The 71,124-nt window shown below is 46.6% G+C and overlaps 2 protein-coding genes across 4 annotated transcripts; one reads left to right on the top strand and one right to left on the bottom strand.

The window, feature by feature from the left end:
* Positions 1 to 3,984: 3,984 nt before the first annotated feature.
* Positions 3,985 to 32,581, top strand: LTF (lactotransferrin). Its single transcript, XM_046672160.1, has 17 exons — positions 3,985 to 4,061; positions 7,826 to 7,989; positions 10,468 to 10,576; positions 10,904 to 11,086; positions 11,447 to 11,594; positions 12,530 to 12,585; positions 15,713 to 15,891; positions 16,362 to 16,536; positions 17,465 to 17,619; positions 18,788 to 18,878; positions 19,706 to 19,753; positions 20,724 to 20,879; positions 22,657 to 22,798; positions 27,561 to 27,628; positions 29,402 to 29,586; positions 30,774 to 30,963; positions 32,375 to 32,581. Exons 1-17 carry the CDS (start codon positions 4,019 to 4,021, stop codon positions 32,407 to 32,409), a joined length of 2,127 nt encoding a protein of 708 aa, XP_046528116.1. The 5' UTR covers positions 3,985 to 4,018; the 3' UTR covers positions 32,410 to 32,581.
* A 22,366-nt stretch (positions 32,582 to 54,947) lies between these two features.
* Positions 54,948 to 56,901, bottom strand: CCRL2 (C-C motif chemokine receptor like 2). 3 transcript variants are annotated; one of them, XM_046679454.1, is made up of 2 exons: positions 56,616 to 56,901; positions 54,948 to 56,048 (listed from the first exon to the last, which is right to left on the bottom strand). In XM_046679454.1, exon 2 carries the CDS (start codon positions 56,034 to 56,036, stop codon positions 54,975 to 54,977), a length of 1,062 nt encoding a protein of 353 aa, XP_046535410.1. In that variant the 5' UTR covers positions 56,037 to 56,048; positions 56,616 to 56,901; the 3' UTR covers positions 54,948 to 54,974. The 3 variants fall into 3 exon arrangements, with proteins under 3 accessions (XP_046535410.1, XP_046535427.1, XP_046535419.1); XM_046679471.1 differs by lacking the exon at positions 56,616 to 56,901 and adding an exon at positions 56,375 to 56,500; XM_046679463.1 differs by lacking the exon at positions 56,616 to 56,901 and adding an exon at positions 56,142 to 56,328.
* Between the last annotated feature and the right edge of the window lie 14,223 nt (positions 56,902 to 71,124).

The following is a 71,124-nucleotide window of genomic DNA, read 5'->3' on the forward strand; positions in this document are numbered from 1 at the left end:
GGCTGGCCGAGACGCAGGGAGCTCTCGGTCCATCCCCTCATCCTTGCTCACTTCCTGCTCTCTCTTCAAGGCGGTCAGCAAAGGAACAATCAATAACAATAAGGGATCACTGGATAAGGGTTAGGGGCCAGTGGCAGATTTCTAGGTCTGCCACTGACCTGCTGTGTGACCATGGATGAGCTGCTTGGCCTGAGTCCCCTCATCTGGGAAGCAGGTTTAATGAGGCACTTCGTGGTGCTTCCATGAGGACCAGAAGCCACAGCTGATGTGCAGAAGGGGCTGGACAGTGCCTGGTCCACAGAAGGGGTTCAGTACTTGCTGATTCTCCTTCCTGCTGAGAGCAAGAGTGGAAGATATCCCTGGGCCTCAGTCTCTGCAACCTGAGCTCTCGGAAAGTTCCAGGTCCTGGGAAGAGACAGCCCCTGGCTGTGGGCCTGGTGGGAGACCAGGGCTAGCAGTTCCGTCTCTGCATCTCACTCACTGGGTGAGCACAGGAAACCCTCAGTTTATCTGTTTTTAGAGGGAACACTGACTTTCTTCACTCACAGAGCTGTTGTTAAGAGTCGCATGAGACCAGGTGACTGACAGCTCTGTTTGGAGTGAAAAGTGCCATCCAAATGCTAAGGATTATTATCTTGCCTCTCTCCTAGGATGGCTTCCCTTGCACCCACACACTAACGTGGGCGATGCACGCCTCCAAATGATGACAAACAAGGCAGTGGCGTGCTGTAACCTGGCTCTCCAGGAGGGAAAAATGCCCTGATTTGTAGCATTTGCTAATTTCCATGATGCAAATACTCCCACCATGACTGGTTTCAAGCTACCAATGGCTTCATGACCCACCACAAAACCCCTAACTATTTAGCAAGTGGCTCTCTTCCAAGCCAGTAATCTTAGGCCGCTGGCAGGAGGAGGAAGCAAGGCCCAGGTGGCCCAGCAGAAGCCCCTGTGTGAGCGGAGGTCCAGGGAACTCCTTTTTTCCTTTATTCCATCTGAAGCTGGTTCTCCCCAAATCCCACACTTCCTTCCCAACACTCCTTTTGGGGTTGAAGCTGGAGGACTCCATGGAGGACAGGGTGTGAGGTTTACTGCCCATCTGTGGGGAGGGCTTAGCTTGGGCCCGTCGGTGAGCTGGCAAAGGGTCACTGTGTGACTCTCGGCAGGGGAGAGGGAGCAGGTTGTGGGGGAAGAGGGTAGCCTCCCTCACCTGCCTGTGAAACACCTGCTCCTGCCGTTCGTTACACGCTGGTGTGTCCCACAGCCACCTTGTTTGTGCTCCTCATAGTCATGCCATGCCACCATCGCAGCATTTGGAAAGCTACATTCTGCTTCCTGCACGCTCTTCAAGATCTGGCCCAGCTCCTGGCACATCGGAGACATCCCATAGATGGATGTCGAATTAATGGGTAAGTTAGCAACTCAGGCACACAGGTTCTGGGCCGGCCCAGCAGAGCCAGCCCTGGCCCTGAGTGTCTCTGAGACTTGACATATTATAAGCAGAATCCTTTGCCTCCTCCTGTGCCTTCTCCTCACTCAATCATTCATTCAACCAATATCGATCATCAGGTGCCCATCACGCATACAGGGCTGGCCGGCTGGAGGATTTGCGGATGCCTCTGAGGCTCCTCATTGGGTGGGTTTGCTGGGAAGTCGTGGGAGATATGAGAGAAGGTGCAGGCCTGGAGGGAGCGGATGAGTTCCATTTCAGAGGCATTGAATTTAGGTGTCTACTGGACCTGCAGGAGGTGCTGTCCAAGGCAGATGGACACCTGGTGTGGGGCTCAGGATAGAGGAGGTGACTTTGTTAATCCTTCTTCCAAATCTTTCTGCCCCTTCCCGCATTGTACCATGAGCTCCTGAGGACAAGGACGGACCCCTGTTCTCTGTGTCCCTCATGGCACCCATCAGGTCTGCATGAATGGGCGAATGTTGACAAGGGATCAGTTAAACTCAACTCAACTTCCTGTCTTCTGGGCAGACCCACCCTTACATCAGCTTCATCTGCAGATGGTCTTGGACGGCTGCTCCGCGTGTCCAGCTGAGCACATCCCTGGCCTGGGGCTCAGCCATTGCCTGCAGACACAGCATAAAACGAGTCTGCCCTGTTGTCTACCCTAGTCCTGCTTCCAGGGCACCTCTTAAGCTCAGCCTCTTGGTTGTGGGCCCAGGGTCTCTGTGTTCTTGCCAATGCTGTAATAGACATGAGAGGCTCTAGAGGCCTCTGACCTCCAACTCATCCTTTTGCTATCTGCACTCAGAGACAGAGACATGGGTGTGGGACATTTCCTAATTCGTTTATAATCATGAAAAGGCAAAGCTAATTTAGGTACAAAGATGCTCAGTGCTCCTGAGAATTAGTCAATTTTGTATTTCTTCATTATTTTTGAAATAGCTTATTGCAATTATTGATGAAAGCAACTTTTACTGTTGCGATACTGTATTTCCAAACAGTGAGAGACCGTGGATCTGTCACCCCAAAACCCAGCTGGTAATTCTAGTGCTGAACCCAGGACACTACTCTGGTGCCCAGCAAGCAGGATTCCTGATCAGGCCCCACTCTCGTGCCTTGGCAAGATCCATGCCCAGGGCGGAGGGGCCCCACAGCCTCCTGGCAGGCCTCAAAGATTTGGGCTGGGTCTGCTCCTCCACGGCCGGGGGCCTGCTGCAGCCCACCCCCGGCAGAGCTGCCTCCTGCTCATCTCCTCTAGGTGATGCTTTTTGTACCAAGCAGTCTAAGCGAAGAGTCAACACCAGCTTTTCAGGTCAAGCAAATTTCAGAATAATATGTTGGCCAGACTGACCTGTCAAGAGGAGGCCTTCAGGTGACCTGTGATTTTCCTCTGTTAGGACCTTACTGCCTCACTCAGTATCCCTCAGAGCCAAGCTCAAATCAGATCATACAGGGCGACCTGTCCTTTCTTAGGTCCCCAGTGTGTCCCACTGCAAGAAGGGCACCACACTCGATGTGCCAGAGACGGACGTTTAGTTTGCTTCCGTTGGGTTCATGACACGCAGTGCTGCCCTGGAATTCTTGCACGTGAGCCCATGTGAGTCCTGGGAGTGACTCACGAGATGGCTCCTTAGAAGCAGAATTTTAGCTGTAGAATTTAAAAACAGCTTCCTGAAACAGGGTCAGCTTACATATTGAGGACAAAATATGACATTTATCAAAATGAGACTCCCATCCCCCACCTCATACTGCCACAAAACAAAAACAAAACAAGCGGTAGGACAGCCGTCTCATTGGCAACTGAGCAGACAGGGAGACAGCCGTTGGGCACCGGGTGGTGGTCGTTCCCTCTGAAACCTCGGGCTCTGTTTTCTGGGAGCTGTACTGTGTTCTTGGTAGGTCTGAGAGGGACCGCACGGGCAGCCTGGGTCAGACTCTGGGCAGCCTCTGTTCTCTCTGCCAGCCGTCCCAGGCTGCTGCTGACCTCAGACCAAGGCAGTTGGGTCCTCTTTAGAGCTCCAGGCTGCCTGCTGCCTCAGGATGGAGGCGGATGCACCTGCCCTGACTGGCTCCTGGGCACTTTAGACACCATCTGCTCAAGGAAAGGGCAGTCTCACAGTCAAGATGATCCACAAACATTCACCTTAGGACCCCCACTCTGTCCAATCCTCTAGGACACACGGAGACCAGAAGGAGGACAAAATTCAGGGACTGCGCTTGTGACTCAGCAGGGGCTTGCAGACTAGTGGGAGAGAAAGAACATCCCAACATCTAGGCAGCACCAGGGCAGACTTGGGAGGTGGGGTGTGGGGCTGGGTTTTCTCTCTCGAGTTGCCAAGCCTTGCCCAGGCACCATTCCTTCTCCCCTCCTCCCTCCATTCCCTCCCCCCAGGGTTCTTTGGCCTCAAGGAAATAGTAGGGGGAGGGGAACTGGGTTGAGAAGCAGGTGCCTATTGGGTCACAGGGCAGGGCAAACCCGGTGAGGTCACCAAGCCCTAGATAAAAGGGTGCAGAGCCGGCGCAGGTGGCAGAGGCTTCCTTCGCTGGAGTCGCCTCAGGACCCCAGACATGAAGCTCCTCTTCCCAGTTCTGCTGTCCCTCGGTGCCCTTGGTGAGTGCAGGTACCTGGGGACGCGCCCGGTCCTGTGGGCGTCCTGCTCTCTGCACCCCGCCGGTGGGTGAGGGTCCCAGTCCCTGCGCCCCACCAGGTGGGCGTCCGGGTCGCAGCGCCACGTCGGGCTGGCCCCCAGCGCCTGCAGCCGAGGAGGCGGCCGTGGGTGGGGCGGCCCCGGGGCCGAGTCCCGCCCGCCGCCTGCCGCCTGGGGGGAGGTGCCAGGTCAGGGCTCCTGGCGCGCCTGGAGCTCCGCAGAGCTTTTCAAAGGGCCTGTCCCCTTTTGTCCTATTGGGATCTTTGGTACCCTTAGTACTGTATGCGTTAATTTACATGGGAGGAAAATGAGTCTCAGAGAGGGTGAGTGACCTGCCCGAGACACACAGGAGACCGGAGTCCAGGTCCCAGCTCCTGCAAGGACTGTGTAACTTGGACAAGACAGAGCCTTTCTGAACCTTAGTTTCTTCATTCAAAAAACGGCCCCAACATCTTCCCACAGAGCTGTGAGGAGGAGGCGGGTCCCATATGCTCAGTGGTAGGCGAAGGTGTACACCAGGCTCCGCCCGCAGAGGGGCAGTGGGGCTGGCACAAACCCTCCTGAAGGGACCCCTCTGTCAGAGGGTGTGAGAGTGAGATGATTGACTTCTGGTTTTAAGTGTGCCCAGACTAGAAGGGACTAAATAGAAGGGACGGAACAATTGTTAATTTTGTATCCGAGTGTCTGAAATAATTTCTGCGGTTCTCAGAGGGCACTGGCCAGTATGGACGGTGGTGGTGTAAAGGTGTGAGGGCAGGGCCTCCTGCAGTGGAGGGTGAGGGGCTGGGCAGCAGCAGAAGGGGCTGATGGGCACCAGCACCTGGGCAGTGGGTGGTCAGAATGAAAGCCCCGGTGTCCCCTCCCCCTCTGCCAGTGCAGCCTCCACTGTCTCGGGGCATCTACTCGGGGCTCAGGGCTTCCTGTATGGAAGGGGGTGGTCAGAGAGCAGCAGTGAGCTTGTGCCCCCAAACCTGTGCCTGCCTTCTGGTCCCCTTCTCCAAATTCCTTCCCAGGGGTGTTGGCCACTCCTCTCTTCCCTAAGGCAGGATCAGGCCTGGCCAGGACCTTCTGCTCCCTGACATCTGGCCTCCCTGGCCCACAGCACAGGGTTGGGGTCACCTGGGAGTGGCCTGAGAGGTAGGAAGCCTTGCTTTCCTGGAGGGGGTCACGTGCCGGGGTCCAGGACCCTGACTCAGAGCTGTACCCCTGGGTTCCATTTTCTCTTGTACCTTGGGGTGTCTTGGCCCCCACAGAGGCCTGCAGTTTAAATCCTGCAGCCAGTAGGATGGTGGCCAGCATCCCAAAGTGTCCTGAAATCTCGTCCGACCCTGAGGAAGGTTGGCTGCCCGAGGGGATTCCTGCCCTGCTCCCGGTGGGTGTCCTGGCCTGCAGGGTTGGGTGGAGTGAGAAGAGCGACTCCATGCCAGCCCTTGCCTTTGAGGCTAGGGCACTGCGTGTCTGCACAGAAGGAATCTGAGGACGTGTCCTTTCAGGAAGATTCCATCCAGGCTCAGATGGGCAGCATCTGAGTGGCTGACACAGTTCAGTTGCTGGGTTGGTGATATAGGAAGGGCCACACTCAGAACTGCTTCAGGGAGCACTTGGTCTTGAGGGGGAGGCATAGCTTTGGAGCTGGATGGTGAGGGCTGTGGGAGGGGATGAAGAGAGTGATGTCTTCTGCACCCAGGCCCTGGGGTTTGGGTCTTGGAAAACCCCTCAGTGGTCCTTTACTCTCCTCGTCACGCCACCCAGGGGAGGAGGAAGGGAGCTCTGCCCCAGGTCCCCTATTCCTGCCACTGCTTGTACCCCCCAACCCTGCTTTGAGGCGTGGTCTTCGTTTTGCTCTCTCCCTTCACCCCCAGGTTCCATCCATTACCAGGCTAATTTCTGACACCAAGTTCCTATTCCAACCCCCTTCTCCATTTCCCAGGGCATCTCTGCCTGGTTCCCAGGTTTCAGTCCACTCTGCCCCCTGTCCCAGGCAGAGCAGCTCTGACCTCTGCTCTCTGCCATGAGTCACAGCTCCACCACCTCTGGAATAAGACCCCCTTGGACCTGCACTGGAGGCTTTCCAAGATCTAACCCCAAATCCTTTACCAACCTGATGTCCACAGAACCTGTCTCTAACCCAGCCAACCTCAATAGGCCGGCTGCCTAGCCATAAGAGCAGGGGGCTGGGGGCTTGGTGTCTGACTGCCTAGCTTCGAATCCTAGATCCAGTACTTACTAGTTGTGGGACTTAGGCAAGTCACATAACTTACAGCCACAATTTCCTCACCTAGGAAATGGGGATGTTGGCCAAACTCACAATAAAGAGAGGCTGGGGGAATGGATGGAGAGAGAAGTTGTGAGGTGAGAGAGTAAAGCCCCTGCATGGAACGTGCCTGTCATGGTGGCTGTGCATGTGGGCCCTTTGTTGCCTCCTCCTGGAAGGCCCCCATCCTAATGACTGGCTCAGGTTGTGGGGACCTCACTCCTGGTTTGGTATTTGTTCTCTTCTAGAGCATTCACCATACTTAGCTTCCTCTCTTTTGGGCTTTTGCCTTTCCAGACGAGACGTGAGACCTGGTCCAGTCTGCTTACGTGTTTCTCTGCATATCATGCAGTCCTGTGTATACAGAGGGGATCCAGCAAATGCTATTGGGTCACAAATGGCTGAATCTTACAGAGTTAATTCTCACTTCATTCCATGAGGGCTTCCGAGGATGGATTACATCCCCTGGGATTTCCTAGGATGACGGCTGGTGGAGGAGGTCTGTGACAGCCAGGTGCCCCTGAGGCCCTGCCGACCAGCCTGAGAGCCACAGGTCTCCCCACACCCTCCCACACTTGGCAGGTCTGCCTGTGCAGGGGATGGCTCATGAATAGGAGGTGGCAGAGGGCTGAGTGTTCTCCCCAAAGCACATCCAAAGGGGAAGTGGGCTTTTTGCAACCAAGTGTTTGGTTTTCATTTGTAACAGCTTTACATATAGGTATAGATTACATATAATAAAATTTACCTATTTCAAACATACAATTCAATGATTTTTAATAACTTTACCAAGTGGTGCAGCCATCGTATATCAGTTTTAGACATTTCCACCCCCCCCCCCCCCCAACTAAGATTCCTCTTCCGGTACGGAGGTGAGTGGTGGTAGCTCAGGCGCCCTGCCCCATGTGGGACACCGCTGACTGCCGTTTGCGGCTACTGACAAAGACTCAGGCGTATTTTCCTTAGTTCCCTTGGCATCCTCTAGGGAGATGCTGTAGAAACAACAGTCTAGAGGGATCTGGATTCCAGGCTGGACTTTGCCCCTGCTGAGCAGCCGTCACTCAGCCTCCTCAAGAGCCAGTTTTCACACCAAAAAGCCAAGAGCAATAATCCCTTTCCTCCCTACCTCCTGGGTTCAAGTGGGACAAAGCACGGAGAAGAACTCCATAAACTGATGCAAGGATTGTCATCATTTTTTAGGGGTAGGAACTGTGTCAGTCATAGGAAGGAAAAGAATTAGGAGGGTCTGACTGTCTCCTCTAATTTATTGAGCCTCACTGCCCTCTGGTCAGCACAGAGTTCTCATTAGGCCAGCAAGACACCTCCACTTAAGGAGAGCGCCTGACTTGGCCGCAGGATGGAGAGGGACGGGGAGGAGCTGAGAGAGGGAGGAGTCTGGAAAACTCCGTCCCAGGGTGAGGCAGTCTCTTCCATGGACAGTGGTGGAGCCCTTACTCCTTGGCCTCTTTCTCCCAGGGCTGTGTCTGGCTGCCCCTAGGAAAAGCGTTCGATGGTGCACCATATCACCAGCAGAGGCAGCAAAATGCGCCAAATTCCAAAGGAATATGAAAAAAGTGAGAGGCCCCTCTGTCTCCTGCATAAGGAAAACCTCCAGCTTTGAGTGCATCCAGGCCATCGCGGTAAGTCAGCATCGTATTTCGGGTGGGACCAAACTGCATGGAAGGGAAAGGAGTGGAGTAAAATAGAAAATGTGCTCTCCCCTTCTCCCTCTGCTTTTCTTCCTGGACGCCTGTAAGTTGGGAGCAGTCCACTCTCCTAGGACACAAGGCTGTTTTGAAAGCAGAAACTAACATTCTAAAGTGGAGAGACAGTGTAGGGAAATTGGGATCTCAGCATAAATTGTTAATAACAACTGTGCAAAAATGACAGAGAAGCAGTCCTATTGGAAGAATATGTACCACTGGCAAAAGTCAAGGTTGCTCTGAAAGGTGAAACCTCCAGAACATCTTCACCCCTAAACCCTGAGAGACACAAGCGCAGTTAGTCATGGTCACCACATGGCACGGCTGGGGCAGGGCCTGGCGGGCACCAGGCATCGGAAAGACATTTGTCCAAGACGTTTGCAGGGAAAGAGGAAAGGGAATCGTGACTTGTGGATGATTTCAGATTCCTTTTGCCTTTTGAGATGTAAGATCTACCAAAATAATTTTTACTCATTCACTCAACAAATTTGTTCTGTGTGCCCGCCGCGTGCCCTGGTTGTGTGTCCTCCGCTCCAGCACAGACTGGGTACTTTGTGCAAAAGTTTCCCATAATATCTAGGGTTATGGGAAAATACTTAGGGAAAAAAATTAGTTTGAGCAGTGTTTTAGGCTATTATTTTACAGCTGTGGCCTGTGGGCAAGCAGCACCAGCATTTCCTGCGGGTTTAAAAATACAGCTCTCTAGGTCTTGTTCTAACATAGTAAACCCAAAAATATCTGTGAATGAGGTCACAAAACATGCCTTTCTAATAAGAGCCCCATTTTAAATCAGTACTACATACCATGCATCAAAATAAAGTTGAGATAGATTAAGTGGTTAAAAATAAACTGTGTATTATTGAAAAACTGGAGGACAGATTAATTAGTAGAACTGTAGAGGGGAGAGAAATCTCTTAGCTTGTTTTTGTGTGTGTGTGAGGAAGATTGGCCCTGAGCTAACATCTGTTGCCAAACTTCCTCTTTTTGCTTGAGGAGGATTGTCTCTGAGCTAACATCTCTGCCAATCTTCCTCTATTTTTGTATGTGGGACCCTGCCACAGCATAGCTTGATGAGTGGTGTGTAGGTCCATACTGGGGATCCCAACTCATGAACTCTGGGCTGCCAAAGCAGAGCGCACGAACCCAACCACTACACCACAAGGCCAGCCCCCAAATCTCTTAGCTTTTAAGCCGTGAACCAAATCATGAAGTAAACCGACAGATTTCAAAATATAAGAAATTTAATTCATAGCCATTATAAACATTTAAACAAAAAATTTAGAAAGTGCCAGAGTGAATATGCACCGGCTCTGCAAGTGATTACTATTGACAGTCTATAAAGAACTAACTCAAACTGGTAGGAAATATAGGATCAAGTAAGAAAAATAATAGGAGTAGAGTATTCGTAAGAGACCATTCATAATTAATTAAAATACTTAGGAAGGTTCCCCTTAATAATCAGAGAAATACAAACCTAAGTAATTTGTCAGAACTTGCATTTTCTAAAGTAGTAACACTTAATGAAATGAAAGCCTGTCCTGCTGGGGATTCTATAGTGTAACTGATCCTCACGGTTGGTGGCATTCCAAATTGGCATTATGAATCTTCTGGAAAGCAGAATAGCAACAGCAGCCAGGCCTGTGAAGCCAAACATGCTCATTGTCTGGGTGACTCCACACTCAGACACCTATCCCACGGCAACAGTTCATCAGGAGGAAAAAAGCTACGAGGACAAAGGTATCCATGAGAGCGGAGTTTTAACAGCAAAAAGTTAGAAAGAACCCAAGTGCTGAACATTTGGGGAATTACTTAATACATTATGGAAGAACCACATTATAAGAAAATATTATGAAGTCAATAAAATCAATAAAAGCTCTACAGAAGTAAGGAAATGTAGGCAGTTTTCGATAAGTACAGCAGTCCGCAAAATATTATCTTTACCAGATTGCAAATGTGAGAATTACGTAAGCATAGGAGAAGTGACATGCCAAAGAGGACGAACATGGTTTACTACGATAATTTTAAGATATCATAATAGTTATATTCTCTATTCAATAAAAAAGAACTTAAAAGAAATAAATACAAAGCAAAAACAGGGGAGAAAGGGTCCAGAACAAACAACATGAAATATAAACGACTGTGAAGGGTACGATCAACGGAGCCGCATAGGCGGGTGGGCACTTCTGCGGCAACATGCCAACCTCAGGAGTTACAGCAGTTGGGCTGGTGCTCATTGCCCAAAAAGAGGGAGCCTCAGCTCGTGCTGCCTCTCACAGGATGTGAATGGACATGATGGAAAGCTGACCCTTTTGAAGATTGTTCCAGCCATGGAGCCTGCTGATGTCCTGAAATCCCTGTGCCTGGGTTAGGGCGGTTTTCTCCTGACATCGGTCGTTCTGGCCTCTTTGCTTTCAGGCAAACAAGGCAGATGCTGTGACCCTCGATGGCGGTTTGGTGTATGAGGCAGGCTTGCACCCCTACAAACTGCGACCTGTGGTAGCGGAGGTCTACCAGACCAGAGGGAGTGAGTTCTCCCTGGGGACCCGGAAGCTGGGGCCTTGGCCCTGGCCCTGGCCTCTGTGGAGTCAGAGTGGATGGGTTGCGGAGGTGGGGTCTCAGACGATATCCCACTTACAGGGAGTGGAGTCCCTGGGCTCTTTGCGCAGATGCTGACCCAATAAGGGAGGACACGATGTGCTCCCTGGGGAAACAGAGCAGGCTCTGGGCTGCCCTGCCCCACATGAAACTGTGGCATGCAGTCCAGCCACCCACCAGCGGCTTGCTTGGGGTGGGCTGTTCATCTCCCTCTGGTTCAGGCTAAGAGCTTTCAATTCTCTCTGACCCTCTGCAGAGCCACAAACCCACTATTATGCTGTGGCCGTAGTGAAGAAGGGCAGCGGCTTTCAGCTGAACCAACTGCAAGGCGTGAAGTCCTGCCACACAGGCCTTGGCAGGTCCGCTGGGTGGAACATCCCTATTGGGACACTTCGTCCATACTTGAACTGGACAGGGCCACCTGAGCCCCTTCAGAAAGGTAAGATGGCTGGGGGATTGTGGGTAATCTCAGGCAGGGGTCTCCACTCCAGTTGCACACACAAGCCACCACTTTGGGATCACACAGGTGAACACGTGTGATGAATCCAAGGTGGGGGTGAGGTGAAGCAGCTGGAAACATGCACTGGGAGGCTTGGCTGCACCAGCAGCCCTCTGGAGGTGGCAGCTGAGTCTGCTCTCAGCCGTGGTGCACCTCTCTGAGTCTCGGGCTCACAAGGAAGCTGTCTGGCAGGGGTGGAGGAAGCCCCTCTCTGCCCACAGGGAGTGCACACTGTGAGGTGTAACCGACTGTGGCCGGGGCTGGCTCACACTCCCTGGTCCATTTCTCTGTGTTCAACAGCTGTGGCCAACTTCTTCTCTGCCAGCTGTGTTCCCTGCGCAGATGGAAAACAGTACCCCAACCTGTGTCGCCTGTGTGCGGGGACAGAGGCAGATAAATGTGCCTGCTCCTCCCAGGAACCATACTTTGGCTACTCTGGTGCCTTCAAGTGAGTGAGATTGTCCTCTTCTCCCCAGTGGCCTGAGGGCCACATGTCCTCAGGCCAGAAGGCCTTCTCTCTGGCTCCAAATAGAGCTCAGCCTGCTACTAGGGACCATAGAGGAGGTTCAGTCCTTCTACTGCTGTGCACATAGAGAAACCGAGTCCAAAGAGGGTGCTGACTTTACCCAGTGCATGGTCCCCTCCAACCCCGAGCCCCACATGTGCCCTCTCACCTCTGCATCAGCCTGATGATGAGCAGTCACCTTGGCAGTGGCCCCTTCCGTCTCCCCAGAGAACCTTGAATCTGGCATTGCCCCTGTGTTGTCCTGGGTTGACTTCTGCCCCCTCCCTAACCATAGAGGGACTGAAGGAGTCTTGTCAGGTAGGACAGCTGGAGTGTCCAGGCTGACGTCGGTCTGCCCCACCTGGGCCTCTGCCCGACCTGGGAGACAGTGCGCTCTGCCGGATTTACCCCTGTACCCCATCTGCCCCCATGCTGAGGCTGATGCTACTGCTCTGCCCCCATCTGCCCCCTGGGTTCAGGCACTTTTGCAGAGGGAGGCCTCCCTGCTTCTCGCCCGCAGGGCACATTCCTTCACTCAGTCCTGGAGAAAGAACCACATGGCCAAGAATGCCAAGCCTTCACCCTCTGGTGTAGAGCCTTCAAAACTCTCTGCTACATAGAAAGACAAGTTTTGCCCTCTCAGCCCTCAAAACGGAAGGTGGGGGTCTCTGGTCAGCACTTGAGTCCTTCCTCAGGGTCTACCTGGAGGTGGCCCCTGCCACCTGTCCAAGCGAGGTGCCCCCAAACCTCAGAGCCCTGCCCTTCTGGGATCAGCCGCCCACAGGAGACAAGCCCCAGGGCCTGTTCCACAGGAAGCCTGAGGACCGAGTTGGGGGGCCGCTCCCTGCTGACGCTTCTGGTGCTTTCTTATTCCACAGGTGTCTGGAAAATGGGGCTGGAGACGTGGCTTTTGTCAAGGATAGTACAGTATTTGGTAAGAGGAGTGGGAAGAGCCACGGGGACTGCCTCCTATTATTTTATTTTATCGTAATTCTGAGTATTGTGATAATTAGATTTCTCACTTCTTGGTACACTATTATCAAGGTTCCGCACAGGGCACACAGCTCTTATTTGATGTTATTTCATAGTTTAAGTGGTCAGTTTTCTTTAATCTTCCAGGCCCACTGCCCTTCTCTTCCCCTCATAGACACCCCTGCCAAGGTACTTGACATGCATCCTCTGAGATATGTGTGGTCTGGCAACAGGTATAGTGCTGGTTTGTTTCCCTCAGCCCACAGAAGTTTCACTGATCATTAGAAACCATGCTGCTGCCAAGGTTTTCCACTTAGCATTTTGTTTTAGAGATTTATCCATGTTGTTGTATATGTCTAGTTCAGTGGTTCTAACAGTTGAGGAATGTTCCATGGAACACGTCCACCAGATTTTACTTATCTATCACCCTAGCGATGGACTAGCTCCTTCTGTCCTTCCCTCTACCACAAACAGGGCTCCATGACTCATGCCCTTATACATATCCTCTTACTGTCCTTCAGGAGAATGTCCCTGGGGGACTACTCACTGAAGCACAATTGCTCAGTGTGCACAAGTGAACACACTCTACCCAGGACCACCGGAGACAGGCCCGCCACATTCACCCAGGACCACTGGAGACAGGTCCTCCCCATTCACCCAGGACCACCGGAGACAGGCCCACCACATTCACCCAGGACCACTGAGACAGGTCCTCCACATTCATCCAGGACCACTGGAGACAGGTCCTCCCCATTCACCCAGGACCACCAGAGACAGGCTCACCACATTCACCCAGGACCACTGGAGACAGGCCCACCATATTCACCCAGGACCACCAGAGACAGGCCTGCCACATTCACCCAGGACCATTGGAGACAGGCCCACCACATTCACCCAGGACCACCAGAGACAGGCCCACCACATTCACCTAGGACCACTGGAGACAGGCCCACCACATTCATACAGATATCAAGCTATTGTTGGTTCTAGATTTTAGGAAGATCTTTTCTCAGTCAAAAAATCTGTCAATAGCACCCTTTGTTGACCAGAAGTCCTTGACACTGATAGGGTCCAATTCATCAATTTTGCCCTGTTGGTCTGTGCTTTTGGGGTTTTTTTTAAAGATCCCCTCTTCACTCCCAAATCATAAAGATTTCCCACAATAAGATTTAAAGACCACCCTCCCCAGCACACGTTTGTTGTGTATTCTCCACACCTTGGAAATTAGGTATGGCTTTGGCCTCAGCATTTTCCTTTTATAGGAAGACCATCGCCCTCACAATAGCAACTATATAAAATTCAACATTTTTCCTACCAATATGTGGAGCCACTTCTACAGCAAGTTTGTATATATCCATGGATCAGTTTCTGGGCTACTTTGTTTCACTCGTGCATTTGTTTTTTCCTGCTTTTATTACCCTAGCTTGTAGTGGGTCTTAATATCCTGGGGGGGGGGGGGCGGGGAGAGGGGGAGAGAGAGAGACAGAGAGAGCCTTCTCACCCTACATTTTGCTCTTCATTTTCAAATTTTTTTAACTAAAATTTTAGAATTGTTTTGTTGAATTTCCAAAGGCATCATACTTTAATTTTAACTAGAATTGTTTTGAATTTAAATTGATCCATGAAAAACACATAGTTATAATGTTAAATTGTCATAATATATCTCCCCCATTTGATCACAGCTCTTTTTATATCCTTTAACAGAACTTAAAAATTTTCTCTTTGTTGGTCTCATGCATATTTTTGTGAGGCTAATTACTAGCATTTAATGGTTTTAGTTGCTTCTACAATATCTTATATTTCGTATTAGTTTCTGTTTGGTAATTGCTGATGAGAATAACAGGATTTCTGTAGTGTTGCCCTTCTGAGCTCTCTTGTTAGTTCTATTAGTTCTTTCTTGGTTTTGTTGGCTTTTCTATGTAGATGATCACATCATGTTTAAATAATTAGAGTTTGTCTTTTTCCTTCCCGCGTTTCTCTTATTTCTTTTGTAGACTGTGTATTCCAGGCTGCCTGGTATCTGTTGGCAATGTGATAGCTGGCATCTTTGCCTCATTCCCGATTTTGAAGGGAATAAACATTCCCTTTTTCTTCTCATAGTTTTCTTCTCATAGTATGATTTTTGCTGTAGATATTTTGATAAATGGCATTTATCAAGTTCAGTAACTTTACCAAGTTCTCTATATTACCAGTTTTCTGAAACTAAAAAAAAAAATCACAAACAGATGTTGAACATATAAATGCTTTTTCGACTTTGCTTTTTCGACTTTTCTTTTTCTTATTAAAATTAAGACAATCTCATGATTTCCCTCCTTTAATCCATTAATGCTATGGATTACTTTAGCTTTTTTGACATTCAACCATTCTTTTGTTGAGGGAATGAACTGATAAACCTTAATCCTGATCTGTTAGTTTTTTAAATACTCCGTTAGATTGAGTTAGCTAATACATTATTTGAGATTTTTGTATTTATGTTCATAAGTAAAATAAGCTCGTAATTCTTTCTCTGTTTTTGACATCAAGGTTGTACTAATCTCATAAAATGACTTGGGCAGGTTTCTGTCACTAAATATATTCTAAAGTAACTTACATATGATATAGATAGTTCCAAATTGGGCTGAACTCACTCATAAAAACAGTCTTTTCCCTTCTTGTGATATACCCAGAGTTGGGAAATGACTCAACTGTCATTTTTATTCTTTCTAGAGATGTGGGTAAGGCAGCACCCCCAGGCTGGCCCCTGGGCTTCTCTCCACTATGTGGCTCTTTTCTAGGCAGGGTTGCCATGGAAACAGATGAGGTTGGTTCAGCCGCCTCGGGCTTGCCAGGCAACAGTTGCAACAATACCAGGGTAGCCTATATGATCCCAGTTAGAGGAACACTGGGCCAGCCCCCAAGGCTTTCTGGACACTGTCTTTATCTTTCTGAGTGCTCTGGAGCAATCCACTGCCTTTCTGACCCCAAGTTCTGTCAACTGTGTAAGATGTCTCCTCCAGCTCAATTTCTATGGGGGAAGGGGGACTGCAGCTCATGGTTACTCCTGGAGTCGGCTCATCTGGGATTCCTTCCACCTCTTCCCTTTCCCCTAGAGAACCTGCCAGATGAGGCTGACAGGGATAAGTATGAGCTGCTCTGCCCAGACAATACTCGGAAGCCAGTGGATGCATTCAAGGAGTGCCACCTGGCCCGGGTTCCTTCTCATGCTGTTGTGGCCCGAAGTGTGGATGGCAGGGAAGACCTGATCTGGAGGCTCCTCCACCGGGCACAGGTACCTCCCCCCCCCCCCCACAGTCCTCTTGACTCACTTGGATTAGGTAGGGGGGAGATTTCTTCCTTCCCTAACTTCCTGCCACTCTAGAAGTCCTTCTGTAGCCTCACTGCACAGACGTTTATGACGTCAGTGGACTGCTTGCTTAGGCTGTACCCTGGACAGCAGAAACAACGGAGCCCCTCTAGCAAATTGTCAACTCAACTGACAGTATGGGCTGGAGTAGAAGCAGGGGGAGGATGACGCAATATTCTCAGGACTCTTAGGTGCTTGGACCCCAGCAACCTTCTAAAGAAGAAGCCATAGCTGACCTTGTGTCACAGGGACGGCACGGGTCCCTCTGCAGGAGGAAGTCCGCCAAGGTTCCTGCTCTCAGAATCATCCCAATTCCAGATACTCTTCGTCAACATCATTTTTTTGTTTCCTCCCTATTTATCACTGACATCATAATTCTATTTTTCCTTAATTAGGAGGAGTTTGGAAGAAACAAGTCATCGGCGTTCCAGCTCTTTAAGTCCACTCCTGAGAACAAGGACCTGCTGTTCAAAGACTCTGCCCTTGGGTTTGTGAGGATCCCCTCACAGATAGATTCTGGGCTGTACCTCGGTGCCAACTACCTCACTGCCACCCAGAACCTGCGGGAAAGTGAGTGAGGACCAGGCAGGCCCCGAGGGTGGGGTGTGGCCAGTGAGGCATGGGTGAGGCCTTCCAGGAAGCACTTCCCAGCCCCTTGTGGGCAGCACGGCCCTGCTCGGTAGTGGTCACTTCTGCATCTCCCAGCCACTGGAAGTCTTCACTGTGGTAGGTTTAATGCAGGTGTGAGTGCCTTCTGTCGACCAAGTCACGGCATTTAACATGAGGGAGTGTCTCCAAACGAATGTGTCGGCCACGGGATTAATGCTGCCATGTGTCCCTTTGTGCATCAAGCTCTCCAGCTCTGCCAGAAAAATCAGTTTGCCTCCTATGAAGTGAGAAATATGAACATGAAGCAAGAGAGCCAGGGCCTCTCCTGAGATGAACCCAGAGGCCTGGTAGAACGTCCTCCTGTGCCTGGGCCCTGTACTTGGCTGGGGACACTGCAGTGGGCCAGCTCAGCCTTGGGTCTTCCAATCCTGGGGGGCTTGGGGTAGAGTCTAGGTGAACCAGGAGGCTGCACTGTAGTTAATGGTGGTGACTGCTGGCCTTAGGGGAGGTCAGAGATGGGCTCAATTTCCCCTAGGCCATCTCTTGGGGCTGCCACTGCGTCCTGGAGCTTTTATCCCATGGGACGGAGCTATCAGGCAAATCATTACAGTAAGGACTGAAGGGTGGATTAGAAGCCAGGGGAAGTCTCCAAAGGAACGGAAATGAGAAACAAGGGCGCTGCGCCTGCCTGAAGAAAGGGTTGTGGAGCTGAGAGTGGAGGGGGAGAGGAGCAGGTGGCCAACTCTTCCATGGAGGGAGTAGCTCCCGTGGAGGGTCCAGGCAGGAAGGGCGCTCCGAGTGGATCCCGGGCTCCAGGGAGGTCCGCGGCGTCTGGGCGTCCCCCGCAAGGCTCAGGGCCCCTGCCGACCGGCTGTGTCCCTCTGCGCAGCGGCGGCGGAGGTGGCGGCGCGGCGCGAGCGGGTTGTATGGTGCGCCGTGGGCCCCGAGGAGGAGCGCAAGTGCAAGCAGTGGAGCGACGTGAGCAACCGGAAAGTGGCCTGCGCCTCGGCGTCCACCACCGAGGAGTGCATCGCCCTGGTCCTGGTAGGTGATGACTCCACGCAGTGGGAGCATGCGGCACTTGCAGGTGGGGCCGCGCGCTCCTTAGCGGCCCGCAGGTCCCGGCTCGGGCTCGGAGGCGCTGCCCGCGGCTGAGGCAGGGTCTGCCGCGGGGGGTCTGCGCGGGCAGCGCGCGGTGTGCAAACAGGCGCAGCTGTCTGTTAAAAACTGTGTATTGTGGGCTTTTCACTCCTCTGATTGTAAGAGCAACTCACGATGCTGGTAGGTAACTTGGAAAATAGAGAAAAGTATGATGTAAGAGCAATAAATAGGTAACAACCACTTGTGACCTCACACAGAGAGACACCAGGGTTCAAGTTTTGATAATTACCCTCTCCAGGATTTCTCGGTACATCTGTGCATAGGCTCGCAACAATACTAGATCACACGAGTTTTGTGGGGTTTAGTTCTTTTCTCTTTACAGTGTATCAAGGCCATTTTGCCAAGTGAATACATATTCTTTGAAAACACTTTTTAAAAAATGATTTCAGAGTATCTTTTGTGTGTATGTGGCTCAGGTTAGCCATGACCCTATTCCTCCTTGTCCCCTTAGATTTTTTTATCAGTAGCCCTGTGATGCCCATCCTTGAATAGAAATCTTCATCCACATCTCTAATTAGTATAGTGGTAAAAAAATTATTAATGGGCCAAAGAGGGAGTTTTGCCATCTTGATGGATCCATCTTCCAGTGATGGAGTGTGGGCTCATGCATTCTGATGGTGAGCCCGTTTAATGATTTGTGCTCATTTGTTGGACAAATTCTGCGCTGCACTTTGAATGTAACGCCAGTGAGCTGAGACTTGATGAAGCTAGCTGTTCCCATCTGTTTCTCCGGTGAATGAGGCTGGTCCAGGAGGGTGTGTCCCAAGAGGGCTCCGAGTATAGAAAGGGTTTCGTTCAGAGGACAGAGAGTTGGTGAAAGCTGCTCCTGGTCTTTCCAATGAAGTGACCGCATGAAAGGCATGTGGGGCTAAGTAGAGAATTAGTAGTGCACGTGGGGTTTCCTTTGGGTGCTCAGTTCAAACAACCCCTGCTTGTTTTTGCTGCTTCATTGGGACTTCTGACATAAAGCCATTCTCTCGGAGAGATGTAAAGACAGGTGGGACAGGAAACAGTGTCACTGTGAGGCTGGCAACCTGCTTTGCTTCTGCAGAAAGGAGAAGCGGATGCGCTGAACTTGGATGGAGGATTTATCTACGTTGCGGGCAAGTGTGGTTTGGTGCCTGTCCTGGCAGAGAACCAAAGTAAGTGGGGGCAGGGTCCTCTCAGGTTTATTTCTTCTGGGCTATGGGGGTGGGGGTAGGGACAAGCGACCCTACTCGTGGGTCCAGGGGACATATTAAGATGGAAGGATACATTCAAACAGAAGAATTGGGAAAGAATAAATGAAAGGGGCCGTATTACCTACAGAGCCTATGGTATTGAGAACTGACAAAGCACAGATTGGTTTCCTCTTCTTAATTTTTAAAAAGATTTTAGTAAAGTAAAATATACATGAGGAAAAGTGCACAGAAACGTACAACTCAATGACGTTTCTCAAACTGGTACGGCCCTGGGCACTAGTGCCCAGATCAAGATACAGCAAGTTTCTCAAGTCTCCTTGTGCCTCCTGTCCCCAGCTCTCATACTCCAGTAAGGCTAATGACTCCTGACTTCAAACGGTTTAGATCAATTCTGCCTGTTCTTGAACTTTACGTCAAAGGAGTGGCACAGCATGTGCTTTTTTAATGTCTCTTGCTCAGCATTACATTGGTGTTATTCATCCATATAAGTGTGTAGCTGTAGAATCTTCAGTCTCATTAGTGTTCTATTATGTGACTCCGCTGCAATTATTATCCGTTCTGCCGTGCATGGGCATTTAGGCAATTTCTAGTTGGTGGCTGTTGTGAATAGCGCTGCTATGAACATCTGTGTCCGTGTCTTTTGGTGAGCACGTATATGCATCTCTGCTACACGGAACTGCTCAGACAGTCTCTTCGGATCTGATTCTGTATTGTTGAGATTGAGAAGTTTGTGACTTCTCAATAAAATTGAGTGTTTAATGATCTTGTGCTTGCCTTTATTCTTTTAGAATCCCAGAACAGCAATGCCCCAGATTGTGTGCACAGACCACCAGAAGGTGAGTGGGAATTGGTGGTTTTCAGGCTGAAGGGTAAGTTCTTGCTGCTGGAGGAGGAGGTGGCAGCAACTTTAAAACCTCATGGAAAGAGAAGCAGCCATAGAAGCCATAAGTTCTTTTGAAGATGCAAATAATTTGTAGATAAGTAATCATAATTAACATTTATGTAGATGTTCACACATGACAGAGAACTTTCAGAGTTTCTCATTGTGTCCTGGCCACATGGAAGGAGGGGTGTTACATCCCCATCTCAGATGGATGAGGGGACACTGGCCCAAGTAGTCTCCTGAAGTGCGCCGGATCTCACTCACAGCCATCGATGATACTGTGGCAGATCCTGGCCTTGCACCAGGGGCTCTGTTGCTAAATACCATGCTCTGTGCACCACACCCACCTGCCTGCTAGAGTTGGTGCTTACTCAGCTTCACGAGAGCTCCCCACCTGCCCCCAGCAGGGGTGTGTCAGGTGCACTCAATCAGGAGGAGGATTGCCACCACATTGACCCTCTCACAGTGCGGGGCTGGTTCACACTCAGCACAGGGAGACACACCCCCTGCATCCACGGGGCACTTGGTCTGGTGGTTGTCATTGCTCTGGCCCGATGCATATTGCAGTCGGTGATTTATGTACTCTTGGGGTCGCACTTGTTCAGCATTTAATGCTTTAGTGGCCTTTATCTAAAGGTGAACTCCTGGTTTGTAACTCACGGACAGTGTGTGGCTGGTCGACGACAGTCCCCAGCAATCACCTAAAGGATCAACTTTTCCTCCTATTTCAGATCAGTCTCACCTTAACATAGAGCAGCAGCTTAAGCCTTTTTGGTCTACCTGACAATGGCCAGTTGTCTGGGGGAATCATTGCTGGTGATGCTTCTTGGCCTGTTTTGGCCTGGGTTGCCAAAGACAGTTGCACTATAGAGCCCATGTGCCAGGCCCTCTGGAGGTTAAGACTTGCTCTTCTGTCATCCAAGGGTATCTGGCAGTGGCGGTTGTCAGGAAATCAGATGCTGACCTCACTTGGAATTCTCTGAGTGGCAAGAAGTCCTGTCATACCGGCGTGGGCAGGACCGCAGGCTGGAACATCCCCATGGGCCTGCTCTTCAACCAGACAGGCTCCTGCAAGTTTGGTAAGGATTCCTGAGGTAGTCGTGGGTGGGTCATCCTGAGGGGTAGACACATGGAGCTGTAGAAAGTTTGGGGGGGATGCGGGGATTTGTAGGCTGACTGTGGCCCGCAGCCCCTTTTGGTGTAAGCAGGCTGTCCCTGTGGCTGCCTCCTTCAGTCATGGATGGATGCACTGAGCAGTTCTCCCCACAGCACTCCCCATGCCCCATCCACCCTACCCCAAGGTCAAACACTGGAATATCAGTCTGTCTCTCTGCACCCTAAGAATGGATGCAGATTCTGAGATGTCCAAATGTTATTCTTTGGCTCTTAGAGCTCCAGATCTAAATTCCTCACGGGTGCTGGCTTGCTAATTTGGGCAAAGGCCCCTGCCTACCTCATGATAGGTGACTTCTGTTCCTAGACAGACTGACTTCTTACTCCACACTGCAAAGGAAACCAAATAAGACCTCAGGGATTCTGACCCAGCCTGCTTCTGGGGCCTCTCTACCTGCTGTACCCCATGCTCACACTGCGTTCATAAGCCGTGCCCTGCCTGCTATGGGCCCGGTGACATGGCGTGTGGCATGTTCTTGTGGTGGCTCACCTCTTGTGCAGGCATCTCTTCAGGTGGGGTCCTGCTACCCTTTAAATGGATTTGTGATCCTGGCTCGGGCAGGCTTGCAAGTGGCTCTGTTCCTCACCAGCAGTGCACACTGTTGTCGCTCTCTCCAGCCCCCTTGGCTGCCTCTGAGCTGTGGGGAAGCTGCCAGGACTTCAATGAGGTGCTCCCCAGCCTTTTCCTGAGACTGGCACATGGTGTGGCTTTTCCAGTTCAGGGGCTGCACGAGGCTGGCCATGGGTGCTACTTGCTCATGGGGGCAGGGCTTGCTTGTCACCTTTGTTTCCTCTCTTCTTAACCTATATTAATCCATATTAACTCCTTCATGTGAGTTAAATCATACGATGAGTTCGTTCAGGTTAGGTTCAGCTGCAAGGACAGGAAACCCCAAGTAGTATTAGAGGCTTAAACAAGACAGAAGTTTATTTCTCTTTCATGTAGGGGAAGCCCAGAGGTGGATTGTCCAGAGCTAGTATGATGACAACATAGTGTCAGGGACCCAGGCTTCAGACTTCTGGCTACTCTGACACAGGTGGCTTCCATGCTCAAGGTCCTCACATGGCCCATGTCACAACTGGAGGTCCAGTCCCCGCTTATCCATTCCACATGCAGGATGAAGGAAGGGAAGGAGAAGGGGCAAAAGGCATGTGCCAGCTGTCCTTTAAGGATGTTTCCAAGACACTGGCCCCCAGTACTCCTGCTCATATTTCACTGACCAGGATGTAGCCACATGGCTGTGCTAGCCATAGGGCATCTGATAAGGCTAGTCTTTATTCTAAGGGACCAGATGACCAGGTAAAAAGGGTTGCCATTACTGAGGAAAAGGGGAAATCAGATCCTGGAGTAGGTAACCAGTAGGGTCTGCTGCAGATGGCCATCAAGTTCATCACTTGAGTCCCCAGCTTGAGGCTGTGATGACGGGACCCTCTGGGTAGAAGTCACAGACTCTCTTCCCAATCCCCAGTCCGGCTTCTTGTCAGTGCATACAGTCTGAAGCTTTTCTGGTTTCTGGTGGGTCCTGGGTTGGTGGTAACAAGCCACTACTTGTGATAGTGACTGTGTTCTATCTGTCCTGGGCAATACAATGAACTGAAATCAAGCTGTGTCACCTGTTAAGTAGAGGTTGTTTACGTTGACTCAGGTAGGAAGAGCTGACTTCCCATGTTTCTTCTCTCCAGATAAATTCTTTAGTCAAAGCTGTGCCCCTGGAGCTGACCCACAATCCAGTCTCTGTGCACTATGTGTTGGCAACAACGAGAATGAGAACAAGTGCATGCCCAACAGCGAGGAGAGATACTCTGGCTACACTGGGGCTTTCAGGTGAGTGCTGTGGCCGGACTTCACGAGGATAGGGCTGTGTCCCTTGTCCTCCAGCATCTTGGCACTGCATTTCCAAGGGGCCAGAAGTGGCCTGTCACAGCAGAGCCAGGGTCAGCCTGGGGGTTGGCTAATGGGCAGCACCAGTGAGGGCTCCTCTCACCACATCCACCACTCTGGAGAGTGGAGGCCGGCACCAGGGCTCTCTGACCTCAGCTCTGCTGGGCTCCTTCCTATGGCCTGGAGCCAAAGTCAACCTTGTTGGGCCTCAAGGTCCTCAGCTTAAAAGTCAAATGGGTAGAGTATGTGTTATGTTAAGTCCTTCCTGTAGTTCAGTTTTATAGGGAAGAATTCTCTTTCCCATAGCCACCACTCTCCTCTCATCTAGGTCATCATTATGTCTTACTTTTCACTTTTCTCTTTGATTTTGGCCTTAGAAATGGCAGAGAAGGTAGTATTGCAGTGTTATTCTTCTCTAGTGAAGTGGAAAGTAACCGAAAAATAAATTTTCAGAATTCACCACTTATAACCACTTGGTGATCCACAGTAACTGTCCAACCTGTGTTTTACAATCCCATTCGTCTGGAGGTTGCTTCTCAGCGGTGCTATCAGTGCTTGAAGGGCACTGAGTCCTCCCCAGTCGCTTTTCTCCACGAATATATTTCACCACCAGATGGCGTCATGTATCCAAGAAGGATGGTGGCCAAGCTGGTCTTTGAACTTTTTAGTATAAATTTAGTAGCCGCCTCTCCAGTGATGGGATGATATAAAGGTAGCTTTTACGGTACTCTAAGTGACTCATAAAAAAAGTATTCTGTGACTATACAAACATATCTCTAATAGACTAAGGATTTTCAAATGGAATATTTGTGATGTGATTCCACTCAGAAATATAGAGTAGGCATGTCTGATAAAAACCCCAAAGAATCATGTTTTGGGTTTTTTTCAAACCTACGGCAAGGCATTATTTCACTAGAAACACCTACACTTTAGTATTTCTATTTATACTAGAAGAAAATGCTTTGTCTTTTCTTCAAATTGAAAGCTGGAACCAGAAGTCCTATTTACCTTTCTATTTCTAACTAACATCCTAATATTGCTGGTTTTAAATTTTTAGCTGTCGGCTGTCTTCTGCTGACTCTCTGTTATGGAAGCAGACGTAGCCTCCTACTGCCCTACGCCTCTTCTACCCCTCAGCCACAAACTTCACCTCCTTTTACTACCCAAGAAGATGATGTCATATTCAGGGCTTACATTATTTTGAGTGTGTAAATATCATTCTCATATTAAATATGTGATGTAAGATTGTATCTCCCTTACTGTACAAAGTGTTTGTTTACTCTGGAGTTAATAGACGTCTTACTATTTATTTGTTTAGTTTTCTGTGCTTTCTAAAAAAATGACTAATTCATCTCAAAACCCTCTATCAGTAGTCTAAATCCCCTGACGATGCAGACACAAGTAGAGCAGGTGCCGTCTCAGTTTCGTCATTTACTTGGGAGCGTGGCTTCTGAAGACTGCCATCCTCTTGCCCTCCTCTGGACCGGTGCCGTCTAGGCCTTCTGCACATCTGTGGTCCGAGGAGTCCCGTTGACCATCGTTCTGGGATTTCCCTTTGACTTACTTCATGTTAAATTGCCTATGCCTTGGGTCTTAGATCTTTAGCTCTCTTGGTTTTGTTGGAACAGAACACGTCTTCTTGAGTTGCTGTTTTTTCAGCATTTACATGTCTGAAAATTTATCTTTATTCTACCCTTCAAATGACGTATTGTTTGGCTGGGTTACTAAGTGTAGATTGGAGAGCATTTTCCTAAGGAATTTTGACAGAATTTTTGTATCTGGGAAATGGTAGCATTAGGCTATTTTGACCAACTCTCACACTAAAAGTAAGCAAAAATGCCTGATTAAGTACACACATACACACGTTCTTAAGAACATTGAATAACTAACAAAGTAATAAGGGATTGTTAGGCTAAAATCTAAGGGAAAATAGGAATTCAGAGAGCTAAGTGGAGGCACTTTGTCCTGAGGGCATTTACCTATTCTGACAAATTTGAACCTAGATGTTACATGCGCCTTTAAGGTAAGAGTGAATGAGAAGTGACTTCCATGCCTTCTCCCAGGGCCTTCAGGTTGCCTGGATGCTGAGGAATACAGAGAGGAAAATACACACCATCCTTGAGAAATTGAAACCATGAGCCAGCTCTTGCATGGATTTGCAGCTCAAACTTGTGTGCCATAGGATGGTCTGGACATTCTCAACTCACATTTCTATCTAAGTGGTGTCAGGCTAGTGGTCCCCTTAGGAACCTGTCCGGAACCTTCAGGTTAGGCCTCAAAGACTGCTCAAAAATACTCTTTCAATAACAATGAGAAGTACACGGTGAAAATTATATTTAAATATAATAATAATTATAATTAAGTATAATATTAACCAGACACACAGCGAAAAAAGTCACCAGAAGCAAAATCCAGCAGGAAAAAACAAGTCAATATTTTTAAAAAGGAAGAAATAGAACTTCTAGAAGGGGGGCGGGGGAAGCAATTGCAATTAGCTGTCCAATTGACCAGTCTAACAGATTAGACATAGCTAAAAAGAGAAGTAATGCAGTGGAAGATATGTGAAAAAATTAATCCAGAATGTAACATAGAAAGTCAGAAAATATAGCAAACACAAAATTTTAAAAGCATTAATCCATTGTCTTCTGAACCTAGAGTTTCTGTTAAGAAATCTGATGCCATTTTTGATTCCTGATTCTTTGCGTATGACTTTCTTTCTTTTTGAAAAAAATTTTTGTTTGAGTTTTCAGCAATTTACTTTTGGCTTCCTGATTCTGAGAGAATAAGCTTTTAAAGTTTATGAAATGTCTTAGACAAACAAGTCACACAAAGAATATTTTGTGAAGAATAAATAAATCAGACACATAGGATTTATATTTCTCTCTAAGTGTACAGAGATTTAACAACGAATGAAAACTATTCTTTAGGAAAAATGAGTTTTGGGTTTCATCAAAGGTAAAATGCTTTTAAAACCAGTTTCTTGAAAACTTTTTGGGTTTAAAAATAAAAAAATAAATACTAGTTTTAAAAACTATTTTTTTTTTATCTCCAATGTTCTGAAACTTCATAATGCTATTTATGTAAGTCTTCTTTCAATTCATTAGATTGGGCACTTGGTGGACCCTTTTCATCTGGAAACTCAAGTTGTTCAGTTCTGGGAAATTTTACTTCATTATTTACTTGATAAGTTCCCTCCTGTTTTCTCTAATTTGCCTTTCTTTTGTTTCCCTCCCCAAAGCCTCAGTACATAGTTGTATATTCTAATTGTAGGTCCTTCCAGTTCTCTGTGAGCTGCTGCCACAGCATGGCTACTGACAGACGAGTGGTGTGGTTCCACACCTGGGAACAGAACCCAGGCTGCCAAAGCAGAGTGCGCCGAACTTTAACCTCTAGGCCGTCAGGGCTGGATCTCCAATATTTCTTTAAACTTTAATTCTTAAATTATAGACTCTCCTAGATTATCATCTCATTTTCTTTTTCTTTCTTTTTTATTATCTGCTCTGTATCTTCTAGTTTCTGGGATATTTGCTCAGTTTAAGCTTCTAATCATTATATCATTTTTAAGAATTTTTTTGATTATTAGTTTTTACTTCCTGAGAATTCTTTTTGTGTTCTGACTGCTGCTTTTTTAGACCTCCTGTTCTTCTTTTATGAGTGCTGCCTTTCTTTCATCTCTTTAATGACATCAATTGTAGTATTTTTAAAAAGTTTTACTCTCCCTCCTATGTTGTCACTGTATCCTCTGAGTATAATTGCTTTGATTTCCATCTTTTCTTGTCTTTCTTCAAAGACCAATGGCCTCTGGCTGTTTCCCATATTTAAGAGTGAAGCACCAGAGCTGACTGTTAGTTCTGCATCAGTTGCCACGTCTTGGCGAGTGTAGGTCTCACTGTAGGGCACTTGGTTTGTGTCACTTCACTGTGGGGCATCCAAATCTCAGAATCTATAGATGTTTTCCTTGAGTTGATCAGATTCTCCAGACAAGGAATCCTCTGTCTGCTTCTTGGGAGGCTGAGCTGGGGCGAGGGGCTGTGGTTCAACCTTCTGGCTATAGTTTCGCTCCACTCTTTGATTTCCGAGTTGGGCCTCTGCTCTCAGCTGTGTTTGGTTGTCTAGTTCATAGTGTTATTCAGGTTCAACTTCCCCATGAACAAACCTTCAGCCTTCCGCCAGGCGAGTGGGGAGCCGTCTCCCAGCTGCGTGGAACGGGAGGGCACCCAGACTGCATCTCTGCAGGCTCTTTCGGGTCCCGTTGTCAGCCACTTTCAGTGAGACCTAGCCCTTGTAACTGCTGAGTCTTTTTGGAGCTCTGCTGTGCACAGCAGCTTTCTTCTAGGCTTCCCCCACTCCACCCTATGTGACAGCTTTCTTTGGTCTGCTGGGTCAATTACTGCTCATCCGTTTGCTCTCTTAACTTTCAAACATTATCACTATCATCTTCTCTCTCCCCACCCTCCACCCCTCATGGCTTATGGCTTTTTAAAAAATCTCATTAATGTCATTTTATTGGGATTTTAGAAGGCAGGAAAGTATACGTGTATGTTCAATCTTCCATTTTAAACCATAAGTTCCTGAAAATCTTCATCTTTATCTTTTCTATGTTTACTTTCAAGTTTCAGATTTTGGAATATATATTATAGATATTTATGAAAACTCTAATAGTTTCTCTTCTCTGGCACTGAGTTTGTTTTCTGGAATATTTTAGGTGCCTGGCTGAGAAGGCTGGAGACGTTGCATTTGTGAAAGATGTCACTGTCCTGCAGAACACAGATGGTGAGTGAAGATGTTTCTCTTTCCCCTTCAGAGCAGAGTCTTTGGCCTCACAACACATGCTAGTGTTCACATCTGCAGATGGGAAGCTATATGCCCTTTGCCAGACTTTTGATCGAGTTCATGCCGAAGTTTTGTATCTCAGCATGCAACATGGTAACATCTACAAGGGTCGCCTTGATTTTGGAAGCGATCTCTTCCCCCATCCCACCTGCCACACACACACACGCCAGCCATACTCAGTAGTAACTGTCTCCCCGGCTTTGTCTCGTCAGCCACAGAAGCGCAGCATCTGCCTGTCCCCACGTAAGGGACACTGAATGTGGATGATACTAAAAAAAATTTGAGCATATGTGAATAAGATTTCCCGTTTACAAAAGGAAGTAGTGGCCTTCATTCAGCCCCACGTGAGCCCTCGTCTCAAAACTCCTTAGGAGTGAACAGGGACAGAACACAGGCAGAGGCAGATGACGAAAGATAGCCAACCTACCAGGCAGTGTTGAATAAGCACTCTCCCTTCTGATCTCTAGATGAAAATATGAATGACCAAATTCAAGACTCCTAGCCATTTGCTGCCTTCTGACCTGCACCTCTTTCCTTAGTCCCCACTCAGCCTCCCCACCCCTCCTCCTCAGCAGATGACTTGCCACTTCGTCCCCTGAGAAAGAAGTGCCTCAACTGTCTGCCTCCCTCCTTTGAAGGCACCAACAGTCACGGCCGCTCCTCCCTCCTCACGTCTCTCGGGAGAGGCATTGAGGACACATAATGGACATATAAATGTGGAATGATCTCAATATCAAATAGACAAAGCTAAGAGAATGGATGAAGTGTTTTCTTGAGGGGAGAGGACAGAAGGAGAGAAGCAGGGACCTGAACGATGAACCTGTATTTACACACACACGAACATGCATACGATTACATTTTGAATTTATGAACCATTAATCTAAGTGACCTCCATGGATCAGATTGATGTCAAATTTAATTTTAAGCTTCTCTGGGATTTTACAACTGTATTTTATTGGAATTGACTAAATATATTTGATAAACCCATAGTTGTTCCTGTCCTTTCTCTGGTTACACTAAGAGTGTTTGAATATGAAAGGAAAGAAAATAATTTCTTCTTAAACTTAGACCAGCTATTCTTTTTCTGGAACTCACTGGAAAATATGGCACAGGTGGAGAATTTCCTTTTTAAAAATTAAAAAAATGTTTAACAGCTTTATTGAGATACAATTCACATACTGTAAAATCCACCCATTCAGAGTGTACAGTTCAGTGGTCTCCAGCACAACCACAGAGTTGTGCAACCACCAGCACAATCTGATTCTAGAACACTTACATAACCCCATAAAGAAACCCTGCACCTATTAGTGGTCACTTCCCCAGAGCTGCAATCATCAATCCACTTTCTGTCTCTGTAGATTTGCCTATTCTAGACATTTCATGTAAATGGAATCCTACAATATCTGGCCTTTTGTGACTAGCTTCTTTCACTTAGCATCATGTTTTCAGGGTTCATCCAGGTTGTAGCATGATTCAGTCCTTCACTCCTTTTTATGGCTGAATTCCATTCCATTGCATGGACGCAGCACTAACTTTGCTATGTTTGGAGTTCGGCTCGCTCGTGCAGGATGAGGCTGCCTTCTGTCTCCTTTATATCACTGCAACCTCAGTGTGTGCATCTTAAGAGGCCTTTGGATGGTCACATACACCCAGAAAGGACCCTTTAGCTATACTGGGCAACCGTGGCTGATGCTGCCTTCATTCTCTCCCCAGGAAAGAACAGTGAACCGTGGGCTAAGGATTTGAAGCAGGAGGACTTTGAGCTACTGTGCCTTGATGGCACCCGGAAACCTGTGGCTGAGGCTGAGAGCTGCCACCTGGCCAGGGCCCCAAATCATGCTGTGGTATCTCAGAGTGATAGGGCACAACACCTGAAAAAGGTGCTGTTCCTCCAACAGGTATGGACCACCAGGGCCTCCTGCCCTTTCTTAACTGCGTGGGCTCCTGTTAGGGGGACAATCACAATGCCCGGTGATTCTTTCTAGTCCCTCTGCTTGAAGCTGCTGATGACAGTATTTGCTTCATGCTGTGGCGCTGCACAGAGCCTCGATGAGGACAACAGAGGCTTCCGATGCTGGGCTTTCTGGAACTAACCTGACTTCTGCCCGGAGTCTCATGCACCTGAACTTGTGCTCACTGCCTGGCTTGGAGATGCTTTCTCTCCTTGTCCTTACTTCTGTTCTTCAGGCAAATGAGGCAGGCGATTGAGCCTTCCTCCCTCATGCCAACGTGGAGCGTGATTTACTCTGGTGATGTTTCCTGAGCCTGGGCCAACTGAGCAATGTTCTAGACAAGGCCCTGCATGTGTAATCTCTGAAAAACAGCAAACCCAGAGCTCCTATAGATTTAAGGCTCTCTATGTGAAGTGGTTTGAAGGAAATCCTGCAATTTCCTTCAAGTCTGTGATTCTCTATTAGAGCTTCTAGTCTTGTGTTAAAACATCAGATCTCTAAGTGTGCTTTAAAGACGGTGGCCCTGGAATGGTAATAATAGGTCTCAAACTGGCATTCACGGAGCCCTCACTGTGGCACACTCCCTTGGTCTGCTGTCACTGAGGTGCTTGGTTCTCATAGTTCACCCCTGCAGGAGCCCTGGGCATGGAGAAGGAACTGTGGCCAAGTTGGCTAAGTGACTTGCCCAAGGCAACGATCTGGTCAGTGGCAGAGACGATTTCCCGTGCAGACTGCCTCTCTGGGAGAGCTGGCCTATTAGAATTCTATAGGTGACCAGCTTTGGGGGCAGATCTCAAAAATCTTCAGCCGTCATCTAGTCACTTAGAAGAAGTTCTAAGGGAAGAGGCCACAAACTAAGAAGACAGGAGAGATGGCAGGAGGTGAGATCAGAAAGCGTGAGGGGCCTGGACGCTGCTCAGGGTGCGTCTCCCACCTGGGGCATGGGCAGCAAGAGGACACAGGCAGCGGAAGACCCAGCCAAGGCAGTGGAACAGCTCTAGGACTCAGGTCCTTTTGCCCCACCATTTTCCCAGGGCTGATCCTGGATGGAAGACATGTCCTTGGCCTTCCCCAATCCGTAAACTCTCCTGTTTTCCTTGGCTGCTCACTGACTGTTGGCCTTTTGGACACAGGATCAGTTTGGAGGAAATGGACCTGACTGCCCAGGCAAGTTTTGCTTATTCAAGTCTGAAACCAAAAACCTTCTGTTCAACGACAACACTGAATGTCTGGCTGAACTCCAAGGCAAAACAACATATGAGCAATATTTGGGATCAGAGTATGTCACGGCCATCACTAATCTGAGACGCTGCTCGAGCTCCCGTAAGTGGACATAGATAGTGTCACTGAGAAACCACCATGGGGGAAGGTCAAGATTGGAGGGCCAGACAGCATTCTAGGAATGAAGATGGGTATAAAATGTTAAGGCAATATAGCGTTTCTGTGCCTCAGGAAATGGCAGTCTCATTGATAAGGTGAAAGAATTAAGAGAATAAACTAAAGTAGTAGATAATATGCTAGATTTTTATAATGCTGATAGTGACTGTCACGGAGTTTTTAGAAACTGATCATTCATTTTATTTTATTTATTAACTTTATTCAGTAAAATGAAGTGTGAGTGTGTGTGTATACACACATGTACATAAATATATATACATATGTAATGAGAAATGATAAATTCTGGTTTCTAGACAGTTACCATAAATACCAACTATATTTGAGAACATAAATTCTCAAAAGACATTTTAGCCAGGAAAATGTATTGACAATAATTTAATCCTTTAAAACATTTAGAAGACATCGCAAAGTATTGTCAGGCTCCAGGCGATGATTCTCGAATTTCAGCATGCACTGGGTTCATCCAGATTCCTTTTTCCCCGTGCCTCACCCAGGGAGTCAGAGGCATTGAGGGGGTGGTGGTCCAGGGGTGGGGTTCGGGCCAAGAATCTCTGTATCAGTGGTTCTTAACTGATTTTGCCCCCAAGGGGGCATCTGGCAATGCCTGCCGATATTTTTGATTCTCACAACTTAGGGAGTGCTGCTGGTATCTGTGGGTAGAAGCCAAGGATGCTAAAGAAAGCACAGAGCAGCTCTCACAACAAAGCACTTCCCGGCCCGGAATGTCAATAGTGCTAAGGTCGAGAAACCCTGCTCTGTACCACCGACATCTCAGGGAATTGTGAGGCAGCTGGCTCTAGGACTGCCCTTGGAGAAACGTGGCTGTGGGGCTATTCCTGTAAGCAGCCAGCTCCCAACTGCATAGGCCCTATGCCGCGTTGGGGCAAGGCCTGTCTGTCTAGGCTGAAACCCCCGCATTTAGCACAGTGACTCACACAGAGCAGGGGCTCAGCAAGTATTTGTGAATGAATGAATGAGAAGGTGAACACTGTTGCAAACAGATTTGTGTGAAGACCATGTTGTTAATGGCTCATATTCCAGAAGAAGTTAGAGGACCATCAATGTCTTGTGAACTTGAGAATGTGGCTGGTCAGTTCAATTAGAGACAAGTGGGGTGGGGGGTTGTATCTCTCAGGCCAGAGTAGGGAAACCCCCTGGTTGGGAGGCCAGAGCTGCTGTGTTCCCTTGGACACTGTGGCTGCTAGGAGGAGGGGCAGTGGGGAAATGTGAGCAGGGCAAGCAGAAAGTCTTTGTTTTGGTATCCTCCTTAATTGATTTATTGACTAAAAAAAGAGGAAGTCAGTTTCTGAATCTATTGCTTTGTTGTGTCCCACAGCGCTTCTGGAAGCCTGCGCCTTCCTGAGGGCATAAACTCAGAGAAGACGGCCCGGTGTCCCTGGGGGAGCCTCAGCCCCTCGCCGCTCCCAGCCCTCACCCCCTTCCTGAGAGTGATGCTCGCCAGACTCATCTGCTTTCACAGTTTCCGCTGTCGTCTTAGCAAGAAATAAAATGAGAAATGCTGTTGATTTTCATTCCTTATAAAGTGCCGTTCATATTTTCTAGAATTTTATACTGAAGTCACATGTCTGACCAAACACCTGTACAGCTGGACTTTTCCTTCCAAGTTTTCCAGGGCCAACTTCTCCTCCTTCAGCAGCTGCAGCTTTGGGTATGATGCCCGATGGCCTGGAATCTAAGGACAGGCTGAGCAACCATTCTCCCCAAGGGCATCTGGTTGGTCATTCACATAGTTGTCTGTGTGTGTGTATGGGTGTGTGTGAGCATGTGCAGGGGTGAATGTGCGTGTGTATGCATGTGTGAGTGTTGTCAACGAAAATAATCCATAACCAATCTATACATGAAAATGTGGGTGAGTTTATTCTGAGACAAAGGTAAGGACCATATAGCCTGGGGCCTTCCTTCTCCAAGGAAGGAAGGGCACTAAAGAAGTGGGGTGTACAGAGTGATTATATATCCTCAAAGAGTATGTTTCACATGATTGAAATGTCCCTTTTACACTAGTCGTGAGACTGCTCTGTCGGCACAGCAGCGACTGATGGACACAGCAGGTGGTAGGTCTGCTGTCTCCGTGCACACAGCAGGGTGGCAGGTCTGTTTTCTTGAGCTGGGTGGTCACAGGGTGAGCGCAGAAATCAATTCCTAGCCTAGGGAGAGAGGCTTATCCTTAAGAAAATACCAATGTGGGGGAAGTTGCACATTTATCTTAAGGGCATTTGTTCTTTTCTTTGGGACACAGCAAAGGCTTAAAGCAGATACACAAGGCATGCTCAACGGCCATGTCAGGCCCTTTTGGAAAAAATCAATTAAGGAGGATACCAGAACAAAGACTTTCTGCTTGCCCTGCTCACATTTCCCCACTGCCCCTCCTCCTAGCAGCCACAGTGTCCAAGGGAACACAGCAGCAGTGGCCTCCCAACCAGGGGGTTTCCCTACTCTGGCCTGAGAGGTACAACCCCCCACCCCACTTGTCTCTAATTGAATTGACCAGCCACACTCTCAAGTTCACAAGTCAGGCCGAATTAGGTTTATACCAAATGGCTTCTCACATACTCTAGTATATCCTATTGCTTGCCATTTATTTGTCAGTGTGCATGTGTGTGCATATGCGTGTGTGTGTTTCTAGGGCAGGGGAAGGGAACAGAGAGTAGGAATCAAGGGATGAGTGAAAGAAACTGGATGTCAAGAAGATTTATGAGTATTTGGTATTGGAAGTAAACAGCATCAGGTGTAGTCAATGTACAAATATAGGCATCATAGGAAAAAGTGAAATACTTCTATCCCTTGGCCTTAGGGGCTCTCATCCTCCGGTTAACCTCTAGTCACTAGATGGTTTCCCCCACTTTTCTCAGCCAAACCCTTCAAAGCGTGGTTTAAGTGGGCTGCCTTCGCTTTCTTCAGCAATTTGGGTGGGGTGGTTGGGTCGCTGTTTCACTCTCTCTTCACCCCACTGCAGTACACTTCTAACCTGTTCACTCTCCTGATGTGGTTCTGGAAGAGGATGCCATGCCCTCCCAAACTGCCAAGCTTCGTAGAGTTTCAGATATTCCCCCTGGGCCCTTGCTGTTTCTGATCCCCGGGATCATGCACTCCTTCTTGAAACTCTGTCCCCTCAGCCTCCACGCCACTCCTCCTCCTTTCTGGCCTTCCTTTCTCTGCCTTTTTGAGGGTCATGCTTTGTCCTTTAAGTGTGTCTCCCATGGTTTCCTTCTCCAGTGTTTTCGTTCTGACCCACTGTCTCAAAGCAAGGAAGGAAATTAAGAGAGAACGAAATGATTGGGTTTTAGCCACCAATGCACAGCCTCCCTGGACCAGTAAGTGGGGCCCGGTGGTGTCCACAGATCTGCTCCCTCAGATTAGTAACCCTTCCCTGGGAAGGAAGCAGTTTCCTGCTTGTAGTTTTTTCCATTGACTCACTGGACCCAACAGGCAAACCTGTGTCGGCCAGGTGAGACTGCCCCTGCAAAGGCAGCGGTCAGACAAGGGTGGCCAGAGTCAACCACTATCAACGAGATAGGTGGTTCTGCCACTGCCTGCAGAAGCCTCTGAAATCTGTCAGGCAACGACGTTAATTAGAGTCCCATAATCTTAGACTGAAACTCACTTTTTTGCTCCTTTGAATGATGGCCCTGAAATGTAGTCCATCCTCACTAGTTTGAGAAAGTTATTCAGTGAGCAACATTTAATGATGCAGCCATATTAGTTACACCAGCTCCATAAAACATAAAATTTGAACAGTGTGAACCTTCTTATATAAATAAGATACTAAGATGAAGTTAAAGGCCCACCAACGAAATATCCTTTTCCGGCTAAAATTAAATTTCAAAATATAACATCACTGTGTCCATCACCTAAGTTATATCAAAATCTTAGTGGCTTACACAACAAAGGTTTGCTTCTGTCTGGTATTCATGCCTGTCTTGGGTCCACAGTGGCTCTGCTGCTCATCTCTTCATTCTGAGACCCAGGCTGAGCCATCTGGGGCATGTCAGCCTCAAGACAGAGAGGGAAATAAAAGAGAGATGGAGGCACCGCACAATAACTCTTAAAGCTTCTGCTTGGGAAAGGCTATATCGTTTCCATCATTTCATTGTCCAAGGCAAGTCAGGTGGCCATGACATCAATGAGGTGGGCTTATGATGTCCCACAGGGAGAGGCCCAATAGGAAGAGGCAGTGAATATTTTGGCAATAGGACACTCCGTTTCCTGTTCACTTCTGGATCTGAGGCAGTACCCTCATTAATTTCAACCCTAAGTCTCTTGTATGTCTGTCTTTTCTAAAATTTAGTGTTGTCAACAGACTTCTTAGGGGTATCTGTACACCAGGCGCACACTTGTGAAACGTAGAGAATGTCAGCCAATCACCAGCCACTGCAATAGTTGTGGGTGTGAGCACCAGGCTGCTCCTTCAACCAAAGCGACAGCGCTGCTAGGCTGTGAACACCATGGCCCAAAGCAGGGCATTACCAGCACTGGAGCAAGAAAGGAAAACATGGCTGAACTTGTGTCTGAATTTTAGGGTGGAGCCGAAGAGATCATCTTAGGATAGAAGCCTTGTTTGCTAGGAAAGCATCTTGTGAGGCCACCAGGGTTAAAAAAAAATGAGCCCTGTATCCTAATTGTGAGAGGTTCGAGCCAAATAAGTAGAGCTGACTGGCTCTGCTAAATGGATAGGGGAAATCTAATTGACTGCAGGTGGGGAGAGGTATGCAGATGGCGGAAAAACCTGCCTGAAGAGGATGGATGGACCCCAGAAACACAGCAACTCAGGTTCTAAAGAAACATGCGGTCATGGAGTCAATTCCTGTCCCTGATGGCGAGGGAGCTCTATCCCCGATGCCCAAACACATGGAAGACTGACCCAGGGGAATAAATCCCCAGGACAGTGTTTGCATGTGGGGAAGGCACATGCAGAGAGGACAGCAGCTTCCAGAAATGAAAGGATAGTAAAGATCAATGATGTGGTGGCCAGAGGCGTCCAGAAGGAAGTGAGGCCCCCGGAATCTGTGGGAATTCTGAGGAAGATCCTGAGCCTTCTGCAGTGGAGGAGATAGGCAGCACGGGTCTATTATTTGAGTGTTAAAGGAGAGTTTCACCCCAGAAAGTTAGAGGACATGGAGACTCTTGGATAAGGCATGGACAGAGGGAGAAAAAGGAGAAGCGCCACAATATTTCCTTATCTTCAGCTTTGCCGGGACACCTAGTCATCAGAAGGAACCAACTCGTGGCCTTTGTCTTAGCCATGAGAAACGTCCTTCTGAATGGACTGCTGAGGTTCTGTGTCACATCCTTGGGGGAAAAACAAAACCAAAAAGTCTGTCCACGGGGAACTAGCTCAGACAGTCATATCCATGAATACTTACAGAAGTTAGAAATGTGCAAGCAGGGTGCCACAACTACCCGGCTGCTTCTTTCTCCCCCTACTCAATGTCCATCCCCTGGAGTTCGAGCCTGAACCACCACGTGAGTTTTGGCCCCCTATTCTTTCACTCTCATGCTGAATCGAGTGTGGCTCCGTTTGGTCTTTGTGCTTTCGCTTCCTCAAACCCCAATTTCCTTACAGTCTTCAAGGAAAGCTCATGGCCTTACGTTCTGCACAGTCCACATCCGGTGTCTTTGTCTCTGCTTTTCCACCCTCCGGCAGAGCCTGAAGGCCTTTCTAGTCCTGGTTAAGTTGCAGTGATCTCTGCCTGCCTCCCTGAAGTTCGCTCTGCCCCTGAGTGTGGTCCCTGGGGAAGATTCCCCCTTGTCCCGTTGGTCCTGGTAGGGGAATGACCTCCAGCAGATTCAGGAAGTTAACCTGACCTTCTTCTTGTCAGAACTTTGACCTCAGAAACCCCAAATGCAACAGTGGTTTCTTGGCCTCTGGTTCTGCTCAAGGCCCCTTGTCTAAAATGTTGAATTTTCTAGAGCTTGATTGTGCTATGTTAACTGCCGAGTACAAAACCAAACACAAAAACAAATATCAAAAAATTAAATTTAAATTTAATTAAATTTCTGTTTTCTCCTCGTTGAGTTGGGATAGAGCCTGAGGGTATCATTTCCCTTTGTTTTTTTGGTGAGGAAGATCAGCACTGAGCTAACATCTATCCCAATCTTGCTCTATTTTGTATGTGGGATGCCACCACAGCATGGCTTGATGAGTGGTGTGTAGGTCTGCACCTGGGATCTGGGCCCATGAACCCTGGGCCACTGAAGCAGAGGGTGTGAACCTAACCACTGTACTACCAGGCCAGCCCCCTGAGGGTGTCATTTCCTGGTCATACCCTGCTATTTCAAATTATTAAACTTAGATTATGTTTGCTCCTCTACCCTCTAATACCAGCGAAAGGTTGACAATGAAGACAAGGCAGGATAACGTGACCTGCAGCTGAGAATGCTCTTGTCCCAGACCTTGTTCCAAGGGACATGAACAAGAAGAAGCAAACACACTCCGCAGACCTGTGCCCGAGAGATGCAGGCAGGTGAGCCTTTCCCAGCCTGCCCTTCTCCCCACCTTTGGCCCCAGGAATGGCGGTTTAGCATTGCTTTACAGAGCTGTAAGAAGAAAGCCAAAATCGGAGTAGTGGGCACCATCTCTTTTCTGAGCCCCACCCTGTGAGAGGAGGCCACTCCTTCCTCATCTTCCCTGAAGTGGAATTAACTTTCTACATATGTGCAGAGTCTTCAAACAAACCGCATCACTGGAAATCCCAAAGACAGCGTCACAGGAAGATACCCATACATGTGTGCCCACACACAGGACAAGGGACAGCACAATGGCACAGGAAGCATAGCCGTTAGAAGAGGCAATTGCAGAGCATTTCACGATGCCTGGTGAGAGAGTCAGAGGACGGTCCTTCCCGCCCACACAGGGCTTCTGTGCGAAGTCTGAGGGGGCTGCCCCTTTCCCGGGGTAAGAGCGTGGCCTGGTGAGACGTGGAGCTGGATTTCAGCCTCCATGGGCATCCTCATTCGGGCGCCTCAGATAGGGCTCTACCCACACAACCACTCAGGCTGCCACAAGAACAGAAGACTGGCCAGGTACAGCATCAGCTCCGTCCCCTCCTCTCCCGTTCCCTGGTGCCTTCAGTGATATTTCAGAATTTATCTTGCATTGATGAAACTTCCCCATACAGAGAACCACGCAGTAGCTTCCAAGATTGGGCTCCCTGCGGGGGAATCATTCACACTTGATCTCACTTACCCCCCAGTGAGGCCACTGCTGATTCCTGTAACACCAGTCCCCTCTCCCTGACGCAGTAACAACTTCATCTCCCCGACTCCAGGCCACATCGTTAGGCCGGGTTTGGGGACATCCCTTGATCATTTTCATCTCCGTCTACTGGGGACTGTAAATGGCATGGGTGTAGCAATTATGAAACCTTTTTATGTGTGTGTAGGATTGAGGAAATGAATAAATATGACGGGGACCTGGAGTTACTGTGAAAGAAAGAAGGAAGATAGAAATGTGGAATGGGGAAGGCCAGACCGAACCAGTGGGTTAGAACGGAATGGGAGGTATCAGCGCCAGCTCAGAACGAAGTGCCTTTATTTTGGTAATACAGGTCTTCTAATGAGAAAATGGAATTCTTTTGGGGGTGGTAACGTTTTGCTTAATTGGGGTTCAAAGTTAGTATTGCCTATTATTAAAATGGATTTTAAATGCTCATCTTTTAATGATGATCGGTAAGTGAAATTCTACATATTTCATCTTTGAAAATGTCTTTTTGCATAGTGCTATCAAATACTGATATTAATTTGCAAGCATATGCTTTTAATTGTGCATATTTATCACTTGGAATACATTTACAGAACTCTACTAGATTCTTCTCTTGATGTTTATCCTCTGGCACAGCATGCCATTAGATTGCAGACCACTTCCAACTGAAGATTAGATAGGAGCTCTTCAACTGTGCAGTTAAATCAATTTTGAAATATGGAAATCTCTTTTGTCCTGCATTGAGGTCTGAAAAACACTCCTGGAACTGTAGTTTGAGCTCAGAAAATATATCTGATCCAAATTTGTATGAGAATGGAGATCTCATTTCCTATCTTAACTTTGATAGCACAGGAAGTGTATGTGTGGCTTGACATTTCTTGTGATTTGAACATTAGTTGTCAAGTGACTTCATGGCAGTATGTTTCATATGTAAGTGCTATTTTGCCTTGTAATTCTAGGTTGAATTGATTAAGAAATATAATCAATTCTGCAGAGAAATCTAATTTTCAAAGCCATTCCGTGTTCTGTAGACAAGCACAGTCCTTCTTGTTCAGAAAAATGTCAATCTCGGCCCTGACCTCAAAATATCACCATAAAACTTTATTGCTGCTAAGCCATCAAACCGCTGTGGGTAGGGTGAATCAGGATATCACATTTTTATTTCCGAAAAAAGTCCGTACAACTGATGATGGTTAAGACCATGAAAGCAAGCGAAGCTCCTTGTTGATGCTATTGGTTTGATGCACATCATATGTTCAAATATTTTCTACAAAGTACCACTAAAGAATAGCCACAGACTTTAAACACCTGCCAGTTTTACAAACTTTGTAAATTTGCCCAGCTAAGGCTTTTTCTGTTCAACACATATTTTAACCACCATCAATTGTAATACATTTTAACAGATTCCACTGCATTAGTGTTTTCTCAATTTCTTTGAAGATATTCTTGGTTGTAGTTATTCCATCCCAACTATTCTGGGGGACTGGAATTTGCCACCCCAAGATGTGTCTCTTTGGCATGAGGATTACTTTGGGCTGGTTACTTTTAAAAACTGCAGACATGATGGGGCCAGTCCCATGGCCAAGTGGTTAAGTTTGCGTGCTCCGCTTTGGTGGCCCAGAGTTTCGCTGGTTCGGATCCTGGGTGTGGACATTGCACCACTCATCAGGCCATGTTGAGGCAGTGTCCCACATGCCACAACTGCAAGGACTCACAACTAAAAGTATACAACTGTTTACTGGGGGGATTTGGGGAGAAAAAGAAAAAAAAAACAAACCTGCAGACATGAGAGAGACTCTGAAAAGTAGAATTTACTTACCCTTTGTTAAGAGACATTTACATTTGTAAGGGAAATGTCCATCTGTAAAGGTGTCTCCCTCTCTGTACCAGGAAGAAGGGGGATGACCTTATCTCTAGAAACTCTTAATCGATGCGGAAGGCAAGGACTTAGATCTGCGTTATAACCTTACTCTCGTTTACTGTGCTTTTCTGGTGATCTCCCATAACTGACTTCCCCCACCCCCAACATCCTCCTTTGTCTTTAGCTGAGGATGGTATTTAAGGTGAGAACTTCCACCATTTTGGGGAATTACTCAGTTTTTCTGGGTCTCTCCTGTGTATACGTGACACAAAACTTTGTTTAATTTTTTCCTGTTATTCTGTCTCATATGAATTTAATTCGTTGTCTGGCCAGAAGGACCCAAAGCAGGTAGAGGAAATGTCTTCCTCACCTACACTATTCATGGAGGCTAATTCTTCACTCACTGCAAACTCACCCTCGACTCCTCAAATAAACAATTGACAACCACTGTAACATCTGTTGACTCACCAAAAGTCATGGAAAACCATTCAAAATCATTTGCTTGGTTTTTAATTGACTGTTGATGTAGTTGCCAATGTCCTCAACTCTTTGAGCAAGTGTTGTCAATGAAGGCTAACAGTCTTAAATGAGTTTATTTTCTCTAGACATTTCTTTACTGCTGTAATCAAATGTGGTTTAACTAACTCAACATAGTTAAGTGGCTTTCCTCGCTTGGCTAGCAAATGAGCCATTCAGAAACTTACTTTGCACACAGCCTTATTTTCGATTTTTATTTTGAAGAAATTCTGTCATGATGAGATATTTCACTTTAAAGTTTCTAATTTTCTTGACCACTTTTTTACTAGGAGTTAGAAATAGCGTGATGAATTCTTAGTCTGGAAATGTCAACCCGTATTGTATTCTTTTAGCGCAACTATAGTTTCATTGCATAACAAATACAAGGCTGTGCTATCTCATTTGATAACAAAATAATCCGCTCTCCATAGTGTCTTAACAGTGTGACATTCAAAGTTCACTTTTCTATTCTTTTCTTGTTTTGACGTGATGGATATGCGCTGGTAGTAAAAATAAAATAAAATAAAGTGTTGTGGTATGGTATGAAGCATCTAAAGGGAAACTGTTTCTCTACTCACAATACTTATGACACCAAATATGTGGGTTTTCTACATCAAGCAATTCTGTAATTCTGTGTGGGAACCAGCTGGGTGTCCTACAAGTCAATTCAATTCCCACACTAACCACCTGGAGTTAACACAGACCCCCACAGGCTAAGGGCTCAGTCCCACAAGACTGCCCTCCTCCTTCAGATGCCAACTGCAAGTAGTGGGCTCCCAGATTACCTACACTTCTGTCTAACTTGGCAACAAATTAGGGATTTCCACGACCCTATCCTCAGATTTGATAATTTGCTATAATGACTCACAGAACCCAGGGAAACACTTTACTCACTGTTACTGATTTGTTATAAAGGATACAAATGAACAACCAGATGAAGAGTTACATAGGGTGAGGTTTGGAAGGGTCCTGAGTGCAGGAGCTTCCGTCCCGGTGGAGGTGGGGTGGGCCACTCTCCCAGCTCTTGGACGCATTCACTAACCAAGAAGCTCTGTGAATCCTGTAGTTTAGGGTTTTTATGGAAGTTCCATTACATAGGCACCATTGATTAAATCCGTGGAGGTCAAGAGTAGGGCTGAAAGTTCCAGCCCTCTAATCACGTGGTAGGTTGCTCTGGCGGCCGTCTCTCGTCCTGAGGCTGTCCAGAGAGCCACCCAGGCCCCTTGCTAGCGTAAACTCAGGTATGGTTGAAAGGGACTTATTATGCATAACAGACACTCCTCTCACCTCTGTCACTCAGGGATGAAGACCATGTGTGTGTTTATATAACATGTCTTTTATATCACAACATCACAGTGCGTGCTTGAAATGCCACTAAATTGTAACTGCCCCATTGGGACAACCATAGGTAATCCATATGCAAATGAACATGGCTGTGTTCCAATAAAACTTTATGGACACTGAAATTTGAATTTCGTATAATTTTCATGTGCCATAAAATATAATTCTTCTTTTGATTTTTTCCCAACTATTTAAAAATGTAAAAGTCATTCTTTGCTCATGGGCTATACAAAAATAGGTGGTAGGCTGGATTTGGCCCAAGGGCTGTAGTTTGATGACCCCTTTTCCAGTCCTTAGCTATCTGTCCTGTGGTCAGAAAACCTGTCTCCTTCCATCTCCTCTTTGAGGGTGGGCTCTGCCTTCGCCCAACGCGCAGGACCAGTTCCTGGAGGTGCTCTAAGGAGCACGGCGATGACGACCGCCCGTCGCTCCCACTGCCCCGGGGGTTGAGGGCCTGGAGCTGCTCCACTGCAGCGACCCCTCTGTTGCAGGGGCCTCGGCGCTGGGTCCTGGGTGCTGCGGGGCATCAGTGCAGGGTGGACTCCGAGCTGCTGCCTGTGGAAGACTGGAAGGGACGCCTGCAGTCCTCTCCCCAGGCGGCGTGGGGTTACTTTCAAGGGAAAAGTCCCTACTCTGTGGTGCTGCGAGCTCCCCGTCACGTCACATCTGGAGGAACATCATTTGCTCTTAGGTCGCTGGGAAGTTGACTAACAGCCTGCACACTTTTTTCCCAGGGAGGCAGCTTTTACCCATAAAAGGTATTCAGACTTATTTAGCTGGCCCCCGTTTTCAGAAATAATTACAGGCCAGTCCTGAGTGGGAAAAGGAAGTGGCCTGTGCGGCAGGACGTCGAGAATCCAGTCCCAGCTCTGCTGCTGTGAGGCTGTGTGGCTTTGAGTAAGTCCCTTACTGTCTCTGGGCTTGGCTTTATTTGTGGGTGAAATGAGGGGCTTGGGCTTGTTCTCTCTACAGCTCTCCTACAGAGTGTGTCTGACGCCAATCATGAGGGACCAGAGAGGAGTAGACTTTTAACATTTATACTTGCGGTCGAGCTTTTATCTTTGTTTTTATCCAGACAACATCAAAGCCAGTCTTCCCTTTCAACTTTGTCTGACGAACATTTCCGTTTATGCGGTGTGGGTTGAAGAGGCTCAATAACATTCACGTGCGCTCCATCCAGATTTGACATTTGTTAACATTTGAGATATTTTCCTCCTCCCTTCCTTTATATATACACATGGTGCGTGTGTGACATTAACTGTTGGAATGTAAGTTGCAGCCACTGTGACATTTCATTCCTAAATTCTTTGGCATGTATCCTCTAAGAATAAGGACATTCTCTCACATAGTCATAATTTCATTATCACACTTGAAAATGGTAACTACATCATCTGACACCTTGTTCATATTTATATTTTCCCAATTGTCCCTAGAATGTTTGTAAGGCCTTTTTTGAGGAAGTGCTCCCATTACTCATTGGCCATCAGCCCTGCCCTCTTGACTTCCCTCACAGGCAAGTGTCGCCTCTGTCTGGGAGGCACCAGCCCCTGCCTTGGCTGCAGTGTCTCTCTGGGCCCCCTCCTGATCCATCACCACACCTCATGTCCTATGGCTCATTCAGAGATGAACTAGACAGACTGCGCTGGAGTCCCTCAGAGGTGAGGGTGGAGACACGACGAGTGTACGGACGAATTGTCATCAGATAGAACTGACACAAGCTTGGGGACATAGGTGGTGTGCTTTGCAGAGGACAGAGGGCCTGTTTGCATGGGGTAGCTGGGGAAGGCCCTGAGCCATGGTGAGCGCTGTGTGCGGCCCCAGGAAGTGTGGGTGGGTACACTGCAAAGACAGCTGCCAGAAAGGGCGTGTGGGCAGGGGCCCCAGTGGTGAGGGCTGGCCGCAGATTCACAGAGCAAACCTGCTGAGCTGACCACATGGTTGAGGGCAGAGGGGAACAGGTTCTGTCATAGGTGACAATCTAATCCTCCCCACCAATCCCTCCAACAAGGAGGGCAGCCACAGGAGGCCCATGTGGGGATGAGGCGGGTGTGAGAACTGCAATTCAAGCACCGTTGGGTGCAGGCAGAATCTGCGAGGGAGCGAGGAAAAGGGCTGTGTAGACAGCATCCTGTGGGCCCGTCACCATGTGGCTCACCCAGACCTCATCACGGCCAGCAACCCTGCGAGGGGAAGCGCCACTTCCCCCGTTGTCTGAGGCTCAGGGAGGCCAGATGGCTCAGCTCAGTTCGTTCTCACAGGAGCAGACAGACACCCCCTTCCTCCCTCTCCCAGCTCAGGCACGGTGGGGGTCTCCAAGAAGTGACTCTCCCCTCGCCCAAAGCTAAAGGCCACATCACAGGGAAAAATCAAGGAGTTTAGAGTCTGAAATTTGGATCAAAGATTTTCTTGTGTTAGATGCGCCAGAGACAGTTCTTGCCAGAAGAACCATGCCTCTCAGCGTCTATAAGTGGGCGGCTGAGGGGAGCAGCGATGGCAAGACCATCTTCCCCCAATCCTTCGGATCGTCGTGAACAATCCAGTGTGATAATACACGGGACTGACTCTATGGATGAAGCCCTATTATGGGGTGGAGGCAAGGAGCAGGTAGGGGAAGAGCGCTGGATTTGACGTCAGAAAATGACAAGACCAGGTTCTGACACTTGAAGGCTGTGTGATTTAAGCCTCAGTTTTCAAACTTACAAAATGAGGCTGAAGATATCCAATTTTCTTTGAAGGACTGTTGTGCAGTGCAGATAAGATGTTGGTGAGAGCACTTTGCAAAGGATACTGAAATTCAGGCTCAATGTGGGAGCCCTAGGCCAGGAAAGGGTGCACAGTTCTTAGGAGGAGGGAGAGCACAAGCTAATGTGGCCACAGCACACTGAAAAGAACAAAAGACAAAATTATTTGTTGCTTAACTGAAATTCAAATTTAACTGGGCATCCTGTATTTCAAATTTTATTGCTTTTCCATTTACTATATCAACTGTGTTTCCTGCTTCCAAATTTGTTCTATTTGTACCCACAAATAGATAGAATTCAGATGAATCACATTGCTCCTGAGATCTCGATCTTTCTCTCAGATGTTCCACATCAGAATTACTTGACCTGATAGGAAATTTTTTTTGCCTTAGAAAATAATTTACAAGCAAAACAGAAAGACACACTCTGTTTTTCTTGAATGGACTAGCATCTTTTCTTTTGCCTTTCATTCGTTGTTCATTTTCTAAGGCAATAGTTTGCAGAAACGTGGAGAAGGATGTGTTATTTTTACCTTTAGGATAACTGTCTTCTTGTTCTGACATGGGAGGCAGCCCTTAATGGATTATTAATGTTCCAAATGTACTACTTCCCGTGTGCAGGCTCTTGGAGCTGGATCATCCGTCACAAACTTTGGATTTCTGACAACCATTCCACTCTCAGTCACTGTAAGAGGTTGTAGATCTTTATTCTCTATTCATGTCATGTTTTTATTCTGAAAAGTCTCACAGGATTGTTCTTTGAGTTCATCGCTGTGTCTGTAAACATGAGAAAATGAACTCATTTTCTCTGAGGTTCCCATCTCACACGTGGTAGGAGAAGTGGATGGAGAGTCCAGAACCCCTTGTATAAATGTGTGAGGAGAATTTCTCTGTCCCTTCTCTTTTGCTTCTTCTTGAACTTCTTAACCCTCTTTTCATATCTGCTGGGGTACTTTCTTCCGAGGTCTCACTCTTGCCTTGTCATAATGTTTTTATTTGCTGTTTAGTCATTCTGGATGACCCTGTCTTAGTCAGCTCAGGTTGCCATAATGAAATACCACAGATGGGTGGCTTAAACGGCAGAGGCTTACTCCTCACAGTTCTGGAGGCTGGAAGTTCAAGATCAGGGTGCCAGCATGGCTGTGTTCTGGTGTAGGCCGTCTTCTCGCTGTGCGCTCACGTAGTGGAGAGAGAAAAAGCAAGCTCTCTGGTGTCTCGCCTTATAAGGGCTCTAATCACGTCATAAGGGCCACATCCTCATGGCCTCATCTAAGCCTGATTACCTCCAACAGGCCCTATCTCCAAATACCCTCATAGTAGGGGTTAGGGCTTCAACATTTGAATTTTGGGGGGGGGGGACAGTCCATCCATAGCAAGCCCATTGAGGACACAGAAGAGCCAGTGCTTGCTATAGGCTGTGCTCCCCATGGGGTCTCTTGCATGTGCCACCTCTACCTCCTCCTTCCTTGGTGGTGGAGGTGAGAGGTTGTGGTCCACGGGCATCCTGCACTTTATCTGTCAACTCTACTCGGGATATGTAACAGAAACACGGGCGCTGGATCTTTCCAGGCAAATGCTTATTGTGTATTTCCAAGACAATCCATACTAATGTAATAGAGTGTCTGACACACACTAGAGGGTTTTTTTGTAGCCTTATGGAGGCATAATGGACATAAAATAAACCACGTATTTAAGGTATACAATTTGATAAGTTTTGACGTACATATGTGCTGGTGAAACCATCACCACAATCAAGACAACAAATAGAGCCACATCCCCAAAAGTTTCCTCGTGCTTCTAGGTAATCCATCCTCCTTCCCTCCCACCCACAACCACCACTTATTTTTTTCTGTTACTACGGATTAGTTTGCATTTTCTAGAATTTTATATGAATAGAACCATAAAGTGAATACTTTTTTAATGAAATAAAAAAAAAGAAAGAAATTGATGGTGACGTTTTAAATGGCAGTTTTTTTAGTTACAAATAGGATGTGGAACAACTGGAACAAAAGTGACAAGCATTCACGTTTGGAATAGTGGGATCCCTTATTCTAGGAAGAAACCCTGAGTGGCTTGTTTTGGTCATTTTACCTCTGCACTCACTCCAGCTGACCTTGAGGGCAGACTTGAAGCTCGGTCACACTCCCTAAAAGAGCAGATCCAGCCACAAGGCCCCAGGAAGTGACTCTTGATGTCAGAGCAGAGGTTACATCATGGGCTCAGCAAAACGGAAATCACTGGTGTAAGTTCTCTTGTTCATTTCCCCAAAACAAATAGCTGCCTCCTATATCCTCTCTCCCTCCCTCCACCGTACCCCCTCATTCCCTACCTCCCCCAAGCCTCTCTACTTCCCGAACAATTCCTCTCTGATTCTAATTTCCATGCTATATTCAGCACAAAACAAAAATCCTTAGTTAGCCCAATTCCTTCTCCCTAGAACAGTGGTTCTCAGAGTTTGTGGTCCCCAGGTCAGCAGTATTGGCATCCCCAGGGAATTTGCTGGAAATGCCAATCCTCGTGTTTCACCCCAGAACTGTGAATCAGACACTCTGGGTTGGGGCCCAGCAACCTGTGTTTCGACATGGGGGTTGTGATGTGTGCTAACAGTTGAGATCCGCTATCACAGAGTATAGTTCAGAGCCATCTATTGTTACTCAAGTATGTTGCTTAAGAGTGTCATCTGCCACTCTAACAGGCTTTTCAAATAATTTATCTAACATAAATGGGGATCTTCAGTTATGGGGTAGCATGTGGAGATATCTGATGTTTAGAAAATAAGATTTTTTTCCTTTTCATTTCACCAATATAAAAGCAAATTTCAAGTGATGTCAGCATCATGGTGGTGTGAGTCATTCCCTTTGTCTCTCCCCTTCAATTAACAACCAGGAGGACATCCATAACATAGCAAAGATTTCTCTGCACAGCATACAAGACTCTGGAGAGATCCATACATCCATACATCCAAAGGTGAGTGGATTGGATCTCATGGAGGCAGTGGAACTGGGGGAGTAGTGGTGGAAATGGGGGAGTAGCAGCAGTGGTTCCTGTGATTACAGTGGTTCTAGGAGCTGTGGCAATGTCCAAGATTCTGCCTCTCCACCCAATAGTGACAACAGCACTGGTGATCCCAGCTGTCACAAGCAACAATGATGGCACCAGCATCCCCTCTGGCAGAGGGGATGGAGGGTGGAAAGTGTGTTTTCCCAAATATAGCCACAAGGCAGCTCAGGTAAGAGAGGCCAAACATTTGTTTTATAGTGCCACCTCCAGGAAGACAAAAGAAAGGCCTCTAATTCCCAGCCTATGGAACTGTTAAAATCAAAGTAACAAAGTTCTACTTAAATAAGAAGGGTATTTGCTACTTCAAATGCACTGACAGAGGCACATCTCATCAAGACCATGAAAAATCATGGTAATATGGTATCACAGGAAGAAAACGACAATTCTCCAGCAACCAAACTCAACCCACAGAAGATTGGGATCTAACGGATAGAATATTCAAAATAGCTGTCATGAAGAAATTCAGTGAGCTATAAGAAAACTCAGAAAGGTGATTCAATGAACTCAGGAATAAAATTAATGAACAGAAGAAGTACTTTACCAAAGAGGTTGAAGTTCTAAAAAGAAACAGAAATTCTGGAGCTAAAGAACTCAACAAACGAGATGAAGAAGGCATTAGAAAGCACTGAAAATAGAGCAGATCAGACGGAAGAGAGAATAAGCAATCTGGAAGGTGGGACTCTAGAAATGATACAGGTGGAAGAGGAGAAAGATCTAAGATTTTTTTTAAATTTAAAAAATTTTTAAAACTCTACAAGAGTTATCAGACTTCATTAAGAGAGCCAACATAAGAATAATGGGTACACCAGAAGGAGAAGAGAAGGATAAGGGAGCAGAGAGGATATTTAAAGAAATAATGGCTGAGAACTTTCCAAATCTAGGGAAAGAACTAGACATACAAGTCCATGAAGCTAATAGATCACCTTACTATCTCAAGGCAAAAAACCCCTCTCCAAGACACATAATAATGAAGCTGTCAAAAGTCAATGATAAGAAAGAATCTTAAAGCATCCAGGAGAAAAAAGAAAGTAACCTACAAGGAACCCTCATTAGATTATGTGCAGATTTCTCAGTAGAAACTCTATAGGCAGGAGAGAGTGGAATGATGTATCCAAAGTATTGAAAAATAAAAATTGCCAGCCAAGAATACTCTATCCAGAAAAGTTATTCTTCAAATTCAAGGGAGAAATAAAGGCTTTCCAGACAAACAAAAGCTGAGGGAGTTCACCACCAGCAGACCTGCTGTACAAGAAATGTTGAAAGGAACTCTTCTACCTGAAACAAAAAGACAAAAGTACACAAAACTTTGAGTAAGGTGATAATTAGACAGAATCAGAAAATTGTAACTCTATTTTAGAATAGGATGTTAAACACTTAATAATACCTAATAAAGATTAAAGGAAAAAAAAAACATAAAAAATAACTATAGCTACCACAATTTGGTAACAAACTGACAGCATAAAAAAGGGATGATTTGTGACAACAAAAATATAAAAGGAGAGGAGAAAAATGATAGAACCTATATAGGCAAATGAAGATAAGTTGCCATCAGCAGAAAAAGGACTATTTTATCTATGAGATGTTTTATACAAGACTCATGGTAGCCACAAAACAAAAATCTAGAGGAAAGACACAAAACATAAAAAAAGAGAAAATTGAAGAAATCTTCACAGAAAACTGCCAAACTAAAAATGTAAACAGAAACACAAATAAAAAGAAACAATGGAGACGCAAAACAACCAGTAAACCAAAGATAAAATGGCGGTAGTAAGTCCTCATATATCAATAATCACCCTAAATGTAAATCAATTAAACTCACCAATCAAAAGGCACAGAGTGGCTGGGTGGATTAAAAAACAAGACCCAACCATATGCTGCCCTCAGGAGACTCATCTCAGATCCAAAGAAAACATAGACTCAAAGTGAAGGGGTGGAAGATGATAATTCAAGCAAATGGTAACCAAAAGTAACAAGAGACTAAAAAAGGTCATTATATAATGATATAGGGGTCAACACATCAAGAAAATACAACACTCATAAATATATACACTCCAACATGTGAGCACCAAAACATACTAAGTAAATACTAATAGATCTAAAGGAAGAAATAGAGAAAAATACAATAATAGTAGAGGACTTCAGTACCCCACTCTCAGCAATGGATAGATCGTCCAGACAGAAAACCAACAAGGAAACATTGGAATTGAACCACACTTCAGAATAAATGGACTTAATAGACATATATAGAATATTCCATTTGACAGCAGCAGAGTACACATTCTTCTCAAGTGCAAATGGAACATTCTCCAGGATAGATCATATGATAGACCGCAAAACTAATCTTAGCAAATTTAAGGAGAATGAAATCATATCAACTATCTTCTCTGACCACAGTGGCATGAAATTAGAAGTCAACAACTAGAGGAAAGTGAGTGAACTTCAAATCTGTGAAACTAAACAGCACACTTCTAAACAACCAATGGGTCAAAGAAGAAATCAAAACGGAAATAAAAAATTATCTCAAAACAAATGAAAAGGAAATCACAACATAACAAATTTTGTGGGAAGCAGAAAAAGCAGTTCCGAGAGGGAAGTTTATAGCAATAAACACATATATTAAGAAATTAGAAAGATCTCAAGTAAACAACCTAAGTTTACACCTCAAGGAACTAGAAAAAGAGGAACAAATTAAGCTTAAAGTTAGCAGAGGGAAAGAAATAATAAAAATCAGAGTGGAAATAAGTGAAATGGAGACCAGAAAAAATAGAAAAGATCAACAAAACTAAAAGCTGATTCTTTGAAAAGATAAACAAAATTGACAAACCTTTAGCTAGACTAAGAAAAAAAAAGGAGATTCAAATGAATAAGATTAGAAATGAAAGAGGAGACATCACAACTGATGTTATAGAAATACATAGATTTTTAAGAGACTACTATAAACAATTATATGCCGATGAATTACATAACCTAGAAGAAATGGGTACATTTCTACAAACACACAGCTTACCAAGACTGAATCAGGAAGAAATAGAAAATCTAAACAGACCAATAATGAGTCAAGAGATTGAGTCAGTGATCAAAAAACCCCCAACACAGAAAACTCCAGGGTCAGACAGCTTCACTAGTGAGTTATAGCAAACGTTTAAAGAAGAATTAACACCAATCCTCCTCAAGCTCTTCCAAAATGTTGAGGAAGAGGAAACACTTCCAAACTCATTCTAGGAAGCCAGTCTTACCTTCATACCAAAACCAGATAAGTATACCACAAGAAAAGAAAACTATAGACCAACATCCCTGATGAATATAGGTACAAAAATTCTCAACAAAATATAGTGAACTAAATTCAAGAACACGTTAAAAGGATTATACGCCATGAACAAGTGGGATTTATCCTTGGGATACAAGGATGTTTCATCATATGCAAATCAATAAATATAATTCATCACATCAATAAGAGGAAAGATAACAATCACATGGTCATCTCAATAGATGAAGAAACAGCATTTGACAAAATACCACATCATTTCATGATAAAAACCTTTAATACATTGGGTATAAAAGGAACATACCTCAACATAATGAAGGCCATATACGACAAACCCAGAGCTAACATTATACTCAATGGAGAAAAACTGAGTTTCCTCTGACATCAGGAGCAACACAAGGTTGCTCACTCTCACCACTCCTATTCAATACAGTAATGGAAGTCCTAGCTAGAGTAATTAGGCAAGACAAAGAAATAAAAGGCATCCAAATTGGGAAGGAAGAAATAAAATTGTCACTATTTGCTGACAATATGGTCTTATATATAGAAAATCCCAAAGAATCAATCAAAAAACAGTTGGAATGAATCAACGATTTCAGTAAAGTGGCAGATTATGAAATCAACTTAAAGAAATAAGTGACATTCCTTTCCACTAAACATGAAGCATTGAAAAAAGAAATAAAGAAAACTATCCCAATCACAGTAGCATCAAAAACAATAAAATACCTAGGAGTAAATTTAACCAAGGAAGTGAAATATCCGTGCAATTAAAACTACAAGACTGCTGAAAGAAATCAAAGAAGACACAAACAAATGGAAAGACAGCCCACGTTCACGGATAGGAAGAATAAATATTGTTAAAATGACCTTAATACCCAAAGCCATCTACAGCTTCAATGCAATCTCCATCAAAATGCCAAAGGCATTCTTCACAGAAATAGAAGAAACAGTTCTAAAATTTGTGTGGAACCACAAAAGACCCCTAATAGCCAAAGCAATCTTTAGAAAAAAGAACAAAGCTGAAGGTATCACACTTCCTGATTTCAAACTATATTACAAAGCCATTGTAATAAAAACAAAATGGTACTGCCACAAAAATAGACACATCAACCAACGGAACAGAATAGAGAGCCTAGTATTAAATCCTGACGTATACAGTCAACTAATATTTGACAAGGGAACCAAGAACACCCAGTGAGAGAATGATATTGAGAAAACTGGAAAAACATGCGGAGAACAATGAAATTGGACCCCTATCTCACACCACTCACAAAAGTTAACTTGAAATGGACCAAAGACTCAAATATAGGAACCAATACCATAAAGCTCCTAGAAGAAAATGTAGGAAGAAGCTCATTGATATTGGTCTCAGCAATGATCTTTTGGACATGACACCAAAAGCACAAACAACAAAAGCAAAAATCAACGATGGGACTACATCAAACTCAAAAGCTTCTGCACGCCAAAAGAAACAACTAACAAAATGAAATGACAGTCTACAGAAAGAGAGAAAATTTTTGCAACCGTATATTGGATAAGGGGTTAATACCCAAAATATATAAAGAACTAACACAATAACAACAATAACAACAAAAACCAAACAATTGGATTAAAAAATGAGCAGAAGAACAAAATAAACATTTATTCAAAGAGGACTTTAAAATGGCCAACAGGCATGTGAAAAGATGCTCAGCATCACTAATCATCAGGGAAATGCAAATAAAAACCACAATGAGATATCACCTGACACCTGTTAGAACGGCTATCAACAAGAAGACAAGAGACAAGTGCTGGCAAGGATGTGGTGAAAAGGGAATGCTTGAACATTGTTGGTGGGAATGTAAATTGGTCCAATCACTATGGAAAACAATATAGAGATTCCTCAAAATATTAAAAATACCATAGTATCCAGCAATTCCACTTCCAGGTATACACTCAAAGGAAATGAAAACAGGATTTCAACAAGCTATATGCACACCCATGGTTATCACAGCATTATTCACAATAGCCAAGATATGGAAACAACCCAAATGCCCATCAACAGATGAATGGATGAAAAAGACTTGGTACATATACAGAATAGAATATTATTCAGCCATGAGGAAGAAGGATATCCTGCCATTTGCAACAACATGGATGGACCTTGAACACATTGTGCTAAGTGAGACAAGTCAGACAGAGAAAGACAAGTCCTATATGATATCACTTGTGTGTGGAATCTAAAACAGTCAATCCTGTGAAAAATAGAGAGTAAAGTGGTGGTTACCAGGGGACAGTGAGTGGAGGCATAAGACTGATAGTGCTTAAGGGTACAAACTTGTAATAACTAATAAATAAACCTTAGAGCTCTAATGCACAGTATAATGAATGTAGACATATTCATATGTATATGTATATATATATTGGATGTACTATAATTATGTGATGTGATAAATAGTGCTACGTTGCCAATCATATTACAATAAATAACTGTATCAAAGTAACATGGTGTACAACTTAAATTCACAAAATATAACATGTCAAATTTATCCAAAAGAAGTTTAATTAAAAAAAGAAAAATAAATAGGGCAAATTGCCATCTACTGATCCTGAGGAAGAAAGAAAGGACCCTTTTTGGTTTGCCAAAACCTGGGCTTTCGATGGGTTAGATGTCCCTGTGTATCTATTGGCACTCATCAATTTTAGATAGGCAGGAAGGAGCGTCCTGTGACAGACGGATAGAGGCCCACTTCTTCCATCTAAGGTTCAGTGGTGTGAACATGTGTCTGATGCCGGGAGGGGAGCAGTGTGGGCTAGTGCCCTTGGATGCAGCAGGAGTGGCTGACCTGGTTAGGTCTTCAGCAAGCATCGATGCCAGGCCTCCAGTTCTCTTCGGGTCAAAAGCTGTTGGGCCAGCAGGAGGAGGCAACCAGCCCAGGCCCCTTGTCTACAGGACTCAGCCATGAGCAGTGCAGGGTCCCATGGCAGCAGGGCTGCAGTGGCCTTGAGGCCTTGGGGACCAGGGGTGAGATTAACAAGAGATCATTGAGTGTGGCGTCCAGCTCCAAATGACAGCGTCGGGAGGGCTGTTTTAGGATCAAGCATGAGCCACCTTACAGATCTGGGGGTGCAGGGAGGTAACCGTGCTGGAGAGTTGGTCTCCTGCTGATGTGGCAGGTGGGAGCCGGTGCTCTATGATTCAGCTATAGAAAAGAGGTGGGCCATCTTTCCGTAGTCACAGGCTGGTGAGGCCTGAAGTATGTGTTACACTGAAAAGGACACAACATGCATTGTGATAAATGTTTCTAAACGAAATCTTACGTTTACTCTTGTTATATCATAGGAGGAAGTACTGGACTCATGGGAGGCTCACAGGGTGGGGTATCTGGGGGCCCTGGGGGTGTGGTGAGTAGCCAAGAAAACCTGGAGACCCTCACAGAGCAAGTCACTTCACTTCTTTTTATCCACAGTCTCCAGGAAGCCAGTTCTTTCAATTACCTGCAAGAAAATGTGCCTGAAAACTTACTTCTATATGCATGGGTTGCTTCTAATTTGGAACATGGTCCAGTTGGTTTTAAAAGTACAGATTTATTTTATGTGTTTTCCTTCCCAAGTTTTGGAAGTCTGGTGCACTGGGCAAAACTTATGCTCTTGAGCAAATGGCACCTAGGTTTGTGTCCCAGCCCTGCCACTTTCTAGCTGTGTGATCTCAGACAAATTTCTGAGCCTCAGTTTCCTCCTCAGAGAAATGAGACTAATCCCACCCACAGCATGGATGAGCAGAGAAGAGCGAAGGGCCTCCTGTTTGTAAAGAGCCCAGCATGGCACCGGGGACAAATTCAATGCTTGGTAAATGTCTGCTCACCTCCTTTTCTTCCTGTATCCTATTTCGTATACAAATATATATTAAAAAAATTACACAAAACAATGCAACGAGGCAAAAGTCAATGTTTATTTAATCCTGGCTTTGACGGAAGCTAGTTTGCATTTCAGCAGAAAGGTCGTGTTCTTCTCCCGGTGTACGTGGTGCGCATCTCTCAGTGGGTTGCGGTGGAGCGTTACCCAGATGGCCAAGGCGGCAGAGGTGTTTCCTAAATTCCTTGTCAAGAAGCACGTAGAGGAGCGGGTTGACACAGCAGTGGGTGGTGGCAACGATTTTCATGATGTGAACACTTTTGTCCAGGTTGTAGCTGTGCCTGCAGTCTTGCAGGCAGAAGTAGTCTTTGAAAGTGGATAAGCAAAGTGCAACATTGTAGGGTCCCCACATCAGAAGAAAAACAACCATTACGGCAAAAACAAGCTTGTAAAGATCATATCTCCTTTTCCCAAATCTTATTGTTTTTCTCATTCGCACATAGCAAAATATAAAAACAAACAGTGGGAAAAGAAGTCCAAAAATGTTCGTCCTCAAGGTCAGAAAACGCTTCCAGAACGTCTCATCAGCCGGCAGGAAATGAGGTTTGCCAAAGAAGCACTTATATTTCTGGCTTTCCACCTGTGGTTCGTAAAACACCAATTCAGGCAAAGAGACCAGAATAGCTATTCCCCATGCCAGGACACTTGTGATGATGCCACGGGGCACCGAGGAAAGCGTCTCCATGTCAAAAAACACCAGGCACCTTTGCACAGTCAGAAGGGCATTGAAAAATGCCTCACTGTATAGGCCTACAGAGGAGAGCGCTACCAGAATTTGACACTTGGGGTCGCCGAGAATCCCCCCATGGGTGGCAGAGTGAGCCCAGAATGGCAGGGTAAGCAAGAAACACAAATTAGAAACTGCCAAGTTTAGGAAATAGATATTTTCCACTCGTTTTAGTCCTTTATGTTTTACCAGGATAAGCACAACCAACAGATTGTCCAGAAGACCGAGCAGGAACACCACTGTGTAGAGAGCAGGCACCAGCTTGGCTGAGAGAATCTTGGTGTCATATTGGTCGCATTGCTCTATCTTGTTATTCAGATCGTCCTCTATGAGGACATCATACTCATCCTCTGGTGTGGACGTGTAATTAGCCATCTTTTGGCTGCCCTGTGGAGAAATGAAAGATTATTTCCCTTTCATACAGCTGTAGGGTCCTGGAGGAAACAACACCAGGACCAGAGCCCACGCAGCCCTACTTTCCTCTTCTGGTGCTTAATTTCAGCCAGAGTAGGTCTACATCACAGAAGCTTAAAAATAAACATTTCTTTAACACCTCCCTTCTTCCCGAGCGCGTGCAGTTCTCAAGCCCGCAGGCGCTCAGTTGTGTGCTAATATTGCAGGGAAATAAAAGGAAGCGTGACACGTAATTCTCTTAGCAGACCTCAGTTCTCTCATAGAACTTAATTCTGTCAGTAAAAACAAGACTTGCTTACCTGAAGACACGTAAGAAAACACAGAATTAGAGAACCAAGTCCCGTGGTTTAGTTTGACGAAATTAGTGTCCGTTGTAATTTCTACATTTCTAAAAAGTTTGCTCACCCCCTGAAACAGCTTCCTGTGACAGGCTGAGAGGTCTGAGTTCTTCTCTCGAAAGATATAAACAAACGTTTGCAAAAGTGAAACCATCCTCAGCTTCCATATGGACTAACGGGTTAAATACACAGATGGACTTACCGCTTGCCCCAGTTCCTGGGGGGAAGGGCCTCCCAGCCACCATCCGAGTCGCTGTGGGAATGGCCCGGACCTTTGAAAGACTGGCTTCCTTCTGAACAGACGGTCCTGACCTTTAGGGGCGAGAGAACTCACGTTGATCCCCTGGGAGCTCTACCCACCAGTCACGGCTCTCGGGGACTCCCCGAAAGAAAGCAACTCGAAAGCTCCCCCAAACCCCCGAGCGTTTCTTAAGCCTCAGGGAGGAACTAGGAAGTTGTTTTCTCCTCCCGCTTCCCTGTACCCCGCCTCTGATTTCCCCGTGGACTTCAGACAGTCTCCTCCTGGCCGCCCTAGATAAGGGAACTAAGTTACTGCTGCTCCTCAGCGATACTAAGGGTGTGTAGGAAGGCACTGCTGACCTTGAGCACACTGAGCAGGCAACAGCTAGCAGCTGAGGAGAAAATGTCACATGGTCACTGTGCACTCAGACCTGAGGGACCTGGTGCTCATTGCAGCATGTCATCAGCCTTAGCAGAAGCCCACTCCCTGAGTGGACATGGGCATCGAGAACGCGCAATGAGAACCACAGTGAGCCGCGTGTGCTTGGAATTTTGTTGTCACTTTTGAGAGACACTGCGTTTTGGCTGAGGCATGGGGTTCCAAGAGAGGATTTAGGGAAAACAGAAGCCACAGAGTGATGTCAGTTGCAAGGGGGGTGCAGGAAGGGGCCTGAGTGCCAGCGAGTGTGGGGTGGCTGTGGGCATTGATACTGAGGAGAGCAAGGAGTTAGGCAAGCTCTCAGGAGCTAACCCTGCTCCAAAAAGGAGAACCCAGTACCAGAAAATTCCATGGTGAGGACACGGAGGCGTCATCAAGTCAGGGCTGCAGAGAATGTGAGGGGAACAAGTTCAGACTGAGGCTGAAGTTGGGGTGAGGATTGAGGCCAGGGAGAAAGGAAATTGAGGGAAGAGCCCAGATTTGGAGTTGTGGGAGGAGGCAGCGTGGAGGCGGGAAAGGGACTGGGGCGGTTTGGAAGAAGGACGAACTGAGAAGAGGAACTTGCAATAACTGAAAAATCTGTACAAACTTCTCCCGAATCAACTCTTTGTACCTGTGATGGACGTAATTTGGGGACCAGTCTTACATATCGGTTAGCATTCATATCGCTGGTTAAATAACATCTTGTTAATGCCAAAGATGTGTTTGAGATAGAATTCAAGACAGAATGTGGATCTACTAGAACAGAAATAGAAATGAGGAAACTATCAAGAGAAAGGAAAAATAAAAATAAACAAAAAGAGCTCGGATGAGTACGTGTTTAGCAGAAAGTTTAATTCAAAGAGAAATGCAGTGATGTTCCTCCATGTGGCGGGGTTGGTGTTGGTGGGAACCTGGGCTGTGACTGCTTCCCAGCAAGTTCTCTCCCAGCCCTTCTTCCCAGCCTGGGCTTCTCTGGGTGAGTGAGGGTCACTGTGCCCTGGGAAGCTCTGCCTACTGGTGGCAGCCACAGCCCTAGGATCAGCAGTGGTCCTTCCTCCTGGGGCTCTACATCCTGTGTGAGGCTATTTGGAGCCACATGAGGACACCACAGAACCTTGAGAGAGGAAGTGATGGTGGCTCATGCCGCTTTACTGCCTGATGCTCACTGGTCAGTTCCAGGCAAGGGGACGAGAGTCAAGTCAAACTTTGAAGCTGGGGAAACCCCATGAATATACATACTGCACATGATATATTAAGTGGAGGAAAACAGCAGCAGGCAGGTACCTCACATATGTGACAGAAAATCATGTGAAATTTGAAGTTTCCAAAGAAAAACAGTTTTGTAAATTCAGAATCACCCAAACTTCCCAATATTCATATAGCCTTCACTTTCAGTATTATTTTATTTTGGCTTCATTCCCAGCATTCTGTTTATCCACACTCAGACCACTGGGGTCTTCCCTTTTTTAACTGAGATATAATTTGACATATAACATTGTGTAAACTTAAGATGTACAACATATTGATTTGATACATGTATATTGCAATATGATTGTCTTTGTAGCATTAGCTAACACCTCTGTTCGTCACCTAATAATCATTTCTTCTAGTGGTGGAAACAATTAAAATCTATTCTCTTAGCAAGTTTAATGTATACGATACAGTTTTGTCGTCTATAATCACTGTACTGTGTATTAGATCTCCAAGGCCATGGGATTCTTGAAACTTCTAAGTTGGTAGGAAGGAATGGTTTAGAGTTCTGATGTTGAGGAAAGAGGAAAGTTACTTACCATTCTGACATCTGGAACTATAATAGAGTCATCGTTATTTGTGAAATGTCACCATCTGTGGCTTTGGCATGTGACTCATAAACCTTACGTCTGAGGGTCTGAGTTCCTCTTTATCGCTAGAATTCAACTCCAATTTCAGTCTAGGAAACTATCACGTTATGCGCTCATTCTTCCATACACGTAGATCTCTCATTTATTCAACAAATTTTACAGAGTGCCTGGCGTGTGCACAGCCCTGTTCTAGGTGCTGGGGATACATCGATGAACGAAATAGGCAACCATCCTGACCTTCATGGCACTTACATGCTACAGACAAGGACAAAATAAGCAAGAAAATTGCAGGGTAGAAGGAGACAAGTTCCGTGGAGAAAAGCAGAGCAGGGACAGAGACTAGGCAGGGCCAGGGCGGTTCAGGTTCACATTTTACACAGGATGGTCAGAGAAAGCCCTGCTCACAGATGAGCATGGAAGCAGCAAGTGATTAGGTCCAATAACTGATGCTAATTATCTCATCCTTTCTTGATACTCAGTTCTTATATCAGGGAGGTTGGAAAACACACCTAGTTATGACTTTAGCAACAATTTCACAGAAGATGCAGAAATATTCTTCATGTGACATCGGCCTTCAATAAAAAAGCAAAAAATACAATGCCCCTGTTATTAATTCACTTCCTTTCAGCTCCTAACGCATTCTGCTTTTGCCTTGCTCTGTGATCTTAGAGCTGAAACCCGTAAACATTTCTTCTTTGCCAGTTGACGTAGAGTCACAGGAAGAGGCAGGGGCTTCTCATGCTGGTTCCGGGATTTTGCTGTTTGTTTTTGCTCCTTGGGGTGCCTGCCAGCGCTTTGTGGAGACCCAGTGGTGCCCACCCTCCTGTGAGTCTCATGGGGAACGCTGCCAGGCAGCTTCCTGCTCACCAGCCCAACAGCAGCCCCCTGGCAAACTTCCTGACAAGCCGATGGGCTGCAGTCACACCCTCTTCACCAAAGCCTGAATCTCAGCTTTAGGAGGGAAGACATCTGCCGAGTGTGCTCCTTCTCGAGGGGTCTGCCTCAGCCCAGAGACTGCTCCCCACATCCGCTATCCCGACTCCTTAATCCCTTGGGAAGTTAACCCCCTTTAACTAGGTAATAATGCTTCATCGTAAATGCTCTTTGTTCAGATTACTGGTGGGATTTCTTTCTCTTGACTGGATGCTGATTGACAGATACAACATTAAATTCGTTCAATGAGGGGATGGGAGACTGGTAGGATGATGAATGTTAGCACGACAACGTTTTTCAGAGATCTAACTTGATATTGAGAAATGGATGTTCAAAATTTTAGAATTATAATAATTCAATCTATCCCTTAAAATGGCTTCTTCAAGTATCAGTGCTCTCAGATTATCTGTCAACTATCTATCCACTTATCTGTCTATCATTATCTCTCTTCTAATTTTTATTAGTAAATACTCTATTACAGAAAATTTGGAAAGCATAGAAAAAATAATCTATGATAGTGATGTTCCCAAATAATAGCTGTTATAACTTTTAAATAGCACCGCTTCTTAATGGAAAATGTGCAAAACTACGTTTAGAGAACAATCAATGTTCTGCTGGATTAGCTGTTTGGCACTGAGTAGTAGATTGAAGGGGTAAATCCCCATAGGCTGTAATTTTAAAGATTCTGAGAATGCCCCATCCTGCTCCCCACATTTTCTCCCACATGCTAGCCATGCCTAAAACTCCACCAGAGTGCTTGGTCCTCTCGGGAGACGGGAGGACAGCAAGGGGAGAGCATCCTTCCAAACTACCATCATACTGATAATCAGCCCTGAAATATAGATTTTTATGTGTACTCACAGGAAGAAAAATTGTTAACTATATCCTAAAAAAGCCTTTCTCAATGCTTGTTCTGTTTATTCTGCAGTGTGCTAAAAGTGTAAGGAAGAAAAAGGAGTGGGGGACTTGGCTCAAGTAAGTTTGGAAAATAGGTGGATTGAAAAAATAAAGCACGTTTCTGTACTACGGGACTTCTCAGAACTCTTACTATGCTAAGAAGCATTATGATCCTCCATGAGGGGGACAGTATGCAGTGTTTCTCAAAATTATTTGATCATGAAACCCCTTTTTTAATTCTCATACAGATACTTATGGGCCAAAGGCTCCGCAGAACATATCTTGAGAAATGTCGCCTTAGACATACAAGCATCACCATGTTATGTGGCAGCCATGGGAATGGGCCTCCATGTCCCAGATGCTGTGCTTTGAAATCCATCCTTGCATTCACGCCGAGGCCGTGTCCACATGGGCTACTCCCAGTCAATGACCCTCCTAGGGTCACTGTGACAGGCCCATTCCTGGGAGATGGACTCTGGTGGGTGACTTTGGCTGATGCTTCCACCCAACCTTGCTTCCTTCCTCCTTCTCTCTCTCACTTGGGGTCAGACCTGCGCTGTGTTCTGGGAGCTTTCCCAGCTTCTCCTGCCTCCCTGTGCAGTCTCTCTCAGAGATGTTTCCTCTCATACATTTCTTTTATGCCACATCCCATCTTGGCATCCGTATCTTGAAGGACTTGGGCTAACACAGCCTTGGAAGGGAAGCGTCAGTCTCTAGAGTCTTGAGTCCTTTGCTTACTGGAGACTAATGTTTTGTAGCATCTTAATCCCTCTCTTATGTTCTTACCCACTATCCACTTGTGGTCTTCCGGGATCCATCTTCTTGGAACACGTAAGACCGCTTAACGCCATCGTGCCCCCGTTCTGGTCATCTTTATTCAACTCTTCAGGTCATGCACCTTCTCCTATTTCTCGTTGCCTTTCTCCTTTGTGCTTCCTCGGCCCTCGCCTCACTTCCCAACATTCATTCCTTTTCCTCCCACGCTTTTCCTCTGTGCCCTCTGGAATCTGAATTCCACGATAGACAATCCTCCTGACATTCTTAACTAATTCCCAGAACACTCCTACCATCTCTTGTCCCTTGAGGGTACTCCTTTCCTCTCACACCTACCTCAAACGTGGGGGTCAGGAGATGACATCCCTGGCCCCAGTGCCACTTGCGTCAGCATATACCTATACCTGGTATATGAGAGACTACTTTGGTATCCAACCCTTTGACTGTATCACCCACTGTCTCACCTCGTTGCTGCCACTGTGTGCCTGATTGTCCCCTTCTTTCATTTAAGACTTGTGTACATGGGAAAGGGGCTTCTATTTCCCCTAGTTTCCTCCATCATCTTGGTGACTTAACTGCCCATATTGACCCCCATCCAGTGCCCAGGTCTTTCAGTTCATTAAGTCAACTTCACTGGCCTTCAGCTTCACTCTACTAATGTCCACACTCATGGTCAGACTTCAGGTTTGTTAACATTGGTCCACTACTGAACTCTTACAATAAAATTGCTCACTTTTCTGATTACAGCTGCAATTCCGTGGCTCTCTCTCACTCCATATACTCTCTCTGTAACCATGGTTCTCCTTCACCAAGCCCCACAGCCTCCAACTATCAGTCCCTTGCCTGGTCACATCCCTCCTTGTCTAACTGAGATCCAATTGTCTATCACTTAGTCATTCTCTGGTCAATACTCTGACCTCCCTTGAAGCCCTAGCCTTAGACCAATCCATCAATCCACTTCTCCCTTCCATTCTTTTTTTTTTTTGAGGAAGATTAGCCCTGAGCTAACCTCTGCTGCCAATCCTCCTATTTTTGCTGAGGAAGACTGGCCCTGAGGTAACATCTGTGCCCATATTCCTCTATTTTATGTGTGGGACGCCTGCCACAGCATGGCTCGACAAGTGGTGTGTATGTCTGCACCCATGATCCAAACTGGCGAACCCTGGCTGCCAAAGTAGAACGTGCAAACTTAACCGCTGCGCCACGGGGTTGGCCCCCCTCGTTTCTTTCTTTGAATTTGTGTGCCTGAGAATAGTTGGTTGAAACTACTTCGTCATGAAGACAAGATCCATCACTACACTCTCCAATCTCAACTAGTTTCCAGAGATTTTTCTAGTTTCCCTGGTAACTCTCCTCAGTGTCCTAAATTGTCACTTTCTCCTATGTTGCGTTGGCTATTTCCAGCAATTGAAAACACTTCTAGTCTCTTCAAACTTCCACTCCCACCACCTACACTATGCCCAGGACGTAATTTCATCTCCTACTTTTCTTGGGACTTTCTCAACTTCCTGGCCCTCAGGTTCAAATGTAATCGTGGTCATCTCCATTCTTCCTCTTTCTGTGAACAGAGTTACTACTCTTATTTCTAAGGCTATTTTCTCCTCCTGCACTCTGGATCTCATTCTGTCTAACCTCCATTGGTTTTTTCCGCATTTTGTTTTAGCTCTAACCTCTCTTTCTGTATCGGATTCTTCAAAATTTTAAAATGCTGAGGTCTCTCCCTATATAAAGGCTATAAACCTACCCTTAACCCCACACATTGCTCTAACTACTTACTCTACCTCTGCTCAGGCAGCCTTTGTTAGTTGTCCAAACTCACTGTTCCTACTTCATCATCGTTCCTTCCTGGCTTCTGCTTCCTCCATTCCACTAAGATTGCTCTCCTCAGGTCACCAATAGCGTCCTGTAGTGAAGTGTAATCGATTGCTCTGTTGAGTTGGGGCAGCCAGTGCCTCATGCGCCCATAAACAGGAAGTGTCCAGTGTCTCCCTACTCCTCAATACTAGAAACAACAAAACCCTAAAGTCAGCAACGCACGAGTACCACGACATCTAGAGCTGCCCAAAGCCGAAGCAGTGCTTCATGTTTTTGAAGCCCTTATAGAATCTATAAAACATTAGTGTGGAACTTTCAAGTAAAGATGGCGGAGTGAAGCAGGATCACAGACTGTCCCTCCTCTAGCACCTTCATAAAATGACCCCAAAATAATTTCAATGATAAAAGTTTGCCAGTAGCAACTGAATAAGAAATAGGGCACAATCTTATACAAGAACTTTGAAACGTGGGGCATTAGAACTGTGCCTCAACCTAATCCCACTGCAGATACAGTACTGAAGAAAGAAGGAAAATCAGTAAATCCTGAGAATTATCTTAATACTCTCTAATGAGGAGACAAGGGGATTCAGAAGGTGAGTATCGATCCCTAGGAAAAGAAAGGAACCGCACCTACTGAATAAAAGCCCCCATATTCCAGAAGGGTTTCTAGAACTTTCTATATTCTAAGACAATGTGCTGAGTTAGGGCAATAAGACAAATTCCAGAAAAGTAGAATACACCCTTGTATACACTGAGTGGGTTCTGGTAATAAAATTTTGTTTCTTTTTAGGATTTTGATTCCTTAGAGAAATACTTTCAATCAAATCATGATTTAATGAAATAAAGTACTCTAATCCTATGGTTTGTTAGGCCTGCCAACTGTCACTCACGGTGACCCATTTCCATGTGTGTTCTGTAGTCTTGATGTGAGTTCATATTTATTGGAAATCATTTTCTCTGCAGCAGCTTTTTGTGGCTTGAAGTGGGAGCGCTCCTTTCTGGAGGAGTTTTGTGTTTTTTCAGTCAGGAGCATGAGGGGCATCAGCAGCCTGAGATGAATTTTCCTGGCCTGCTTTCGGGGACTCCCATTTTGAGGGTGTTATAAAATTGAACCTCGTAATTGCAGGAGGCATAGATGTTAGATTCTCAAAGGAGATTCCCTTCGCTACCACTTAGAGCCCAGACAGAAACAGATACGTTTCCTCACTGTCCTTTGCCTGTGGGTGAATTTCTTCTGGTCCACCTTTTCCCAGGTGCTAGCTTTCCATCAGGACCCTCAGCTCCAGCTCCCCGTCTCTCATAGCCTAAGGCCTTGCTATCTGCCCTGACGTTGGAGATACACTTAGTAGCCTTTTTATGAGTGTAACCTTTGATTTTTCAGTGATCGAAATGATAAATGTCCATTGAGTAGTGTTTCAGTGAATGCTTGTTGAAAAATTTGCTGATTTGTTCATTCCACAGTATTTAGTGTCTACTGTCTTGTAAACCTTCCTTTTGTCCCCTGTGCCCACTCTCCACTCCCCTGCAGCCTGCTGTGTGTCCAGGGAGGCTTATCTTGTTACTAGCAGACTCCTCCGTCCTCTGAGTTTCGGTTGGGTTTGGCCAATGCAGAGTTTTAGGCAGGAGACTGGAGAGTGAGGTCAAAAGATTGAGCCCCCTGGCTCCTTCCTGGTGGGGTCTCAGGGGCCTCCTTCCTGGTGGGGCTGATGTGTCCCTTGACCTCCAGGCAGCTCTTGTCAGACAGCACCCCCTTGCCCTTTGCCCTTGTTCCTGGCAGGGGGCATGGCGGCCTGCTCTCTAACACCAGGTACCGCCCTGTGTATTGTGCTTTCCTGATGCCCTGTCTAAATCTTTGTGAAGAATCCTCTTACCAAACTTTCCTCAGTTGCCCTACTTGAGTGTGCCATTTGTTTTCTGCCAAGACCCTGAAGGACACAGCTCCCAAGTGCCAGGAACTTTGCCAGGCCCCTGGAGAAAATGGTGAGCAAAGCAGACCTGTTCTCTGCCCTCATGGCATTGACATTCTAGGTGGAGATGGACAGAGACATAACTGATCACAATTCAGGGAGTCACATGTTATGCTGGGAGTGGGAGGAAGCACGCTGGAGCCATAGGGACAGTCAGAGGTGCCTGGCCCAGCCCAGAAGGAAGAGGTTTCCCGGGGCAGGTGCCATCTAAGCTGAAAGCCGGAATGGGGGGAGTTAGCCTGCGGAGGAGTGCCTAGGTCTCTCCTCCGCTCCTCCCTTTTCCTCCTGATGTCATCTTCTTCAGGTCCTTGAGGGACCCTCTACTTGTATCTCAGAGATGGGACGAGGGAAGGGAAAGTAACAGAACTTAAGGTGGAGAACATTTTACCACTTATTGGCATCTGTAACTGAGTTTCTCTGGAATAGAAAGTTGAAACCAAGAACAAGAGTATTTTAGATTGAATTCCTGGGAATCCAGAACTTTCTGTGGCAGAGTTGCATGCAGAGGTCCGGTTGGGGAGGGCTTCCAGGAGACACCCCTGTAAGGGAGGGAGTGAGAGGACCAGAGGGAGAAGCCGATGGCAATGTGATTACAAATGAGGCCTCGGCTGATCCTATGAGGAGCTTAGCTGGGATGGTCCTTTGGCGCAGTCTCACACTGAGGGAAGGGGGCCAGGCTTCTGCAATCCCACATCAGCCAGTCGTTGGCCCCAGGGAGGGTCATAGCCTGGGCAGGAATGTCCCATGGGGGAAGGTGGTTCCCAGCGAGGGGCCCAGCAGCCTCATCCCCAGCAGCTGGGAGGGTGGGTGCATGGACCCTGAAGAGGGTGTCTGGGCAGAGCCCCACAGCATCCACTGTATAGGCTAAGGGTTCTGGTTTCCTGAAAACTTCATTTACCGTGAAGAGCAGGAAACAGAAACTAAAAATTTCGAAACCACCATTTCAGAAGACTGTGAAACCCATGTGAGCTCATGCACACGGAAGGAGGGGTCACATGCGCGGCGAGGCCACACTGCCCACTCACTCGCCTGGACTGTTCTGCGGCATACTCACCCGTTGTGAAGAAAGGAGTCAGAGAGGAACTGGAGCATCCCTCCCAGGCCCATCCTTCAGCTTTCCCTTTTCCTCTCTCTCCTTCCCCACCTAATTGGTCACACGCCCGTTTTGGTGGGTTGGACAAGGTTGGACAGTCACTGGTCTGATATTAAACATATCTTAAATGGAGAAGGAATCTGTTCTTATGAACAGAGGCAAAAACTAATAAACTAAGTAGCATCTCCACTTTAAAAATACTCCCTTTAACAAAATTAAATTATGACAGGTTTTAACTGGGCAGGACAGGGCTTTCCCTGTCCTCAGGCTGGGTGGTCGCTCTGGGCCCCTTCTAGGACATAGGCTGGTATCAGCCCTTTGTGTTGGAGACTGAAGCCTCTGCTCCCTCCCTGCCCAGTGCTCCCCCAGGGGCACAGTCCCTGAGGCTGCTTAGAGGCTACGCAATCATCCTCTTCCAGGACTGAGTGTCTCTGCACCAGAATCCCTGGTTCCCACCCTCTTCCTGTCCCCAAGGATTTGGCCACATCCTCTGGAAAGGGCTCTTAGAAAGGGATCCTCCCTCTCCCAGCAAACCAGGACCTTTGAACCCCAAAGGCTGGTCCTGTCCCCCGTGGAGAGCCCAGAACTTGGGGACAAAAGTCATGCTTTTCTAGAAGGAAGAAGGAAAGATGATTCTGTGCTCCTTTCCCATGTGTTGGTCCAGGAAGAGACAAGGCAGGAGCTATTAAGTTATCTTGCTTTTCTGATTGCATCACAGAGTCAGTGGATGTTTTTTCCGCTCTTATCTTGCTTGGCGTCTCTGCAGCATTTGATCGCTGACATTTCCTCTTCCTCCCAGAACTCTCTTCTCTGCACTTGGCTCTGCCTTTCCTTGCAGACTTCCTCCTACTCCTTTGGGGATCCTTTGCTGCCTGTGCTCCTCCGGGTTGTGTCTTGAGCCATTTGTCCACCCTCACGGTGTCTACTGCCTGTGACCCCAGATGTGGATCTCCACACATTTGCTCTGCTGGGTTTGAGGCCAGCACATCCGGCTTCTCCTGACCCTGCCACCTGGATGTCCCCCTTGATTTCTAACTCAACCTGCGCTGAAAACTAAACCCATCATCCCACATCCTGAAGCCAGTGTTTCCCATCCCCTGTGCTGGGGTCCAAGCCTTGACCTCCCGAAAGCCAAGTCCTATGAGTCTTTCTCTCTCATAGCTTTCAAATCCATTAACTTGTCTCCTCTCAGAGCTCTTTACCTTGGCAGAGGCCTCCGTTGTGTCCCAGAAGGAGCACTGCCAAAACCTCCACCTCGGGTGTCTGCTCCATTGTTGCCTTCCTCCAACATATTCTCCCCACGCCAGGGCCAATCAGATGTTCAAAGCATGCATTCGCTCCCTGGCTTCAGACCCCTCTCCTCCCCACGGTCCCACACTCCTTAGCACAGCCTGCAAGGCCTGCCATTATTTGTATACTCACCAGCTTCTAGTCCCCTTTCTTTCTACTCCCTTCTCATTTCCTATTCTCGTGAAACCACTCACTGTTCCCTGCAGTTGCTCCCTCCCCATGCCTCCATGTTTTCTCATACACTGTTTCCACTGAAATTCCTCCATGCATCCCACAAACATACACTTTTCCTTGTGATTTCTCCTTGTATAAGAGGACGCCCTCCCCCGACCCCTCCATATACACACAAATCGGATCACTGAGAAAGATACCTAAAACTGCTATGTTCTAAGGACACCTTGCCAGTTGGGGGACAGGAGACACATTCACCAGGTCAACTCATTCCGTGGGGGGAAGTCTGAGAGCATTCCGGTCCCTGATGGGACTCACAAGGGTGTGTCCTGCATCAACAGAGTGGGAAGGCCGCGGAAGTGGTGGAGTGACATGAATAGGTGGATGAATGTGTGCCTGTGGACAGTCTGAGTCTCCTGTGGCCATGCAAAGAATCCAGAATGTTCCATGGGTCTGGAGTAAGCTGCAGCAATCTGTGAGGGGCCTGATCCAGCCCACCACAGGTCTCAGAGTCCTCCTTGATGAGGCTGGAGCAGGGTTTCCCAACCATGACACTGTTGACATTTGGACTGGATAAGTTTTTGTTGTGAGGGATTGTCCTGTGCATCGTAGGATGCTGAGCAGCATCCCTGGCTTCTTCCCAAGTTGTGACACCAAAATGTCTCCGGCGATTTGGTTGGGTGGCTCTTGGAGGAAAATCATCCTCTGGTTGAGATCCACTATCCTCGAAGAACCAACCATGGGAGTGCGGGGAAGGGAAACAATTTTGGCAAAGGAGCACAGAACGGAAAATGAATCCTACGCATCTTGAATTTGACTGAAAAATCACAGAGTTGGATTGAACATGCTAGGAAGGATGAAACGGAACTTTGGGTTCTAAAACAAATGTAGCTCGGAATGAGGAAAAGTACGTGGTTATAAAGTAGTTTCATTTGTGCTTCTGAGCAAGGGGCCTGAGAGACCCATGAGACATCAGCAGGCCCCTGCTTGGTGCCCAGGTTTTAGCTGAGCCGCTAACACTGCCGGGAAGCCAGTCTGACAGCCCAGCGCTGGGCTAGGAAGCTCTCTTCCTTGCTGGCTACGTGCCTCACTCCACGTTGAGACTGTCTGTTTATCTCTCTGGCTCCTGTCTCTAGACTCTTAGATCATTCCTTGAAAAGAGGAACTCCACCCTATTGTAACCCAACCACCAGCATACTAGCTTCTCAATAAGTATTGGATAAATAAGTTATTAATTTAAAACACAAATCCTCTGAATTAGTGACACTTTCCACTGTAATCTGTTATTTACTCTGTGTGGGTGAAGGACAGGACAGGAAGTTTTGGTAGAGGGGGAAGACCATGGCGGGGGGGGGGGGGGCAGCACTTTGAGAGGGGCAAAAAGGTTCACCTTCCAAAAGCAATACTCTTTGTAATTAATATAAGGTCCCTTAGGAAGGCAACTTCCAAAAGGACAGACAAACACCCTGTGTTAGAGATGCCCGGTGTCTTGGTCAGCTCAGGCTGTTATAACAAATTAGCATAGAGTGGAGGCTTAAACGGCAGACACTGATTTCTCACACTGCTGGGGGCTGGGAAGTCCAAGATCAAGGTGCCAGCATGTCTGGAGTCTGGCGACAGCTCTCTTCCTGGTATGCAGATGGCCATCTTCTCACAGTGTCCTCACATGGGAAGGGCAGAAAAACAGAGCACACCCTCGCATCTCTTTTATAAGGGCACTAATCCCATTCATGAGAGCTCCACCTTCACGACCTGATCACCTCCCAAAGGCCCCGCCTCCTAGTACCATCACACTGGGGGTTAGAATTTCAACATATGAATTTGGGGTCGGGGGAAGTCACAAACATTCAGTCCACAACAGCTGGTAAACAGCTGCACATCTGTGTGTGAAAATCTGTCCACTCATTGGGAAAAAGAAAGGGCAGCTAAAAAGTGTGAGTGGAGAAATGCTTCTTGCTGAGTGGGTGGGAGATGTGCAGACTTAACATCTGCGTTAGTAAAGATGCTCTCAGTGCAGGCGGCAGAGATGGACTCAGGCTTGCCTAGCAGTGAAGGAAAGTGCTGCAAGATTCTTGGGCTTGATCACAGAAGAGAAAGAATCATGGAGCACCCGCCCTTGGGAAAGACGTGACCCAGGGCAGCTCTGTGTTGGGACATCACCCCCAGGCAGTCTTGGGCCCTCTCTTCAGGGCACCACCGGCCACAGTGGGGCCCCATCCTGGTCATCATTTCTGGGAGCAGGAATCTGACTGGCTCACCTTGGGTAGCACACACGTAGACTTGGTGGTGGGCAGGTGGCCTCTCCAATTTGTGTCCACTGCAAAGGCCTCGAATGGTCATCAAAGGCTGACAGGGCACTCGCTAGCTGATATGACTGACTGGCCCTGAACCCGCTGATCAACGTTCACACCACAGGAACAGCGGCAGTGCCCCCTGTGTGGAAGGACTCCCCCACCCGCGAGGGGTCTCCCCAGGAATCATGCCTGCGGCTGACCAACCTCCAGACACTACCCGCCAGTTCAGAGAAAATACAGGACATAAATACCACGTGTTAGATGGCACCTGGGATGCCGTCACTTCTACACAGGTAAGTGTAGAAATAGAGCCAGACATTGTGGGGTGATTTAAAATGCTATAAAGACGGTATTTTAAGTTAGTAGGAAATGATTTAGTAAATGGCTTTGGGGTGATTGTGTGTCATCTGGGGAAAAAAACATTGGAGTCTCACTTCCTCTGTACTCCCAGATGAATTCCAGAGAGCGGTACAAATTATAAAAGATGAAACCCATAAAAGCTTTAGAAGAAAAAATGGGAGATTTCAGCAGCCTGGGGTTTACCACTTCAGATCCGAGGTGCAGACCTACACACTGCTTGTCAAGCCATGCTGTGGCAGATGTCCCACATATAAAACAGAGGAAGATGGGCATGGATGTTAGCTCAGGGCCAGTCTTCCTCAGCAAAAAGAAGAGGATTGGTGGTAGATGTTAGCTCAGGGTTAATCTTCCTAAAAAAAAAAAAATTCACTGAGTGTTTGTCATGTGACAGTTAATACATGTCACATATTGCCATACGCCAGTCAATATATTAATTCATTTACTCCTTGGAACAGATAAAGCGAGGCACAGACAGCTTAAGCAAATTGCCTAAGATCATAAAGTGAAAAAACCCAAGGTGTAGTATATAGTACTAGCATTTGTGTAAAAATAGGGGACAAGAATAATGGATGTGAATTTGCTTATATATGCAGGACATGTCTCCTGAGGGTAGGG

This window comes from Equus quagga, chromosome 1, assembly GCF_021613505.1.
Source record: "Equus quagga isolate Etosha38 chromosome 1, UCLA_HA_Equagga_1.0, whole genome shotgun sequence".
Lineage (NCBI taxonomy): Eukaryota > Metazoa > Chordata > Mammalia > Perissodactyla > Equidae > Equus > Equus quagga.

Excerpts from the sequence above, each read along its gene's own strand:
- LTF (XM_046672160.1), top strand. The coding sequence starts at position 4,019 with ATGAAGCTCCTCTTCCCAGTTCTGCTGTCCCTCGGTGCCCTTG. Across the intron at positions 4,062-7,825 it reads GCTGTCCCTCGGTGCCCTTG|GGCTGTGTCTGGCTGCCCCT; the intron begins GTGAGTGCAGGT and ends TCTTTCTCCCAG. Across the intron at positions 10,577-10,903 it reads GGTCTACCAGACCAGAGGGA|AGCCACAAACCCACTATTAT; the intron begins GTGAGTTCTCCC and ends GACCCTCTGCAG.
- CCRL2 (XM_046679454.1), bottom strand. The coding sequence starts at position 56,036 with ATGGCTAATTACACGTCCACACCAGAGGATGAGTATGATGTCCTCATA.